This window comes from Mytilus galloprovincialis, chromosome 4 (genome assembly GCF_965363235.1).
Source record: "Mytilus galloprovincialis chromosome 4, xbMytGall1.hap1.1, whole genome shotgun sequence".
Taxonomy (NCBI): domain Eukaryota; kingdom Metazoa; phylum Mollusca; class Bivalvia; order Mytilida; family Mytilidae; genus Mytilus; species Mytilus galloprovincialis.
In genome coordinates this window covers 30,083,723-30,155,811 of record NC_134841.1, presented here as the reverse complement: position 1 = coordinate 30,155,811, position 72,089 = coordinate 30,083,723, and the positions used below count along the sequence as shown (strand labels likewise).

The 72,089-nt window shown below is 32.3% G+C and overlaps 1 protein-coding gene and 1 long non-coding RNA gene across 5 annotated transcripts; both read left to right on the top strand.

Moving 5' to 3' along the window:
- Window positions 1–7,099: 7,099 nt before the first annotated feature.
- Window positions 7,100–14,691, top strand: LOC143071840 (uncharacterized). 2 transcript variants are annotated; one of them, XR_012976983.1, is made up of 5 exons: window positions 7,100–7,231; window positions 7,774–7,830; window positions 8,484–8,551; window positions 9,387–9,463; window positions 13,370–14,691. It is a non-coding gene; the product is annotated as an uncharacterized LOC143071840 (long non-coding RNA). The 2 variants fall into 2 exon arrangements; XR_012976982.1 differs by lacking the exon at window positions 7,100–7,231 and having other exon boundaries at window positions 7,703–7,830.
- A 32,701-nt stretch (window positions 14,692–47,392) lies between these two features.
- Window positions 47,393–69,926, top strand: LOC143071839 (uncharacterized). Of its 3 annotated transcripts, XM_076246442.1 has the most exons (11): window positions 47,393–47,521; window positions 52,444–52,524; window positions 53,201–53,287; window positions 56,377–56,789; window positions 57,518–57,535; window positions 59,507–60,406; window positions 61,129–61,216; window positions 62,302–62,350; window positions 63,471–63,590; window positions 63,892–63,980; window positions 67,110–69,926. In XM_076246442.1, exons 4-11 carry the CDS (start codon window positions 56,441–56,443, stop codon window positions 67,264–67,266), a joined length of 1,770 nt encoding a protein of 589 aa, XP_076102557.1. In that variant the 5' UTR covers window positions 47,393–47,521; window positions 52,444–52,524; window positions 53,201–53,287; window positions 56,377–56,440; the 3' UTR covers window positions 67,267–69,926. The 3 variants fall into 3 exon arrangements, with proteins under 3 accessions (XP_076102557.1, XP_076102559.1, XP_076102560.1); XM_076246444.1 differs by lacking the exon at window positions 53,201–53,287; XM_076246445.1 differs by lacking the exon at window positions 57,518–57,535.
- The last annotated feature ends 2,163 nt before the right edge of the window (window positions 69,927–72,089 follow it).

The window sequence follows — 72,089 nt, the reverse complement described above, 5'->3', positions numbered from 1 at the left end:
GCCTACAGTGATGGACTTGAAGAAATATAGGCAATGTAAGTACGATTAAGTGATTTTTGCTGCTTGTGGCGTTTCCTGGAAGTAGCTGGTTACCTCCAAATGGGACGACAGTCATGGATGTTGAGATGGCCCACGTCGCAGACTCGCGAGGACGGGCGGCCTCGGATGTTCGCTAGCGCCTACGACAGCTACAGGCTTTCTGCCCATGCCTGTAGAAGGGGACTTTGAGATGTCATGCTGAAGTTTTCTGGAGATTATCTGGTTTCATTTTTACGGAAGCAGTCCACATGGAAAAACGATGCAGCCAAACTAAAGATACGCTCGATTGGTTCTTTCTAACGTCCCTGTTAAAGAAGCAGGAAAAAATAGAATAATAAGAGATGGAAAATATCAAATTCACTTGGTCTACAACAAAGAAACCCTTTTATTTTATTGCTGTTCTTCATATTCAAGTTCACAGACCACTCCTTCAACAATGAGAAAATGTTTCAATAAAAAAAAATTGTGTATAAAAATGTTTTGATTTGTGTACATTAATCTGAATAATAATGACTTTCTTTTATTTCCAATTCTACAAATGGAGGACAGAAGAAGCATGCAGCCTACAGTGATGGACTTGAAGAAATATAGGCAATGTAAGTACGATTAAGTGATTTTTGCTGCTTGTGGCGTTTCCTGGAAGTAGCTGGTTACCTCCAAATGGGACGACAGTCATGGATGTTGAGATGGCCCACGTCGCAGACTCGCGAGGACGGGCGGCCTCGGATGTTCGCTAGCGCCTACGACAGCTACAGGCTTTCTGCCCATGCCTGTAGAAGGGGACTTTGAGATGTCATGCTGAAGTTTTCTGGAGATTATCTGGTTTCATTTTTACGGAAGCAGTCCACATGGAAAAACGATGCAGCCAAACTAAAGATACGCTCGATTGGTTCTTTCTAACGTCCCTGTTAAAGAAGCAGGAAAAAATAGAATAATAAGAGATGGAAAATATCAAATTCACTTGGTCTACAACAAAGAAACCCTTTTATTTTATTGCTGTTCTTCATATTCAAGTTCACAGACCACTCCTTCAACAATGAGAAAATGTTTCAATAAAAAAAAATTGTGTATAAAAATGTTTTGATTTCTGTACATTAATCTGAATAATAATGACTTTCTTTTATTTCCAATTCTACAAATGGAGGACAGAAGAAGCATGCAGCCTACAGTGATGGACTTGAAGAAATATAGGCAATGTAAGTACGATTAAGTGATTTTTGCTGCTTGTGGCGTTTCCTGGAAGTAGCTGGTTACCTCCAAATGGGACGACAGTCATGGATGTTGAGATGGCCCACGTCGCAGACTCGCGAGGACGGGCGGCCTCGGATGTTCGCTAGCGCCTACGACAGCTACAGGCTTTCTGCCCATGCCTGTAGAAGGGGACTTTGAGATGTCATGCTGAAGTTTTCTGGAGATTATCTGGTTTCATTTTTACGGAAGCAGTCCACATGGAAAAACGATGCAGCCAAACTAAAGATACGCTCGATTGGTTCTTTCTAACGTCCCTGTTAAAGAAGCAGGAAAAAATAGAATAATAAGAGATGGAAAATATCAAATTCACTTGGTCTACAACAAAGAAACCCTTTTATTTTATTGCTGTTCTTCATATTCAAGTTCACAGACCACTCCTTCAACAATGAGAAAATGTTTCAATAAAAAAAAATTGTGTATAAAAATGTTTTGATTTGTGTACATTAATCTGAATAATAATGACTTTCTTTTATTTCCAATTCTACAAATGGAGGACAGAAGAAGCATGCAGCCTACAGTGATGGACTTGAAGAAATATAGGCAATGTAAGTACGATTAAGTGATTTTTGCTGCTTGTGGCGTTTCCTGGAAGTAGCTGGTTACCTCCAAATGGGACGACAGTCATGGATGTTGAGATGGCCCACGTCGCAGACTCGCGAGGACGGGCGGCCTCGGATGTTCGCTAGCGCCTACGACAGCTACAGGCTTTCTGCCCATATCTGTAGAAGGGGACTTTGAGATGTCATGCTGAAGTTTTCTGGAGATTATCTGGTTTCATTTTTACGGAAGCAGTCCACATGGAAAAACGATGCATCCAAACTAAAGATACGCTCGATTGGTTCTTTCTAACGTCCCTGTTAAAGAAGCAGGAAAAAATAGAATAATAAGAGATGGAAAATATCAAATTCACTTGGTCTACAACAAAGAAACCCTTTTATTTTATTGCTGTTCTTCATATTCAAGTTCACAGACCACTCCTTCAACAATGAGAAAATGTTTCAATAAAAAAAAATTGTGTATAAAAATGTTTTGATTTGTGTACATTAATCTGAATAATAATGACTTTCTTTTATTTCCAATTCTACAAATGGAGGACAGAAGAAGCATGCAGCCTACAGTGATGGACTTGAAGAAATATAGGCAATGTAAGTACGATTAAGTGATTTTTGCTGCTTGTGGCGTTTCCTGGAAGTAGCTGGTTACCTCCAAATGGGACGACAGTCATGGATGTTGAGATGGCCCACGTCGCAGACTCGCGAGGACGGGCGGCCTCGGATGTTCGCTAGCGCCTACGACAGCTACAGGCTTTCTGCCCATGCCTGTAGAAGGGGACTTTGAGATGTCATGCTGAAGTTTTCTGGAGATTATCTGGTTTCATTTTTGGGAAGCAGTCCACATGGAAAAACGATGCAGCCAAACTAAAGATACGCTCGATTGGTTCTTTCTAACGTCCCTGTTAAAGAAGCAGGAAAAAATAGAATAATAAGAGATGGAAAATATCAAATTCACTTGGTCTACAACAAAGAAACCCTTTTATTTTATTGCTGTTCTTCATATTCAAGTTCACAGACCACTCCTTCAACAATGAGAAAATGTTTCAATAAAAAAAAATTGTGTATAAAAATGTTTTGATTTGTGTACATTAATCTGAATAATAATGACTTTCTTTTATTTCCAATTCTACAAATGGAGGACAGAAGAAGCATGCAGCCTACAGTGATGGACTTGAAGAAATATAGGCAATGTAAGTACGATTAAGTGATTTTTGCTGCTTGTGGCGTTTCCTGGAAGTAGCTGGTTACCTCCAAATGGGACGACAGTCATGGATGTTGAGATGGCCCACGTCGCAGACTCGCGAGGACGGGCGGCCTCGGATGTTCGCTAGCGCCTACGACAGCTACAGGCTTTCTGCCCATGCCTGTAGAAGGGGACTTTGAGATGTCATGCTGAAGTTTTCTGGAGATTATCTGGTTTCATTTTTACGGAAGCAGTCCACATGGAAAAACGATGCAGCCAAACTAAAGATACGCTCGATTGGTTCTTTCTAACGTCCCTGTTAAAGAAGCAGGAAAAAATAGAATAATAAGAGATGGAAAATATCAAATTCACTTGGTCTACAACAAAGAAACCCTTTTATTTTATTGCTGTTCTTCATATTCAAGTTCACAGACCACTCCTTCAACAATGAGAAAATGTTTCAATAAAAAAAAATTGTGTATAAAAATGTTTTGATTTGTGTACATTAATCTGAATAATAATGACTTTCTTTTATTTCCAATTCTACAAATGGAGGACAGAAGAAGCATGCAGCCTACAGTGATGGACTTGAAGAAATATAGGCAATGTAAGTACGATTAAGTGATTTTTGCTGCTTGTGGCGTTTCCTGGAAGTAGCTGGTTACCTCCAAATGGGACGACAGTCATGGATGTTGAGATGGCCCACGTCGCAGACTCGCGAGGACGGGCGGCCTCGGATGTTCGCTAGCGCCTACGACAGCTACAGGCTTTCTGCCCATATCTGTAGAAGGGGACTTTGAGATGTCATGCTGAAGTTTTCTGGAGATTATCTGGTTTCATTTTTACGGAAGCAGTCCACATGGAAAAACGATGCATCCAAACTAAAGATACGCTCGATTGGTTCTTTCTAACGTCCCTGTTAAAGAAGCAGGAAAAAATAGAATAATAAGAGATGGAAAATATCAAATTCACTTGGTCTACAACAAAGAAACCCTTTTATTTTATTGCTGTTCTTCATATTCAAGTTCACAGACCACTCCTTCAACAATGAGAAAATGTTTCAATAAAAAAAAATTGTGTATAAAAATGTTTTGATTTGTGTACATTAATCTGAATAATAATGACTTTCTTTTATTTCCAATTCTACAAATGGAGGACAGAAGAAGCATGCAGCCTACAGTGATGGACTTGAAGAAATATAGGCAATGTAAGTACGATTAAGTGATTTTTGCTGCTTGTGGCGTTTCCTGGAAGTAGCTGGTTACCTCCAAATGGGACGACAGTCATGGATGTTGAGATGGCCCACGTCGCAGACTCGCGAGGACGGGCGGCCTCGGATGTTCGCTAGCGCCTACGACAGCTACAGGCTTTCTGCCCATGCCTGTAGAAGGGGACTTTGAGATGTCATGCTGAAGTTTTCTGGAGATTATCTGGTTTCATTTTTGGGAAGCAGTCCACATGGAAAAACGATGCAGCCAAACTAAAGATACGCTCGATTGGTTCTTTCTAACGTCCCTGTTAAAGAAGCAGGAAAAAATAGAATAATAAGAGATGGAAAATATCAAATTCACTTGGTCTACAACAAAGAAACCCTTTTATTTTATTGCTGTTCTTCATATTCAAGTTCACAGACCACTCCTTCAACAATGAGAAAATGTTTCAATAAAAAAAAATTGTGTATAAAAATGTTTTGATTTGTGTACATTAATCTGAATAATAATGACTTTCTTTTATTTCCAATTCTACAAATGGAGGACAGAAGAAGCATGCAGCCTACAGTGATGGACTTGAAGAAATATAGGCAATGTAAGTACGATTAAGTGATTTTTGCTGCTTGTGGCGTTTCCTGGAAGTAGCTGGTTACCTCCAAATGGGACGACAGTCATGGATGTTGAGATGGCCCACGTCGCAGACTCGCGAGGACGGGCGGCCTCGGATGTTCGCTAGCGCCTACGACAGCTACAGGCTTTCTGCCCATGCCTGTAGAAGGGGACTTTGAGATGTCATGCTGAAGTTTTCTGGAGATTATCTGGTTTCATTTTTACGGAAGCAGTCCACATGGAAAAACGATGCAGCCAAACTAAAGATACGCTCGATTGGTTCTTTCTAACGTCCCTGTTAAAGAAGCAGGAAAAAATAGAATAATAAGAGATGGAAAATATCAAATTCACTTGGTCTACAACAAAGAAACCCTTTTATTTTATTGCTGTTCTTCATATTCAAGTTCACAGACCACTCCTTCAACAATGAGAAAATGTTTCAATAAAAAAAAATTGTGTATAAAAATGTTTTGATTTGTGTACATTAATCTGAATAATAATGACTTTCTTTTATTTCCAATTCTACAAATGGAGGACAGAAGAAGCATGCAGCCTACAGTGATGGACTTGAAGAAATATAGGCAATGTAAGTACGATTAAGTGATTTTTGCTGCTTGTGGCGTTTCCTGGAAGTAGCTGGTTACCTCCAAATGGGACGACAGTCATGGATGTTGAGATTGCCCACGTCGCAGACTCGCGAGGACGGGCGGCCTCGGATGTTCGCTAGCGCCTACGACAGCTACAGGCTTTCTGCCCATATCTGTAGAAGGGGACTTTGAGATGTCATGCTGAAGTTTTCTGGAGATTATCTGGTTTCATTTTTACGGAAGCAGTCCACATGGAAAAACGATGCATCCAAACTAAAGATACGCTCGATTGGTTCTTTCTAACGTCCCTGTTAAAGAAGCAGGAAAAAATAGAATAATAAGAGATGGAAAATATCAAATTCACTTGGTCTACAACAAAGAAACCCTTTTATTTTATTGCTGTTCTTCATATTCAAGTTCACAGACCACTCCTTCAACAATGAGAAAATGTTTCAATAAAAAAAAATTGTGTATAAAAATGTTTTGATTTGTGTACATTAATCTGAATAATAATGACTTTCTTTTATTTCCAATTCTACAAATGGAGGACAGAAGAAGCATGCAGCCTACAGTGATGGACTTGAAGAAATATAGGCAATGTAAGTACGATTAAGTGATTTTTGCTGCTTGTGGCGTTTCCTGGAAGTAGCTGGTTACCTCCAAATGGGACGACAGTCATGGATGTTGAGATGGCCCACGTCGCAGACTCGCGAGGACGGGCGGCCTCGGATGTTCGCTAGCGCCTACGACAGCTACAGGCTTTCTGCCCATGCCTGTAGAAGGGGACTTTGAGATGTCATGCTGAAGTTTTCTGGAGATTATCTGGTTTCATTTTTGGGAAGCAGTCCACATGGAAAAACGATGCAGCCAAACTAAAGATACGCTCGATTGGTTCTTTCTAACGTCCCTGTTAAAGAAGCAGGAAAAAATAGAATAATAAGAGATGGAAAATATCAAATTCACTTGGTCTACAACAAAGAAACCCTTTTATTTTATTGCTGTTCTTCATATTCAAGTTCACAGACCACTCCTTCAACAATGAGAAAATGTTTCAATAAAAAAAAATTGTGTATAAAAATGTTTTGATTTGTGTACATTAATCTGAATAATAATGACTTTCTTTTATTTCCAATTCTACAAATGAAGGACAGAAGAACCATGCAGCCTACAGTGATGGACTTGAATAAATATAGGCAATGTAAGTACGATTAAGTGATTTTTGCTGCTTGTGGCGTTTCCTGGAAGTAGCTGGTTACCTCCAAATGGGACGACAGTCATGGATGTTGAGATGGCCCACGTCGCAGACTCGCGAGGACGGGCGGCCTCGGATGTTCGCTAGCGCCTACGACAGCTACAGGCTTTCTGCCCATGCCTGTAGAAGGGGACTTTGAGATGTCATGCTGAAGTTTTCTGGAGATTATCTGGTTTCATTTTTGGGAAGCAGTCCACATGGAAAAACGATGCAGCCAAACTAAAGATACGCTCGATTGGTTCTTTCTAACGTCCCTGTTAAAGAAGCAGGAAAAAATAGAATAATAAGAGATGGAAAATATCAAATTCACTTGGTCTACAACAAAGAAACCCTTTTATTTTATTGCTGTTCTTCATATTCAAGTTCACAGACCACTCCTTCAACAATGAGAAAATGTTTCAATAAAAAAAAATTGTGTATAAAAATGTTTTGATTTGTGTACATTAATCTGAATAATAATGACTTTCTTTTATTTCCAATTCTACAAATGAAGGACAGAAGAACCATGCAGCCTACAGTAATGGACTTGAAGAAATATAGGCAATGTAAGTACGATTAAGTGATTTTTGCTGCTTGTGGCGTTTCCTGGAAGTAGCTGGTTACCTCCAAATGGGACGACAGTCATGGATGTTGAGATGGCCCACGTCGCAGACTCGCGAGGACGGGCGGCCTCGGATGTTCGCTAGCGCCTACGACAGCTACAGGCTTTCTGCCCATGCCTGTAGAAGGGGACTTTGAGATGTCATGCTGAAGTTTTCTGGAGATTATCTGGTTTCATTTTTGGGAAGCAGTCCACATGGAAAAATGATGCAGCCAAATTAAAGATACGCTCGATTGGTTCTTTCTAACGTCCTTGTTAAAGAAGCAGGAAAAAATAGAATAATAAGAGATGGAAAATATCAAATTCACTTGGTCTACAACAAAGGAACCCTTTTATTTTATTGCTGTTCTTCATATTCAAGTTCACAGACCACTCCTTCAACAATGAGAAAATGTTTCAATAAAAAAAAATTGTGTATAAAAATGTTTTGATTTGTGTACATTAATCTGAATAATAATGACTTTCTTTTATTTCCAATTCTACAAGTGGAGGACAGAAGAAACATGTAGCCTACAGTGATGGACTTGAAGAAATATAGGCAATGTAAGTACGATTAAGTGATTTTTGCTGCTTGTGGCGTTTACTCGAATTAGCTGGTTACCTCCAAATGGGACGACAGTCATGGATGTTGAGATGGCCAACAGCAAATAGTCTCTATTTAAAGCTGATATTAATTGATAGTTTTGTTACAGATAACTTAAGGTTTTGATATAACATTGACATGCTAAAGATTAAACTCTGAAAAATTGCAAAGAGCAAATAGTCTCTATTTAAGGATGTGGTTAGGTGAAAATTAATAAATTAAGAATTTAAAATTGAAACTATAAGTTGGTAGAGCATTCTTTAAGGATGAAAAGAAGCTAAAAATATTGATATGTCATGGACCTCGATCCTTTTCGAGATATTTGAGATTGAAAATATGGCGGGAAAAGTCTGACTCGGACTTTTACCTTGCATTTGTATTATTTGGGTCTCAAAACAAAAGAAAGAAAATCAATAATCTTCTTAAATTTTGGAAAATGACCTTTCATGAGCTATAACGTCTTATATGAAAAAATAAATGGGTGTTATGGGGCAAAATATTTTACCTTGTATTGTATGGAAAAACACCAAGGAGTCCGAACATTTGACACAAAATCCTAAACCTCACCTTAGTACATCCTTAAAGCTGATATTAATTAATAGTTTTGTTACAGATACAGCCTCTATATGTTCCCCCTCCTCGACAGACGAAGATGGATTGTTATTTAGGATGCGGCAACATGTATGTACTCGGTCATTAAATTAATACAGTTTTTCTGAAAACTATGTATATACAAAAAAAGAAGATGTGGTATGATTGCCAATGAGACAACTCTGCAAGAGACCAAAATGACACAGAAATTAACAACTATAGTTTACCGTACAGCCTTCAACAATGAGCAAAGCCTATACCGCATAGTCAGCAATTAAAGGCCACGAAATGACAATGTTTGTTAGGCAATAAAATCATTTTTTTCATGAATATTTTGACCAAAAAATGCTCCATGTTAAAATGGGACTTGTATAAGCAGACCTCTGCAGAGAGCAAACTTTAGGTTTTGATATATTATTGACATGCAAAAGATTAAACTCTGAAAAATTGCAACAGCAAATAGTCTCTATTTAAAGCTGATATTAATTGATAGTTTTGTTACATATACAGCCTCTATATGTTCCCCCTCCTCGACAGACGAAGATGGATTGTTTAATTTAGGATTCGTCTCGGACATGAATACAGTTTTTCTAAAAACATGAAAAATGACACAGAAATTAACAACTATAGTTTACTGTATGGCCTTCAACAATGAGCAAAGATGGATTGTTTAATATATGATGCTGCAACATGTAATATGTTACAGATACAGCCTCTATATTAATTAGATTTGATTACAAATTGGTTGAAAATTTATTTCATTCAAATTGATACTCTTATGAAGATTATTTTAATGAGAATGTATAGAAATTGTTAATAATCTTGTCTCCTAATAAGGATTGACCTTAGAAATTAATTTTGATTTGATTGCAACAACCAATATTCTGTATTTAAAGCTGATACTGATTTCAAATTTTTATTACAGATACAGCCTATATATGTTACATTCCTAGACAATGAAGATGCTTTCATGGTATAATAGCACACAAAAATGTGTATCAGGTAAGTATCTGCTCATTTAGGTTGCAATTCTGTAAATATAGACAATCCAATTTCCCATAGGAATTCCCTTCGTGGCTAAAACTGTGCCACTTTTACTGTGGAGTTTCGTGAGAAATTATATCCCAAAAGGGAAAGTTGATTGCGTAAACCCCTGAGGGTTTACGCAGTATATATTGGACGATATCTGTAGTCTTTCGGAACACCGGATGTTATTCGGAACACTTCTGTTCTTTCTATGACCACCTTTCAAATACATGCGCAATAGCTTACTAATCTGTTGAATAAGCATTAGCATCTTAACTGAAATTTATTATTATATAATATTTCCTTGCACACGATTACAAGCTGCTAATATTAACCTACATGCGTGTATTTTAATTAGAGTCAAAGTTGAAACCAGATGTGTTTAGATATGAGATAAGATTTCATGTAAACCATGCGATTTATATTCTGAACGAGAATAATTAAAAATAAAATCTTTAAAAAAAGTATTAGTAGCATTTCATTTTAGATTTTAAGTTTAGGGAAGATGTACATGATGTAAAAAGCAAGCTATTTATTTTTTATACTGAAATTAAAGGGAAGCCTTTCTTGCATATGATTACATTACAGTTATTTTTTGTGATTAAATATTGCAACTTTAATAAAAAAAAATTTGGTTATTAAAAATGTAATTAAATAGATATTGAATATGAAAAAATAAAATAAAACGGAAACCTACAACTAAAATATATTTAAAAAAAGTACACTTGACTGCAAATGTTTTGTCGTTTTCCGTTTGTTAATACAATACATGCAAACATTAATTTGTTTCCAACTTCAACCTGTTTAAACGATTAATTTTTTTCTACGTTTATAAAAAGTATGTTTTTCAACAACATGAGCATGAATTATTGAAAGTTCAAATAAGGTCAGAAAAGAATTATCAAACGATGTTTCTACTAGAACTGTAGCAGTTAGAAAATAACAACAAACGCCTCAAAACGTTTTCAAAACTTTAGTTAAAAACAATTGCACCCTAAAATTACCGGTTTAATTACGATCATAAATCTTGAAATTAATCATGCATACAATTTCGGTAGACTTAATAGGGTCAGCGATAAGGTATCAAATGTCTATTTTTAGATATGATATGGTCCCTTGATGGCCCTTGACGACGCAATTATATTAGTTTTAAAACGACTACTGTACACTGTGTGTATCTGGGTCAATTATAACGTGGTGTTGTCTGTTGTCTCGATAACACTTAAACTAATTATGTTTGAAGATTTAACCACGGAATTACTGTGTATTTCATCATAGACTTACGGGAGAGAACATTCTGGTTAACATATTAATATTTAGATCGGAAAACAGAAAGATAATATTCTTATCAAAAGTAAATAATACAATCGAAATCAAAGAAATATATACAAAATATATACTGTTTTTATGTTTCTGAAGAAACTAACAATGATTGAAATCAGAATATTTTCAGAGTTGCTATTAAGAAATAAATATTTCATATGACAAGATACTCTGCTTTGGTATTTTTTAAATATTCATTTGTAAAGGAAACATAAATGTTAAATCTAAATAAATTCTTGCATCCTACAAAAAAAAAATGTGTATAAACAATAATCATTATACTTCTTCGTTAAATATCTCATACCATTTTAGTATTTAGGTTTTATGAGTAATTATTTATTTTTATGCCCCACCTACGATAGTAGAGGGGCATTATGTTTTCTGGTCTGTGCGTCCGTTCGTCTGTTCGTTCGTTCGTTCGTTCGTTCGTCCGTCTGTCCCGCTTCAGGTTAAAGTTTTTGGTCGAGGTAGTTTTTGATGAAGTTGAAGTCCAATCGACTTGAAACTTAGTATACATGTTCCCTATGATATGATCTTTTAAATTTTAATGCCAAATTAGAGGGTTTACCCCAATTTCACGGTCCACTGAACATAGAAAATGATAGTGCGAGTGGGGCATTCGTGTACTGGGGACACATTCTTGTTGTGTATTGTAATATATCCATAAAACGAAAAGTAAGATCAATTTGTTATATAATTAAATTATAAACAGTCGTGAATAAAAATACTTGTGTTTTCAATTCATAAAGCATGATTTTAAATCCTTGCAGCTCACAACAACCTTAAAAATAATTTACAATAATCACAACTAAATTTAATTTCAACCATAATGTTGATTATTTTATACTGTTAGTATGGATTTAGAAGTCTCTGCTTATATTTTGTATAGTAATATATTCTCATAGTGGAATGTTAGAATTTAAAAATAGATTAATTCGATAAATAAAATGTCCATCCGTAAATACTTGACGTTCGTGTTTATTGATATTATATATCTATACTATTAAACGAGAAGACCTCATTTGGTGTGTCACTTCTCTTCCTAACACTGTTATAACAATTCAAACAACATGCTTCTGACTAAAACATGTGCTTAAGAATATATCTGTTTTAAAAAATCTTACATACATACCATAAAACATTAATGTAACTGTACCATGTAAAAGACACTTTTTAAAAGTAAATGAAAGAATATGTTCAAATATAAAAGGAACACCTTACAATTTTCATAATTGTGAATTTTCCTTGTTCAAATAACTATGAACATACACTACAGCTCAGGTGGATTCTGCTTTGTCTACCGGCCCACCAAAGGAGTGGGAACCGGGTGGGCAAAAATTCTACCTTGTCCACTCTGCCCACCCATAGGAGTGGGAATGTAGTTTCTTTTAAAAAGCACAATCACTTGAAAAAAGCAGATAAGCCTTTGTAATCAATATTTTTACAACAAAAAAAAAGAGATTATAGCTAGAGTGGTCACGGGTGGGCAGGTGGAAAAAGCAAAATCAAACACAGGCTGTTGTGTATCTCAAATTCCAATAAAAACAGCTATTAAGTTTCACGTATTGCATTTCTTTTTTATAAGCACAAAAATCATTAATTTGTTATTAAGCCTAGAAACCAACTCTTTTCTTAAAAAAATATCGAATATTTAATACCAAACATGCATTTTGGGTTTACGATTGCATTTCTTTTTTTAAAGAAAGCAACTTGTATTCACTATTATTTCATTCAAAGGTAAAAAAAATTGCTCTGTGCAGCATAAATTCAACATGGACATTTATATGCCCTGAACTTCTAAGAGTTTAAACTTATACTAAAATTCTATTCTAGCCCTACCTAAGAATTAAATTTTAGGTGCTACCATGTTTTTATGCCCATACTACGATAGTAGAGGGGCATTATGTTTTCTGGTCTGTGCATCCGTTCGTCTGTTCGTTAGTCTGTCCTGTTTCAGGTTAAAGTTTTTGGTCAAGATAGTTTTTTATGAAGCTGCAGTCCAATCAACTTAAAACTTAGTACACATGTTTCTCATGATATGATCTTTCTAATTTTAAAGCCAAATTAAACTGATGACCCCAATTTCACGGTTCACTGAACATAGAAAATAATAGTGCAGTGCAAGTGAAACATCCGTGTACTTTGGACACATTCTTGTTCTATACTGGTAACATTCCCAAGTTATGTCTTTATGAGATTAAACGCAAGAGATAATATCTGGAACCAGTACTTCACAAATTAACATGTCATGTCTATGAATATTTTATATCCCTAAAAGAGGAGTGGCTTGTGAAACAGCGGTATAAAAATATGAAGTGCAACCTTTAACTCTTTTTATATGTATAAAGTAACAATAATTAGTTTTCCCCTTGAACAACAGTTTGAAAATTTATTACAAATTTGTCTAACATTTCTTTTATTCAATTATTAACTGTAATAAGTTGTATTTTTTAATAAGAATGTAAAGTAATTGTAAATATTGTAACTTGTCTCTAATTTTGAAGTTGACATAAAACATGCTTCACATTAATTTCTGAGTCATAATTCTTTTTGTTACAGATGCAACTTATGAGATGTTGAAGTCATAGAGGGTGCAGCATGGCAGAAGAAGATGTTAAATTGAGTCGTGATGAGACAGTTTAATTATTTAGATATTATAAAATTCATTAATGTTTAAAATATCAGATGAGAATTTGCCAAGTGCCTTCAATATGTCTGCAATGATATAACATGCATAATTAAAAATGTACCAGTAAACCTCCTGTCCAATATTCACAAGTAGTTTCTAATTGCCAAATTAGATATTTACTTATTTACCAGGGTTTTTTTTATAGACTCCTTTGATTATTGTTTAATTATTCATTTTGAATTTTAATCATTTCTGTTCAAAATGTAGACATCAGACAGTTTTTGTTTACCAGCAATTTCAATTTTTGAAATGAAAATATTTAATGATGTATAGCCAAAAGATCAATTGAACAATATAAGTGGTGGTTGCAATGAATGCCAGCTCTTCTTACTAAGATTTTTAAAATTCCGAAAATAGAAACATTATTCAAATTTGACAAGTTACCATATCTACAAAGGAATAATTCTGGTATATATGATGAGTTTATTTAGAATAGTCTGTAAATATTCTGTATCATCTTTAAATTAATTGCATCAGAACACCCAAATAAATTCAAATTTGGTGAAATATTTTTTCCTGTAATAACAAAAATGTATATGCAGTTTTGTTATATATTTCAAATAAAAAATTTAAAAGAAATCAATTTTAAATTTACCCTAAAACAAAAATTGACTAATTAACTTATGGTTTAGTTCCTGCACACTAGAATTTATATCTGAAAAGTTTTGTTATGGACACAGGAAATATCAAACTATCATTTCAGAAGTACATTTTGCTTGCATGGTATGATCTTCACTAACATTTAACATTGTGGGTTTCGGAGTTGCTTAGGTAGTTCTTATTTGTGTGTTTCTTGTTTTGTCTATGGAGAAATCAATTGTTTCTATGGTTTAGTCATTCAAAGGGAAATGTCAATGTAATTCTGAAATGATATACATATATGGTATTTTATTGTCCTTGAAAAAGAAACAATATTAGTGCATGAACATTTGAACTGTGAATATATAATAATTTATAAATCGATTTTGGAAATTTTTGTATCCTAATTAAATTGTATTTGACAGTTTGATGGATGGAAATTACAAAAACTTAATTATGTTCTAACTTTAAGTAAAGGGGAAAACAAATTTCCAACTATAAATTTCTGCTTCATTAAAACTTTTGGTGAAATGAATCTGCAAAATCACTGATGGCTAATAGGGTTAATCCACTTATTTTAAAATAAGATAGTGTAGTATAGTATAGTTTATAATGGATCCTGTTGATATCCTGTTAAAAATATTGATGTATTATAAATCCTGTTTCTAAATTTAACATGCAAGATGCTATAGACCCCCTTTTCAGTGTTCCAGCTTGAATCTCAGGGCAGAAGGGTGCTACTTGTCTGAAAGGGCACTTTAGCGCAATAACCCAAATTGTAAGGGCACTGTTTGGCAGTGTATTAATAACCTTGAATATATGTATTATATATTGCTAGGCTCAGCTGCAGAACATTACTTGTATTTTAACCTTATTCAGAAATTAATGTGTTCCAAGTGTTGGTTCCAGTAAGATTTTTTTATTATCAAATTATCATACCATGACACAAAGCATATCATTTTAATTGATGTAAATTTATGCAAACTGTGCATTTTGATCAGGAAAAAAATCCTTAGAAAAATCTTTTTTTTTTATTTTATAATTTATATAACTTAATTATACAAGTCTATAAAAATAAACAAGTAGTTCTGAAAGATGGAGCTAAACAAAATTGAATTTGTTATGTAATTAAATTATTTACATTAAAACTACTTGTTTAGACATATAGTATTTGTGTTATTGAAAGTTACCTAACTTGTAAATTGTTACAAAAAAGTATTAAGAAGTGCACACCAAAGTGCTCCTACGTAGGGAGTTTTATAAATATAACAGGTGATACAAGAGATGATTATATTATAATGATGCAATAATACATTGCATATATTACAGAAGGTATAAACTCCATTATGGTTAAAAAAATAAAAGCATTTGTTAAGTGCTCCTATGTAAGGAGGATTATAATACAAGAAATAAAACAGGAAGTGGTGCAATCTTGTTATGTTCAAATACAAATTTCTTTGGTTCTTCTTTTAATTTCATACTCGTGGTTATAAAAACAAAACGTTTTTACCAATCTACCAATTTACTCAAAATTTAGTCTGCCTTTTAAATTGTTTTAAATTTTCTTTAAAAATATTTTTTTTTATGTGTACATATGCTATGATACGTAAACATTACAAATGGCTAACATGTCAGCATTTTCATTCTGTATTAAATATCTAGTATTTGTTCAATTATTTTAAATCCACTAATTAGCAGTGAACAATCATTAGCAGAGGTGATAAAACTGCCAAAGGCATTAGGTATTTAACTTAATCCTATTGTCAGTTAATTAGTGTTACACAATCACTCAGGTAACAATTTTACCGGAAACGCCAGAAGGCGTGAAATTTGTAAAATGTATCTTTTGAAAAGGCAGAGGGGGGCATTCTTTGGCTTTGGAGGGCAGAAGGGCGGGGGTAAGGGCACCAAGGGTGGGGCGCCCTTCTATTTAGGGCAGGCGGGAACACTGCTTTTGTTATAGAGGGATTGCCCTTGCATTAGTGTCTTACAAGTCTTACAAATTGAGAACAATAGACCAATTATCTACTCTTACTGATTTGATAGAAAAACACTTCCTTAATCAACGTTTTGCAGCTTTATTAATTTTTAAAAGGCTTACAACACTTTGGAAAGAGATATTTTAACTAAATATGATTGGTGTTGTCCAGACTTTTTGTTCTGATATTACGTCAATTTATACAAATGTTTTATGTTCTGTAGAAATAAATGGTCATTTCACGGACTGGTTTGATGTAAACTGTGGCTTGAAACAAGGATGTCCCTTGTTGCCGATTTTGTTTAACTTGTATTTTAATGATTTAGTTAGATTTCTTGAGTCCTTTGACTGCTGAATAGAAATTGGTATTGAAAAACTTTAATTTATTCTATGCTGATGTCATTATTATGGCAAACTATGTAAAGTGCTACAACTTTTGTTAAATGCTTTGTCTACATGTGAAGACAACTGCATGCATGACAATTAATACAACAAAGTGCTATGGTGTACAATTTTGACCACCATCTATACCTAGATGTGATGTAATTTTTAATTGTAATAGTCATAGTCAGTGGTGGATCCAGCCATTTTTAAAAGGGGGGGGGTTCCAACTATATGCTCCCATTCAAATGCATTGATTGGTAAAAAAAAAAGGGGGTTCCAACCCTCTGAACCCGCCACTGATAGTTTTAAACGAGCATTTAGACTATATAACTGCAAAATTTGTTGCATCTTCAGCAAATAAAGCTTTAGGGATGGTAATAGCCAAGTGTAAACTTTTAGGTGGTGTTTGTTTCTATGTATTTGTAAAATTATATGAAAAGGCATATGGAGTGTAAAAACATGCTTATATTAATTCCATACATAACAGGGCCTGTAGATTCTTTCTGGAAGTAGAAAGATATGCTCTAAATGCAGCAGTTACTGGAGACTTGGGTATAATTGTATTTTCCTGCCTTTAAGTACAGTGGGAAAATATTGTATTGAGGGGTATAGGTCCTAATAATATATAATAAGGTCCCTTATAGTGACCAATGAGTGTACTTTCTGGTAAAAAATAGCATAGGGTCACTTTCTAGATGTCGTTCAACAAGTGAACACTCAACTTACATTTTAATGTACATGTATATATGTTGATAATTTGTATATTCATTTTGATTTGCCTATACATACATGTTTTAAGGTGTAGGTCAGAGCACCTGACCCTGGAGACGGGATTGCGCACTTGGCACAGGTTTCTAGAGTTTTTTTTATCTCTAGTTGTTCCTGGCAGGTGTCATATGGTATTTTGAACCCCCTAAAAAGTGAATTGACCCGGTTGACCTGGCTGGGGTCAATTTTCCCATATTGTATTTTGAACACCCCCCACCCCCTTGCGGTATATAGAACACCCCTGTTGTAGATAAGTAGTATAGCAGATTGACTAGTTAACAATATGTTGACTATCATTTTTTTATACGACCGCAAAAATTTTAATTTTTTGGTCGTATATTGCTATCACGTTGGCGTCGTCGTCGTCCGAATACTTTTAGTTTTCGCACTCTAACTTTAGTAAAAGTGAATAGAAATCAATGAAATTTTAACACAAGGTTTATGACTACAAAAGGAAGGTTGGGATTGATTTTGGGAGTTTTGGTCCCAACATTTTAGGAATTAGGGGCCAAAAAGGGCCCAAATAAGCATTTTCTTGGTTTTCGCACTATAACTTTAGTTTAAGTGAATAGAAATCTATGAAATTTTGACACAAGGTTTATGACCACAAAAGGAAGGTTGGGATTGATTTTTGAGAGTTTTGGTTCCAACAGTTTAGGAATTAAGGGCCAAAAAGGGGCCCAAATAAGCATTATTTTTGTTTTTTGCACCATAACTTTAGTATAAGTAAATAGAAATCTATGAAATTTAAACACAAGGTTTATGACCATAAAAGGAAGGTTGGGTTTGATTTTGGGAGTTTTGGTCCTAATAGTTTAGGAATAAGGGGCCCAAAGGGTCCAAAATTGAACTTTGTGTGATTTCATCAAAAATTGAATAATTGGGGTTCTTTGATATGCCGAATCTAACTATGTATGTAGATTCTTAATTTTTGGTCCCGTTTTCAAATTGGTCTACACTAAGGTCCAAAGGGTCCAAAATTAAACTTAGTTTGATTTTAACAAAAATTGAATCCTTGGGGTTCTTTGATATGCTGAATTTAAAAATGTACTTAGATTTTTAATTATTGGCCTAGTTTTCAAGTTGGTCCAAATGGGGGTCCAAAATTAAACTTTGTTTGATTTCATCAAAAATTGAATAAATGGGTTCTTTGATATGCCAAATCTAACTGTGTATGTAGATTCTTAATTTTTGGTCCAGTTTTCAAATTGGTCTACATTAAGGTCCAAAGGGTCCAAAATTAAACTAAGTTTGATTTTAACAAAAATTAAATTCTTGGGCTTATTTGATATGCTTTATCTAAATATGTACTTTGATTTTTGATTATGGGCCCAGTTTTCAAGTTGGTCCAAATCAGGATTCCATATCAAGTATTGTGCAATAGCAAGAAATTTTCAATTGCACAGTATTGCACAATAGCAAGAAATATCTAATTGCACAATATTGTGTAATAGCAATTAATTTTCTATTGGAGTTATCTTTCTTTGTATAGAATAGTAGTTGATAATATATGTTGAAAATTTGCCAGACATGACTATGATGTCATTTTCTATTTTTATTTGCCAATAACTTTATGTAAATAACTTCATTGGAAATTTGCCAATATAAAATGTTGCTGATGAAGCTTTTTTTCCTTATCTTATCTAAAATGTTTTTAGATAATGTATGTTGGACATTTGCCAGACATGACTATGATGTCATTTTCTATTTTTATTTGCCAATAACTTTATGTAAATAACTTCATTGGAAATTTGCCAATATAAAATGTTGCTGATGAAGTTTTTTTTATTGTTTTATACAATAAACAATGTATATTCACTTTTACTACCAACCAATCTTTACCATTCAGTGATAACAAGCACTTTATTTTACATTTTGATATTTTATGATGTATTTAAAAGAGTAGTTATTGTTGCAAACTCCATTAGAAATTTGAATTGATATCAGTTTTGGAAAAAGGGAAAAGGGGATGTGAAAAAAGGGGGGGGGTTAAATTTTTCTCATTTCAGATTTCATAAATAAAAAGAATTTCTTCAAACATTTTTTTGAGAGGATTAATATTCAACAGCATAGTGAATTGCTCAAAGGCAAAAAAAAAACTTTTAAGTTCATTAGACCACATTCATTCTGTGTCAGAAACCTATGCTGTGTCAACTATTTAATTTTAGATTTAAAATGTTTGAAGAAGAAATCTTTAATTCATTTGTAAAATCTTGACATTTGTTTTGTGTAAAAAAAACCCATGTAATGTCAAAAATTTGATCACAATCCAAATTCAGAGCTGTATCAAGCTTGAATGTTTTGTCCATACTTGCCCCAACTGTTCAGGGTTCGACCTCTGCGGTCGTATAAAGCTGCACCCTGCGGAGCTCCTGGTTTTACTTTTTATTTGGAGGTTTGTAGTAGGGGGGTCAGTATATCACAGGGGGGTCAAAATACCATGGCTAAGTGTAATTTTCAATCTTTAAAAGCATGTTAGATACATATATACATTGTACTACTTATTGGAGTATTTTTACTCTATAAAAGAGTTAAAATAGCTTGGTTTTTTAAATAAGAGGTCTATAGTAGGGAGTTCAATATTCTGCACGAGTTCAAAATACCATTGCTTAATAAATTTTCAAAAAATCTTTTCTAGCATGTTAAATACATACTAGAGGGGGGGCAAGGGGTTTAACTGTTATGCTGTTATGGGGCAATTTAATTCTTTGTTATCTGTTATTTTGAAAATATATTTGCTGTTAGCTGTTATTGTCTTATTCTTTGTTAGCTGTTATTGGGCTTTTAGTTTTTTTGTTATCTGTTATTGTGATAATGTATTTGCTGTTAACTGTTATTGAAAATTGGAATGTTAGCATTTTTTTTTGACAGTCAATATTCGGTATAAATTGAAGAACTTTGGCCATTGGGGTCTACCACTACTAATATGTTTGTCCCGTATTCAGAGAAGGATGCCATTAACATATACCCATCACAGAAGTGAGGTCCAGGACAATTCAAGTATATCTTATGATTATCCTTTGTAATAAATTCCATTTTTTTTTTATGAATGTGTATTTAGAATTATCTTAATTTTTTGTATGAGAATAATGTTCCTTGTTTTCCGTACGAACATATTAAATTAAAACAATTCTTAATATGACAAAAAGGAAAACATATGGCCAGGAATATCTGACAAGGATCTCAATTAATGACTAGGTCCTAACAACCACTTAACCTTTTATATAATATGGTACATAGACTCAGCTCTGTAATTCTTTTCAAAGCAGAACCAAATGCATTGTACAATGAAAGTTCCAACCATGTTCTTGGGTCCGAAGCTGCACATAACTCATTACAAACAAAGATTTATTTCGTTTCAAGCCATTGTTTCCCTACTAAACTATGTATTCTACTTACTAGTACACTTGGTACAATCAAAAACCTCAGCTGATAAAAAATTGTTCAAATAAGGCCTTTGAAAATAGTGGAATAAATTGCTTTTAGAGTGTCAAAATTCGTTCAAAGTACTTGATAAATTGCATGCTTATAATTGGTGCTTTTGATTTTTCTACCCTATATACCACTTTGCCTCATAGTTTTATTAAGAAAAATTCACACACCTCAGTAAATGGTCATTTAGAAAAAGTCAGAATATTCAAACTCTTTTAGGTCACTTTTTTTATTAGCAACAAAGGGAGCTTCAGTCAATATATATAAACAATACACCAACGTTTCATGAGAACTGCTGAAAACATTTTTGTGTTAATGTCTGAAAACTGGAAAATCACACCTTTTTAATTAATAAAACCTGTTAACTCGGAAACGTAAAATCTAAAATTTATAAAAATTGAAAGTTACCTCATGTTAATAGATATAAACAATTCACCAAAATTCCTTGCTTTGTGAAAGCATTTTTGAGATATTATCAGAAAACTGAAAAAAACACCAATTTTATTGAATAAAAACCCATTACCCAGAAACTTAAAATCTAAAATTTATAAAAAAAAAAAAAAAAAAAAAAAAAAAAAAGGGAGCTCACGTCAATAGATATAAACAATTCCTCAAAGTTTAATGCAAATGGTTAAAGAGTTTTTGAGTTAATGTCCGACATGTTGACAACAGACGGACAACAGTATACCATAATACGTTCCGTTATAAACGAGCGTATAAAAAATATTATAATATATTGAGTAGTAATTTAAACGCATTCTAGATACATAAATTAATACTAAAATCATAGTCATAAAAAATGGAATGCATTACAAAGGATTATATCGTAATAAGAAATACTGATTTGTCAAAGACCGAATTATTTTAATATTTCATTTACTGTTATCTGTTTTTGTCGATTTTAATTCCTTGTTATCTGTTATGAGCCAAATCAATTTGCTGTTTTGCTGTTATTGGGACCCCCCTTGCCCCCCCCTCATACTACTTGTTGGAGTTTGTTGGAGTATTATTACTATATAAAGGAGTTGAAATAGGTAGAATTTTTAAAATAAAAGGTCTATAGAAGGAGGTTCAAAATACCATGGCTAAGTAAAATTTTCAAAATATCGTTTTCAGCATGTTAAGGGGGCTTGTGGGTCTAAATCAATTTTTTTTTTAAATATAGGATTTCGCTGTATTTTTCTGTAAATGAACTTTATCTTACATTTAATAGAAAAATGAAATAAAATAATGGGGTCACCGTTCATTTATGCTCACAATGTGCCTCTGAAAGAAGCATACAATTTTTGTTAATGTCCTTTTTTTCTGTTGAACTAATAGGAGAAATAAAGATAATATCAAAAAAAAAAAAAGAACTAAATAACAGAAATCGCTTAAATTTTACAATAGTTTAGTTTGAGTACAGCTTATTTGAAAATACTAAAAAATAATACAGGTCACCAATGAGTTAAAAAATATATTTCAATTTTAATGCCAAAAAATGGCATTTTTACACCAAAGGGAGATAATTCGGAGCTTTTTCAATGTTATGTACATTTTAAAAGTAATCTGTGGCTTAAGGGAGTTGGCTTCTCAGTTTCAAAGTAATTAACTTTTCAAAACACTAGTTTCCATTGATAGGGGATTAATAAAGGAATCCAAAGAGCAAAAAATATATATATGTCACTGTGCTTGTTTTTCGAGATATTAGCCATTGAAATTTTGGCGGGAAAATATTCTCTCTTGACTTTTCATAGCTTTATCATTGACAAGTTGAAGTTCTCAAAAACTGTTAAAAAGTAATTAAAATTTTATAAGACTTTTACAGATGGCTTATCATTATATATGTAAAAGATTTACAAAAAGAAAAATGGGGGTCACCGGGCAGATTTTTTCAACACATTCAAATGGATAAAACCAGAGGATTCCGAAAATCTGACAAAAAATCCAAAACATGACAAGCCAGCTTCCTTAAATTAATTTTTTATGAAAAAGTAACAACTAATAAAGTAAGAAAAAAAAATTGTAAAGGAAAAAAAAGGTTTTACATACTGCTTATTGGAATATTATTACTATATAAAGGAGTATATAGATACCATGGCTAAGTAAAATTTTCAAAATATCTTTTCAAGTATGTTAAATAGTACTTTTAGGAGTATTATTACTATATAAAGGAATTGAAATAGTTACAATTTTTTAAAATAAAAGGTCTAAAGTAAGGGGTTCAATATACCGCAGGGGGGTCAAAATACCATGGCTAATTAAAATATCCAAAATATCTTTTCCAGCATGTTAAATACATACAAACAACTTATTGGAGTATTATAATCATTTAAATGAGTAACAATAACTATAAAATTTTGAATTTGGAAGTGTTAAAGAGGGGAGAGGTCAACATACCATGTCAGGGGGGTCAAAATACCATAGCTAAGTAAAATTTTCAAAACATCTTTTCAAGCATGTAAAGTACATAGCAACTACTTATTGGAGTATTGCTACTATGGTGATGAGTTAGAGTAGCTTGATTTTTTCTAATTAGAAGTCTATAGTAGGGGGTTCAATATACCACATGGTGGGGGGGGGGGGCAAAATACTATGACTAATTAAAATTTTCAAAATATCTTTTCCACCATGTTAAATACATGCATACTTCTTATATGAAGTATTATTGCTATATAAAGGAGCTAAAATAGTTAGAATTTTCTAAATGAAAGGTCTATAGTAGGGGGTTCAATATACCACAGGGGGGTCAAAATACCATGGCTAAGTACAAAATTTCAAAATATCTTTCCAGCATGTTAAATACATACAAACAAATTATTGGAGTAGTGTAACCATTTAAATGAGAAACAATAGCTATTGCATTTTGAATTTGGAGGTGTTAAAAGGGGGAGAGGTCAACATAGCATAGCAGGGGGATCAAAATACGATAGCTAAGTAAAATTTTGTAAATATTTTCTTGGTGTTTCTAAATTGTGCACTAATATAGGAGTTCTCACAGAACTAGGAAGATATCCTCTTTACATAGACATGTTAAAACAAGTCTTCATGTATTGGCATAGACCTAAGAATTCTCCATCAAACCTGCTGAATTATGCATATAAGGAGTATACACACTTACATAGCTTAAACAAAGGTAATAATTCCTGGAACACTAATATACTCTTTTATGGGGAAAAGTTAGGGTTTTACATCCCTAAGTAAATATAAATTTAAAAAATCAATTTAACAATGTCTCCGAAACAGTTTTCTTGAGACTTGGAAAGTAACCAGAGATTCCTATTTACAGGATAAAGATAAATTGAGTACTTATTTTAAATTTAAGTTCTCATTTAGTAAAGAAACCTATCTATCCTTCATAAATAATGGCAATTGTCAAATTCTTACTAAATTTAGATTAAGTAATCACAAATTAAGAGTTGAAACTGGTCGTCATGAACGCAGGGTAAACGTGTCCGGTAAATTAGAAAATATTCCACGATGTGAAAGAATTTGTCAATATTGTAATTTGAATGTGACTGAGGATGAACTCCATGTTTTGTTGGAATGTCCTTTATATGTAACTTCAAGAACCATTTTACTTAATGATTTATTTTAATGGAATATCCAAAACTAAGAATACTTAATTCGCAAAACCTATTTATATGGATTATGACAAATGATGATGATGATAATTTTATTAAAAATTTATGCAAATATTTGACTTCAAACTTAGAAGTGAGAAATAATACTGTCAAGTAAAAAATAATACAGGTTTAAATGATAATATCTGGTGAAGAGTTATCTTTCTTTTGCTGAACTGACAATGTCATGTATATATATATATATATATTTACTGTTCTTTTGTTTTTATATGTTTAATTTTATATTGTTTCTAAACATGTATTGATGCTTTGTTTATTATGATTTATTTGTTTGTAATTGATATGCCTACATGTGCCCTTTGATTATGATTTGATTTGTAAAGTAAAGTAAATACCAACTACTTATTGGAGTATTATAAATATGCGAATGAATTAGAATAGCTAGAATTTTTTAATTTAGTATTCCAGATGAAATGAACAGTTAATAAATCTATTCCAGTAGAAATAAAGTTTCAAAAAGTATAGTACAGTCAATAAGACTTTAATGACTTACTTTTTACAATTTGAGACTCTTCCAAATAGCAATGTTGGTCCAAATTCGCCTAGACGAAAGCAGACATAGGAACTCGTTGATGGCTATCAGTTACATGTTTATTGTATACACATATTCTTAAGCCTTAAGGTAGCTCTATTGTACTCTATGACCCCTAGGACCCGCCTCTGAGATTCAGAGCAAAAGGCTTAACCTATAATCCATTGATTGCTTTTGATTGCTGTCTGTATAAAAAAAAATGTGGTATTGAAACAACTCTTCGCAAGAGACCAAACGAAACAAAAATGAACAGTCACCGTACGACCTTCAACAATGAGCAAAGCCCATACCGTATAGTCAGCTATAAAACACACCGAAATGACGAATGTAAAACAATTCATACGAGAAAACTACCGGCCCAATTTATGCACAAAATAGTGAACAAATAAATATATATAACCACTGACTTACACGCTCCTGGCTTTGGACAGGCACATACAGAATATGGCGGGATTAAACGTGTTATCGGCACTAAACCCACCACCTAACCGTACATTAAATGTTGTATGGAAAAACTTTCAAAAATGCTTTCAAATTAGAAATCGGACGTGTGTATCTGTCGAGTTATTGTATTTTCCTACCTTTGATTCCAATTTACACTTTCGTATACATAAGGATTTTTTTACATGTACAAATTTCCTCCAAGAGTGTTTCGACAATATAACGGATATTATGGGATGCTGTCTGCATGTTATGGTGGGAAATTATTATTTTCATACATGCATATTGGTTATAATCATACCAAAGCATAATTTAATACATACAAAATTCATTGACAAACGCAATATTGTGTCAACGAAGCGTACAGTATAAAAAGGTGTAACGACAACGAAGTGTACACAACATGAAAATAAAGACACTTTAATTCTAGATACAACATAAACAAAGGATCTTTATAAGTTTGTTAATTTATACTATGAAATTTTCAAAAAAGTGTGTTTTAAAAACTATGAGGTACGAGAAACATTAAGTTGATTTTGAATATTTAAAAACACAGGTATTTGGGGCATGGACCCCCCTTTTTTGGACCTCACTAAAAAAAAATTGCTTGTGTTTTTTTTTATTTATTTACAATATTCTACAATGTATAAACATATATCAAGTCTCAACAATCCATTGCTAGTCGATTACAATAACTTTTTTACTATCCATACGAGCCCCAAGTGAAAAAACTCAACAATCCATTGCTAGTCGATTACAATAACATTTTTACTATCCATACGAGCCCCAAGTGAAAAAAGAATTTATGGCAAAGAATATATTGGAGCAAAATATCCGAAGAATAGATATTGGATTTTCTTTAAAAGTATTAATTCTTTACTGTCTGAACTTGGTGTTACACGGTGTGTTCGATTCGAACGCGTCAACGTCCGGTTTCATCTTTATCAGGGTTATACAGGGTGGTATTGCTCAAAAGCAAAAAAAAAAACATTTTTTTAAAGTCTATTCAACCACATTCATTCTGTGTCAGACACCTTTGCTGTGTCAACTATTTAATCACAATCCAAATTCAGAGCTGTATCAAGCTTGAATGTTGTGCCCATACTTGCCCCAACTGTTCAGGGTTGGACCGCTGCGGTCGTATAAAGCTGCGCCCTGCAGAGCATCTGGTCAGTTTTAAATATATATGTTTCTAACTGTGTTAACTCGTTTGAGTTGGTTGTTCCATGTCCACCGACGGAGTCCTCAATGATAGAATTTTTGCCATTATTTGGGATTTCACTTAAAATACAACAGCAATTCACCAATAATAATTGCTACGATTTTCTTAAGACATTGTATGTATATATGCTTATCCTCGTATGTATGTTTAATGTTTTAATAAATCTGTTATCCAGGTTATCGGCAACATGAATATATTACTTGTTTTCTTTAAGACCAATTAGATGGAAAGTTAAGTAAATGAATTTTATTTGATAAAACCAAGAATTTGAAATCCTTAAAACATTATGTCAGTACATCTCCCGCATTATACCCCACACGTAGCGATGCACATATTTATCCATCCCTTTGTCCTGTCTCCATGTGTTTTCCACTTTGATTAATTAAAACTTTCCTCTACACAGCTACTTTTTCGTAGGTACTATTTCTGTACTAAAACATGCAGTACTGAAAATTTGCTTTTAAATTTTAGTACTATTTCTTTAATTTAAAATTATTGTAATATTTAGGTACTTGTATAATAGTTGTATTTTACAGTACTTGATTTGTACTAAATGTTTTGGTACAGAAATAATACCTACAGTGATCACAATATTCCATGTTTGAAAATCATATCTGCAAGAGATTTGAAATAGAAAAACTTTCAAAATGCTGAAAATGTAACAGTAGTAACCAAAAATCTGTAGTACCTAAATTTCAAGTACAAATCCAAATAAAGTACTGTAAATTGCAGGTACCTAAATAAACTAACATTATATTCATTGTACAGAGATTTGTTTTATATTGATGTGAGCTCCCTTTTATTTCGTTTTTTTTGTTATAAATCTCAGATTTACCGTTTCTGAGTTGGGGTTTTATTCATTAAAAAGGGGGGATTTTCCAGTTTTCGGACAATAACTCGAGAATGCTTTCACAAACTTGCAAGACATTTTGAGTGAATAGTTTATATCTAATGACATGAGCTCCCTTTCGATTTTTACAAATTTTAGATTTTATGTTTCCTAGTTACAGGGGTTTTATTCATAACTAGAGGCTCTCAAGAGCCTGTGTAGCTCACCTTACTCTACTCGGGTTTTTGAAATAGTATAAAAAAGGTAAAAATCATACTTATAATGATGTTTAAAGCCAAATTTGGTTTTATATTGCTATATTTGCTTTCATTCCATTCACACCTTTGTATGTATTTCCCATATGGTCCTATGTCCCTTCCGGAGTCCCTGAGATCACCCTAAGTTTTTGGTGGGGTTCGTGTTGCTTAGTCTTTAGTTTTTTTATGTTGTGTCTTCTGTACTATTATTTGTCTGTTTGTCTTTTTGTCTTTTTATTTTTAGCCATGGCCATGCGCGTAGCTACGTTTACGTCAAAACGCCCGGGCGTACACTTGAATTTTGAAAATAAAACAAATAATCGACATAGAATAAGGAAAACTGGTCAAAAGCACATCAGCCTTGTGCTTCTTTTTTTAATGGATGGTAATTCTGAATAAAAAGGGACTTAATTTACTCAAATAGACCAATTTAATATATTTTGTTCGATTCTTTTGTAAAAGTCTGAACCCACTATGAATTCTACGTACTCTTATATTTAAAGCAATTCACTATCTGCTCAGATTCGATATGCTGTTTGTATTTTTGTCGAGCCTGTGATGTATGTCCCAAAAACGAGACAAAGCGGCGTCAATATATAGGTTCCGAATGTGGATAAAGTCTTTTGAATGACTCTCGTGAAATTTTACGAAAGTTGTACAGAAACTGTTAATGATCAAAAGTGTATTCAGAGCAATATAATAATTATCTTTAATTTTTGCCGCATTTTAACGACAAAATGTATTTCTTTCTGCAATTAATAAGTGGCCAGTCGCAGTTTTGGCAGTTTGGGCTTACATTTTGTTATTTCTCAATTACATTAATTACTTGTCGAACATTCATCGAAAATTATGAAAATGACGAAAAAGCTTTTTCTATAACTAATGTCTAAAGCTAAAATTTTAAAAGCATTTGTTTTCGTTCATTTTTCGGTTCTTTTCTGATATCTGATAGACAGATAGCCGGACTTTTCTTTACGCAATTAATTGTTTTACATGGTCAATTTATAAACCTTCATAGATTGTCGTGAAATATTCCAGATCAAGAAAAAAATATCAATAGAAAATTTTAGACGGGTAGATTTTTTTTTAATCCGTTTAAAGGAATGATAGATTGATTTACTTTTTGTGGAAGAAATCCTAGGTGTTCCAGATTTTTTTTATATTGCACCTCTTAAAAATATTTTTTTCCGTGTTCATTAAAAGGGGCTTTTGTTGATTGTATGCTCACTCACGGCACCATTTAAACTTATTTAAAAGTAATATTGGTTTGGACGTTTTCTCTAAAACCAATGACCATTAGCCTAGCTTCCAGTTTAACACGATGAATAAGTTAACATATTACAAAATTTAAAAAAAATAAACCATTTAGATTCAAAAGTATGTTGTTATCAATGATTTTTTACTGACAGGAATCATTATGGTATCTCATTCTAGATAGATTTCGGGGGCTTCGTCCCTTTCGAACCCACTACCAACAGGTGCTTTGACATTGAGCGGTTGGCACCCCTCATATCCCTCGCCAAGGTTCGGGCGTACACGTAAAAATGACCCAGCTACGCCACTGATGGCGTTGTCAGTTTATTTTCTATCTTTGCGTTTGACTTTCCCTCTGGTATTTTTTTAACTAAGTCTCTAGCTGGCAGTCATCTTGGATGATAGATGGGCTGCAAAGTAACAACATATGGTCAGCACCTCATAAGGATCATTCATGCTAAGTTTGGTTTCATTCCATTCAGTGGTTATCTAGAAAAAGTTCAAAATGTAAAAAGTTAACGAGGATTACGAAGACGACGGACGCCAAGTGATGAGAAAAGCTCACTTGGCCCTGAGGGCCAGGTAAGCTAAATAAGGTGGGTTTTCAAGTTTTTGGACAATACCTAAAAAATTCTTTCAACAGTTCTCATGAAACTGGAGAATTGTTTATTATGCTGATGTAAGCTCCCTATAGAACTTTATAAATTTTTAATTTTACATTTCTGAGTTGTGAGGTTTTATTCATTTAAAAAGGGGGGATTTTCCATTTTTTGGACAATTAACTCAAAAATGCTTTCAGCAATTCTCATGAAACTTTGGTGAATTCTTTATATTTATTGATGTAATCTCCCTTTTGAATTTCATAAATTTCAAATATGACATTGAGAAGAAATTGAACTTTATTTGTTTATAGTCTGACAACAGATTTACTAAGTAATGCGCAACAGCAAACAACCTTTAATTGAATATAAATTCAATTCATATTACCAATTTCAAGTTCTTTGACTACATTTATTCAGAAACCTATAATATGTCAAATTATTTAATTACAATCCAAATTCAGACCTGTGTCAAGCTTTGAATATTGTGTACTTTTTGCCCGAACTGTTCAGGGTGGGACCTCTGCGGGCGTATCCAGCTGCGCTCAGCGAACCAGTTTATCTATTTAGTTAGACATTGCTTTGAATGTCTAATCTACATATTGGCCAACATACTTGAGTGATTCGAGTATATATACGAATCACTCAAGTAAACACGTTCCTGTGATTAATTTTTGTACATGTGCAACGTTCCATTGTGGGGTTTCCTAAGTTAGAGGCGTAGCTTACGTTGAGGCAACCGAGGCACTGCCTCGCTCGGTAAAAAAAAATCCTTCACTGTATTTTCTTTCAAATGATTATTGCAACAAACTGGCTACTAAACAATTATATAGCAACTTGTTATGTCTTGTTGGCGCGGTTATTGATTCATACCCTTTACGAATTATTCAAGACGTATGGATTCGAATCATTTGAATTAATTTTCCCTCCTCTACTTGGAAAAACCCTTCAAGTACGGTAGTTTTTCTGTAATTCAAGTTTGTCAGTGTAAAAGGAAATCGACAACATATTTATATTGTCCTACCCCATTACAAACGAAAACAGTGAGTATCATCAGGGGCGGATCCAGGATTTTGGAAAGGGGGGGCGAAGTTTTGAAAAATTTTTGGGACCTTTTTGGGGCTAAAAACATAAAATAAGTATAATATGTACTTTTCAAACGGTTACTGGCGTGGGGCATATATATTTTGTAGTTGCTGTAAAGTGTAAGGGTTGGATATTTTCGATGCTGTTTTCTCTCCATTAATTGTCTATCATAAAATGATAGTATGGATCCAAAACTATGAACTGATAAATTTGATGTAGGACTTGTCAATAGAAAATAGACATGGACAATTTTTTCTATTTTGTTGCAAGTTAAGTTATCATAACTTCACAGATTTCTTGTTGTAAACAAAGATATACGCCGGGGTATTCAATGAAATTTACAATACGGCCGGCACAAGTTAAAAAAGACAAACAAGCAATTTCTTATCCAAATGTTTGGTTGATATGTTTAACCCAACAAAATTAAGGGAAGTGAGGGGTTCAAACTAAACCAAAGGCCAAGAATGTGTCTGAAATGACAACGAATTTATGAATGACGGTCGACAAATGGAGACATAAAGGCCACACCCATCAGGCAGGTTGCCGTCTGGTCTTGAAAAAAGTATTTAATATATCAGTTCGGCGAAACAGACATTCTGTTCAGACATGCAAACCCCAGCCATAAAAAAAATGCCCGTTTTTATTCATCATTGTGTTTATTTAATGCTAAATAATTCCGTTGGAAATTTTTGTTTCTAATAGCAAATACAGTGGACATGATTATTGTTGTCAATCCAGATACAGCCAGAATTTTTGTTTAAGGCAAAAATCAGAGTTATTTTTTTTCTCACAAATATCTCAGACTGTCTCCTCAAATCAAATGGTTCGTACCTTAGACTTTAAATATATCTAGAGCTTATACTGACAGGGGATCATTATTCAGCTATGTTATTTTAAAATTGGCTGGGGCATTTGGTGTTAAACATGTTTTCCTAGGTAAATAATATTGCCGAGGAACTTTTATTCATGTGAGTGTAATAGTCTATAGATTAGTTGGTGGAATAGTGAAATAGAAGTTAATACGTTCTTGCTCAATCCTGTGTCGCTTTGAAGGTGTCATGATTGCCATCCTCAGCCTAAGCAATGTGTTACTGTAATTTGAATTTCAAAATGACTAAGCGACGTTTTTTTCGACGCACTGTTCAACTCCATCATTGAGAATTACATGACTTTGACAATCAGTAAATTCCAGCGAAAAATATCTTTATAAGTAAAGAATTGTCGCTTAAAAATTAAATTCTACAGTACACGGGAAATGGCAAAGTTCACGAAGTCTAGTCTGACTAATCATTTTACCAAAAAAAAAGAAAATAAGCCCGAGCAAAAGGGGGGGGGCGTACGCCCTCTACGCCCCCCTCTGGATCCGCAACTGTGAATCATAGATGAGGATCAAACACTCACGAGTCACCCGATCAAATCACTTTACCATTGAATTAGGTCAATTAGTTAATTTTGTGTCAGAATAATTTCTAGTATATGAGGGCCTGGGTGAGGTTTTAAGGAAACAGAAAAATCGACCCTGAAATAAATTTAAATTTAAAAGAATGTGGATTTAAAATGGTGCTAAATTATAAAATAATGGAAAATCAAATTATTGGCGACAATGATTAAAAAATAAATATTTGATAATCCCATTCACCAATATTCACCAACAAATTAGTATGCATGTTCATATACATGTATTTTAAAAATGATGTTGATGATGGTCTTATTGTAATTTTCTGAGGTTTGACCTTTCAATTTTAAGCTGTATCATGCCCAAATTTAAATGTAAAAAGACCATAGCAACTATGACTAAGCCGGGGGAAAAGGTGTGTGTGTGTCGGGGGGGGGGGGGGGGGGTGAACAACTAATCCTCATGGATGAGATGTTGTAAATCTGACAACAATACACCAAATATTACCGAATTACAAATACTGTTTTCGCTCAAACAGACCTTATCAGATTATCAGGGGCAGGCATCAATCAATAGAGTGGTATATTCAAATGCAATTTCTACGTTTTATGAGATAAACAATGCTAAATATCTTTCCTTTGCATGTTAATACATTGAGCAATAATAAATAATTATATGTTTCATTACTACGTTCCTTCAAATGTTCACTAGAACTTCCAATAAACTTAGTCACAGTAGTTGAACATAAAATAATCAGTCAGTCCAAGCCAAAATTGCAATGTTTTAACCAGCGTACATCTGACAGGAATTTTTCTATTAAAAAATGGGACTTTCAGCGTTATTCCAGATGAAATAAGGGACTATATCAAAAGTTCAATGTAGGATTAAAAATTCACATAGTTTTTTCGCTGACCCCCCTACCCTCCTTCTTAACTTAATTTGGGAAAAATTGATTTACCTATATGGATATATGTAAAATCGATTTTAGATTAACAAAACTTGCAGCAATGTTGACCCCCCTACCCCCAAACTATTTGATTTAAGTTTTTTATCCTACATCGATCTTTTGATGTCGTCCCTAAACTGTTAAAGGCATACGATACAGTTGCAGGGGAGGTAATGACGTTGATGACGTAAAATGTAAAACTTATTTTCACGACGTCAAACTGAGACATATATATTGGGAACAGATGCATTTTTTGACTGCTTTTTATCATTCAAACTGATTTAACTTTTAAACGAGGTCATGGACCCCTTTTTTTAAATGACATTCGGTTGAATACGTAATTAATTACCAATTTTCATGAAAAAGCCAATAATAGATTTTTTTTTTAATTTGATAAATATACAGCATAAAATGACGTTTTTTCTACATTCATGAACGTTTGATAAGTTTTAGTTATTTCTAAACAAAAAAAAAATCATAAATTTATAGGATACTTATCTAAAAGAGATATTATAAATAATTTAATAACCAGATGCTCCGCAGGACGCAGCTTTATACGACCGCAGAGGTTGAACCCTGAACGGTTGGAGCAAGTATGGACACAACATTCAAGCTGGATTCAGCTCTAAATTTGGATTGTGATTAAATAGTTGACACAGCATAGGTTTCTGACACAGAGTGAATGTGGTCTAATGAACTTAAAATTATTTTTTTTTTGCCTTTTAGCAATTCACTATGCTGTTGAATATTAATCCTCTCAAAAAAATGTTTGAAGAAATTCTTTTTATTTATGAAATCTGAAATGAGAAAAATTTAACAAAGAACCCCAATTATTCAATTTTTGATCAACAATTTTGGACCCTTTGGGCCCCTTATTCCTAAACTGTTGGGACCAAAACTTCCAAAATCAATCCCAACCTTCCTTTTATGGTCAAAAACCTTGTTTAAATTTCATAGATTTCTATTTACTTATACTAAAGTTATGGTGCGAAAACCAAGAAAAATGCTTATTTGGGCCCCTTTTTGGTCCATAATTCCTAAACTGTTGGGACCTCAATTCCCAAAATCAATCCCAACCTTCCTTTTGTGGTCATGATTTCTATTTACTTATACTAAAGTTATTGTGCGAAAACCAAGAATAATGCTTATTTCGGCCCTTTTTGGCCCATAATTCCTAAACTGTTAGGACGAAAACTCCCAAAATCAATCCCAACTTTCCTTTTGTGTCATAAACCTTGTGTTTAAATTTCATAGATTTCTATTTTCTTATACTAAAGTTATAGTGCGAAAACCAAATCTCTTCGGACGACGACGACGACGCAGACGACGACCCCAACGTGATACCAATATACGACCAAAAAATTTTCAATGTTTGCGGTCGTATAAAAACAGCTTGTGTTTAACTTTTAAAACAAAAAAAGTTGTCCTTTTCTGTCGAAAGGAAGAAAACATAATGCCCCTGTACTATCGTAGGTGGGGCATAAAAAAAAACAAATATGTAACACAGCAACAAACGACAACCACCGAATTACAGGCTTCTGACTTCACGGTTGTCATTCGGTTTATCGAGAGATATGGTCGTGAAAGAATATCTAACGGTGGTCAAGTATTGCGAGACGATCGAGAAAGCTCTGGTACCGGCGGATGATCCGATCGTGAATGTAATTAAATGTGAATTCTAGTTCAGAATCTGAAAAAAAGTTGTTGAATTTTCAAAAAGCGGAACTAATCCGAACAATAATTTGTCTGTCAAAATGATTCAACTTCCTCAACATTACTGTGCAGTAATATAAAGAAACAAGAATGTGTCCAAAGTACACGGATGCCCCACTTGCACTATCTGTTTTCATGTTCCATGGACCGTGAAACTGGGTAAATATCTAATATGGCATTAAAATAAGAAAGATTATACTATAGGGATGTGTACTAAGTTTCAAGTTGATTGGATATCAATTTCATCAAAAACTACCTTGACCAAAAACTTCAGTGGCGGATCCAGAAATTTTCATAAGTAGGGGCCCACTGACTGACCTAAGAGGGGGCCCGCTCCAGTCACGCTTCAGTGATTCCCTATATAAGCAACCAAATTTTTTCCCCAAAAGGGGGGGGGGGGGCCTGCCCCCCCCCCTAAATCCGCCTTTGAACTTTAACCTGAAACTCCCACTTTCATTTTCTATTTTAAGTGGACCATGAAATTTGGGTCAGAAGTCTAATTTGGCATTAAAATTACAAAGATCATATCATACGCAACAAGTGTACTAAGTTTCAAGTTGATTGGACTTCAGCTTCATAAAAAACTACCTTAACCAAAAACTTTAACCTGAAGCGGGACGAACGAACGGTACAACGAACGAACGTACGGACGAACGGAGCCACAGACCAGAAAACATAATGCCCCTCTACTATCGTAGGCGGGGCATAAATATGCAGTGCTTTATGCAAAAACACAATGAATGTTCTTACAGGATGCGACACGTCTTCTCTAATCGAAATTGGCAACAGAAGACAAATACAAGGGGTCGGAAAAAACATGCATGTATCAAGATTTGTCATTCGAACTGCATGGTTCCTATATTGACACATCTGTTGCAGTGAAAATAATCCAAGAAGCAATGGCCAATCGGTACATGCTATACATTCCATTGTTTATAGATATAAGAAGATGTGGTATGAGTTCCAATGAGACAACTCTCCATCCAGTTCATAATTTGTAAAATTAATCATTATAGGTCAAAGTACGGTCTTCAACAAGGAGCCTTGCTCACATCGGACAGCAAGTTATAAAGGGCCCAAAAAATGATAAGTGCAAAACCATTCAAAGGGGAAAACCATTACAACGGTCTTATCTATATATAAAAACCTAGAAACGAGAAACATTTATGAACCACACCAACAAACGACAACCATGTCTGTCGTTCTTTTATATAAAAAAAGGGGACACATTTTCTCAATGTGCTTTTGTTCCAGTTCTGATTTATTTATTAACATAAAAAAACTTAGTAAACTAGAGTGTCATGAACATGAAGACTATTTTTTTTAATAATTTTAACATCCTTTTAAGTTTAAATAATCAGCCAAGAATTTCATCATTTTTTTTCTTTACATCATGTACACTGACATGGACCGAGTGTAAACTTAACAGTTCTTATTTCTCCTCTGTTCTTTATGGCATTTTAACAAAACTTTCCCAAAAATAACTTTATATGTAGCCATATATTATGGATAGCTAAATCTTAATTATGAATATTTTGTGTTGAAAGATTATAAATATTTTGTGTTGATAATTTCCGTAGACAAAGATATTTTTTTCATTTTCTTTTATGTTGCAAGCCTCAGTTATCATTAAAGACTACCGAGTAAATGTAAAAAAAAGTCTAAAATTTGCAATTCTTAAAATCCCCCCTTTTGACCTTTTACCGCGTTTTCAAAAATCTGCATCACATTGGCACTCTACGACATGCCTTAATCAAATGATATCATATTTATCTATAAATAAGACCAACATTAGCCGTGAGGTATTTCGGTCCATTAAATTTTCAAATTTATCTTATTTGTAACCGTACTCATGATTATGTTTGGTAACTAAAGGTACACGTGCTTATGCTATTTGTATAAAGGTCTGTTTGATTGGATATATAGAGTATGAGGGTAGAATTTCATGCACGGGTGGTTTGATAATAGTTAAAGTCATTCGAGTAATTGCAGTCAAGTGTTCTAGATGCTCTTTTACAAATAAATAATTATAAAAAAAATATTTATTTACAAGTTGATAGTCCCAGATGAGTGTCAAATATTGATGTGTTAGTTAAGAGACAGACATTTCTCATAATTTTCATTGATATAAAATGAGTTACGTGTACATATTACCTGAATAAAAATGCAAAGCCAAGTGGCTACCCCCAAGTGAGAGTATTGTATTAATATATTGATAAATATTTTATGTTCGGTTGAGGTTACGAATAAGAACATAACAATACAAATTTCCGCTTGGCTAGAATAACAATACAGATGGCCGTTTTCAGTGGCGGATCCAGGGGGAGGGTTCCGGGAAATGGAACCCCCACCTTTTTTTTGGACGATCAATGCATTTGAATGGGGACATATAGTTGAACCCCCCCCCCCTTTTTGCTCTGGGTTGGGACCCCCTCTTTTTAAAATGGCTGGATCCGCCCCTGTGTTTGGCTAGAATAACAATATAGATATGCCGATTGGCTAGACTAACAACACAGATATGTCGCTTGGCTAAAATAATATTACAAGGTATATGTCGATGGACAAGAATAAAGTTGTTTAAAGTAATAAAGAATTGAATTGAATACAAAAATAAATATACCGCTTGGACAGAAAAGCAATGCTAGTACGTATGCTGATTGAAAACCAATAAATACGCCGCTTGGCTACATGACACTGCTTGTTTAAGGTCAATGTAATGTATCAGAATGCTGCATATCGCTTGGCTATAATATGTCGTCAATTCATAAGATTTACACTTTATGCTACTTTATACTATAGTAAGCTGGCTTATTTTGGATATGCCTTTAAAATCATCTGAACCAAACAATGATGAACCATGAATATAAATGTCTTTAGTATCCTTGAATTCAAGCATCTCAGCCACACAAGGTTGACATAAATTATTCTGATATAACTAAGGCCAAAATAGCACAGAATGCCATTTCGGTACTATAAGAGTATCTGAATCTTTACACGTAATACAATGTTAATAACTGTACGTACTAAATGTATAGGGGGACCAACCAATTGTCACGGTCCTCCTTCCACTGAATAACTCTACGTACTAATGTATAGGGGGACCAACCAATTGTCACGGTCCTCCTTCCAATAACTCTAGTACTAATGTATAGGGGGACCAACCAATTGTCACGGTCCTCCTTCCAATAACTCTACGTACTAATGTATAGGGGGACCAACCAATTGTCACGGTCCTCCTTCCAGGCAAAGGAAAAAGCATATACACCTGATGAACCTGGTGTATAAAATCTAGAATTATTAAATCAATTTTCTTGTAATTACTGTCGGCAAATCTATCAACTGAATAAAATACATAAAATCAATATCAATTTAAAAAAAACAAACTCAACACTGACGCCCAAAACGTCAAAATCAAAAATCTTGCTTATATCATCTGCTTCAACATTTTTATCTCTAGGTATCCATTCATTATCTATATTAACAGAATTCATTACATAAATAGAAAACACTGACATCGCCAAACTATGTAATTGCGGTTAACCACTACCTGACTTCACTATACCCACACAATTCTTACTGTCCGTAAACCACATTAAGACTTTCCCTGATAACTGACCTTGAAAAGTATACATGATTCTATAGCCTTTAATTCCCCCCCATGTCGAACCCAACTCTTTTTCTCCACCAGCATAGGCGGATCCATGGGTGCCTGCCCCACCCCTTTCGTGGAAAAAAATTTGGTTGATTATATAGGGAATCACTAAAGCCCCCCTTTTAGGTCAGTCAGCGCCCCCTCTTTTAGGTCAGTCAGTGCCCCCTTAGAAAAAGTTCTGAATCCACCACTGACCAGTCTATATTTTATGAAATATCTAATTATTTAATTGACGAGAATAAGCTCCATAAGCAAAACTGCTGGAATCCAGTACACAAGTATAGATGGAACCTTAAACTCTGAAAAGCATTTCAAATTTTAAGCAGAATTTGCATGTTTTCAAAACTGTAACACACCTATGACCTCTTGATCCCTCAAGATAAAGCTTAAATCCCATGAAACACGCGACTCGATCAATCTATACAAATTTCTAGTCATTAATGTGGTTACATTACCTATGACAAGTGATATAGAAATTACTGTCAAGGCTAAAACTAACAAAAGGTAAAGAACCCATCACTCGATTAATACACGACCACGTAATAAGATCAACTTATCTCTGAGAAAGAAATTGGACCTAACCAAACAAGCTCCTGACAAGGTTTCTATATAGATTTGTCTATGTTGCTGTAACTTCAAAACAAGCATCAGATAACGTCTGTGACACAAAAACAGAATCTAAATAGGCAGAATCTAAATCAGAATTTGTACCCATACCATCATCTATACTATTAAACGAGAAGACCTCATTTTGGGTGTCGCTTCTCTTCTTTCCACAATAAAGTAATCATCATGCCTCTGTGTCCTTTAGGGACAGTGCATAGTAGTATTTGTCATCCATTTTTATGATTATTCAGATTGAGTTATTTTGGGAGAAAAACAAGAAAAACGCATCCGGATATTGAGTCCGTCATTGGGCGAAATTTTAAGTTATATTAGACTTCCGGTTTGCGTTTTTCTGTATTCTTTGAACATACATATACTACTAAAGTATATTTTCTATCTGCTATCTTTTTCAAGTTTACTATCCACGGCGGTCACAGAGTAAACTTAAAAGAGAGAGAGTCTGTATAATATAGAAATGACCGCCGTGGATCGATTAGTAACCTGTGAATTGAAAGTAAAAAGCAAATACACTTTATTTATAGTAATGAATGTTCATTATATACAGTTAAGCGCTAAAAGTATGCATGTGTTGTTAATGTTAATACAAATAACAAAAATGGGAACTTTTCAAAAATAAAGGAGGAGCAGGGCTAAGAAAACAATTGTCCTGTCCCAAAAGCACCTGACTTTTGATACCTTTTATGAAATTCTCCATCATTAATTAAATCTTTTACAAAAATTCATTATAACAAAAAAAAAAAAAAGAAGGTGTGGTATGATTGCCAATGAGACAACTCTCCACAAGAGACCAAAATGACACAGAAATTAACAACTATAGGTTAAAGCAAAGCCCATACCGCTATAAAAGGCCCCGAAACGCAATGTAAAACAATTCAAACGAGAAAACTAACGGCCTTATATATGTACAAACAAATGAACGAAATAAAAATATGTAAGGCTTAGACATAAACAAACGACAACCACTGAATCACAGGCTCCTGACTTGAATGTTCTTAATATACTAAATGTATGTTCATATTGAAATTAATAGAAAACAAAAAAAATGGGAATTTGGCAAATAAAGGAGGGATAAAAAAAACACACATGTTCCTGTCCCCAAGTACCTATGCCTTTTGATACTTTGCCTGAAATTCTCCAGTTATTACATCTTTTGCAAAATTCTTCCTACAACACTTTACATACTTTCAACCATGCTCTGATTGCCCGCGATTTCGCGGGTGTTTTCTAGTCTAGATATAAATTTCCGGTCTACCTTAATAATTGATTGTTCATATTGATATGAATCCAGTTGTAAAGTATTTCACTGTTCTTCTAAATCCCTTTTATCATTGTCGAAAAAATCAAAATAATACTTACCAAATTGCAAAAATTCGAAAAAGCCTTTAGAACACTTGACTGCAATGACTCGAATGACTTTCACTACTATCAAACCATCCGTGCATGAAACTCTACCCGCATACTTCATACATACAATCAAACATACCTATCTATAATTAACATAAACACGTGTACCTTACCGAAAACAACAAATTTGCATTGATATATATGTACAACTTTGATACATATAATTGGTAAACTTTACTTGATAAGTTAACCATTATTATCACGTCAATCTTACTCGGTATGTAAAGGAATGCAGTCATTGTGTTTAAGGCACTGACACTTATTGTATATATTTTTTAGAAAGGCCAGGTAGTTTGTGAAATTCAGAGTATTTTTATTTTTATTTTTTTTTTAACTTTATTAAGAATTTTTTGTTTTCATTAAAAGAAAACAATCATTTTTGTTTTCATATCCTTTCGGAAACAAACATGTTTAAATGAAGAATCCAACAATTTATTTCATGTGAGAATAAGAATGAGTTTTAAATGATTTTGAAATGTTAAATATTAAAAAAAAAACTGGAAACAAGTAGCTGCGCACGTAATCTGATAATCATCGACGTTCTCGGTACTGACAGACCATATCATATGTGACACTGAATCTCACTTTTCACTTTGGTTGCTATTCAGACATGTACTGATTTTTTATTTTTTTGAGGGGCCAATGGTATGTAATTAGCTTTGAATAGCTATGAGAGCTCAGGTTTTTTTTTCAGTTGTTTTCATGCTTCATGCTCACTTTTTTTAGTAGAGCCTTTCCAAACTGAGTTTTACAATTTGTTCTTATGTTGTGCTATTACAATTTTATTCCTGCATGGTAATGCCCCAACTGTTTCGAAACCACAACATGCAGGTTGGGTTGAGATCTCAGAAATCATGTTTAACTTCGCCACATTTTTGCAACCCAAGTCAGGAACCTGCTCTAGCCTTTGTTAGTTTAGTCTTATGTTTTTTTTTTATAATTTTGGTTCATATGATGGTTTGGAGTTTAGGGTGATGTCAATTTCGCTGAACTAGTATCCATTAGTATTAAGGGGCCAGATTTTCTCGCTATGCTGACGACACATTAGTGGCCTTTGTTTTCTTCCTCGCACATTCCCTGTTTCCATTCTACTTTTTTAGAAAATAAAACTAGAAATAACCAAGATTTTAAATTTTCATTTTTTTTTTATATAACTAGTTCCTAAAAGCAAATATTTCACACAAAAATTAGAGCACTATTGATATCGATAGCAAGAGGACACAGGCACTTGTCTCAGATCCCCCCTTATAATCTTAATATAACAAAACGTACAGTAACTTAACACTCATTTTTGAAAAATGTCAGACGGTCGCGAAACTAAGTTCCGTTACATGCCGATTTCTCGATTGTCAATCCCACTAAAACTTGTTACGTCGTAAATCTAAGTTGATTTATCTACACAATGGTGTACAACACGCCTTCTTTTGTTTGTCGAATCATCTGTAGCTATCCTGCCCAAGTATGTCAATCGGAATTATTTCGTCTACCGACGACAAATGCAAGTTAAGTACCTTGTGTTATATGAGGGTAAAAGAGAATTTTTTTTTCTGAGACAACTTGAAGTGCCTGTGTGTATATGGTATCGGTGGCTAATGATGGCTATACATTTTAGGTATTTTTCGATTTTGGTTGCAACACTCAGTCATTTGAAGCGGGCGAAAACCCGATGCGTTAAAATTGCAATTAATTTGTTATATTTAACGACAAACGATCATCATCAATGTCTATTTACGTCAATACTAAATTATCAATATTTCAATGTTATACGAGAAAACACAAATCAATATATATTTTTATAGACGGTTTTCTTCTCAGTCAACGATTCTACTTCGTTGAATTTATCTCCCAATTACGCCAGTTTACAATCGTAGAAATGGAAGCCATTGTAGGTTGCATTTCTGTAAATATTGACAATGCAATTTCCCATAGGAACTCCTTTTACGGCTAAAACTGTACCACTTTTACTATGAAGTTTTGAAAAAAATCTTATCCTAGAATTGAAAGTTCATATGCACCACATTTTTTTTCAAAGGTCAAAATATAGGGCTGTGCGGCATATTTTCAACGTTTATATGCCCTGAACTTCTCAGAGTTTAAACTTACATTAATTTTCTTAACTACCCCTACCTCGAATGAAAGGTTACCACAGATTTCAATGTAAACAATATGCACGTGTTTATTTACTGGTAACATTCCCAAGTTCTGTCTCTGCGATATGGAACACAGAGAGCATAACTGGGAACCAGTATGTAAACAAAATCAATTTTCTATGAATATTCAATTACCCCCCAAAAGAGGCGTGTTTTGAGAAACAGCTGTATTTACAAAGTGCAACCTATACAGACATTTATTCAAATAGAAAACTCTCTAAAATCAGTTTTTCTCACATTAATACTCATTTATCAGAATTAAAGTCTTAAAGAAATCACTGTGTATACTCTAAATTTTTCTTTACTATACATTTTATACCCCCTCCCCTGTTTCAATTTTTTAAAGAATTTGAAATCAAAACTTTAATTATTGCCAGCTTACCCTATTTGCATATTTTCTGATAAAAAATGCCTAGAACCTGTTAAAAACTGTTTTGATAACATATTGAAAGCATATCAGAATATCATAAATGTAATGTTTAGCAGTCAATCATTACAACATTTAAGATTATATAAAGTATCCAATCCAGCCTCTGTTTCCAGTCCACATCTTACTGTATGCCTATTTGTCAATTGAAGGACACATTTTCTGCCTCAAATGGTCAATTTAGAATTCTTGTCACAACAGTATCATCTGTAACCATATATCTGACACAATTTAGCTACTATATATACTAGAAGTGTTCAAACAAAGCCATATTTGCAATAGTTGTATGTATGCAGATACCAGTCTGAGATATAAATTCACTTAAAATGTTGTAGAGATGACTGCTAACATCTGATTTTTGCATAACTTCCAAGAATAGTTATTGTTTTCTATATCAAGAACTTTAAAATCATAAAATCATAGCATTTACAAGTTAAATTATTTGTTTTATGACACAGGGGGTAGGCAATTTTCTATGTTTTTTGCCCCTGGGGCCTCAAATTTCCTAAATCATTCTGCTGTTTCTAGCAATTTGGAATATTTAGTACATATTCAGGATAGAACACACTATTGTAAGTTTTCTTGAGATATTTTTGTTTTTCTAGCTTGTATTTATTATGCCGTGGTGACAAAAAAGCAGATTTAGGTGTTGCGGCTTACTTTTGGGTTATCGAAAGGACACAAATACCCCATAAATAATATTCAAGAAGGATCTATGAGTTTCAATGACTGCGAAGAGTAAATATAAGCACTTCTTAACAATTTAACTTACAAATATGCAACTATTATGATTTAATTTTGTATCCAGGACTTTGAGTAAACTTTGCATACTGTAAACTGTGAATTTATGCTGAGTCATCATATTAAAGGCCCAGGATTCTATCAATCTTCATTAAATATTTATAAAACTTCTTATTTGAGTTAATTTCTTTAAAATCTGTGAAATAAAGCAAATTTGGTTAAATTCTGAATGTTCCCCTTTTTCACCCTATATAGGTTGCATTTCTGTAAATATTGACAATGCAATTTCCCATAGGAACTCCTTTTACGGCTAAAACTGTACCACTTTTACTATGAAGTTTTGAAAAAAATCTTATCCTAGAATTGAAAGTTCATATGCACCACATTTTTTTTCAAAGGTCAAAATATAGGGCTGTGCGGCATATTTTCAACGTTTATATGCCCTGAACTTCTCAGAGTTTAAACTTACACTAATTTTCTTAACTACCCCTACCTCGAATGAAAGGTTACCACAGATTTCAATGTAAACAATATGCACGTGTTTATTTACTGGTAACATTCCCAAGTTCTGTCTCTGCGATATGGAACACAGAGAGCATAACTGGGAACCAGTATGTAAACAAAATCAATTTTCTATGAATATTCAATTACTCCCCAAAAGAGGCGTGTTTTGAGAAACAGCTGTATTTACAAAGTGCAACCTATACAGACATTTATTCAAATAGAAAACTCTCTAAAATCAGTTTTTCTCACATTAATACTCATTTATCAGAATTAAAGTCTTAAAGAAATCACTGTGTATACTCTAAATTTTTCTTTACTATACATTTTATACCCCCTCCCCTGTTTCAATTTTTTAAAGAATTTGAAATCAAAACTTTAATTATTGCCAGCTTACCCTATTTGCATATTTTCTGATAAAAAATGCCTAGAACCTGTTAAAAACTGTTTTGATAACATATTGAAAGCATATCAGAATATCATAAATGTAATGTTTAGCAGTCAATCATTACAACATTTAAGATTATATAAAGTATCCAATCCAGCCTCTGTTTCCAGTCCACATCTTACTGTATGCCTATTTGTCAATTGAAGGACACATTTTCTGCCTCAAATGGTCAATTTAGAATTCTTGTCACAACAGTATCATCTGTAACCATATATCTGACACAATTTAGCTACTATATATACTAGAAGTGTTCAAACAAAGCCATATTTGCAATAGTTGTATGTATGCAGATACCAGTCTGAGATATAAATTCACTTAAAATGTTGTAGAGATGACTGCTAACATCTGATTTTTGCATAACTTCCAAGAATAGTTATTGTTTTCTATATCAAGAACTTTAAAATCATAAAATCATAGCATTTACAAGTTAAATTATTTGTTTTATGACACAGGGGGTAGGCAATTTTCTATGTTTTTTGCCCCTGGGGCCTCAAATTTCCTAAATCATTCTGCTGTTTCTAGCAATTTGGAATATTTAGTACATATTCAGGATAGAACACACTATTGTAAGTTTTCTTGAGATATTTTTGTTTTTCTAGCTTGTATTTATTATGCCGTGGTGACAAAAAAGCAGATTTAGGTGTTGCGGCTTACTTTTGGGTTATCGAAAGGACACAAATACCCCATAAATAATATTCAAGAAGGATCTATGAGTTTCAATGACTGCGAAGAGTAAATATAAGCACTTCTTAACAATTTAACTTACAAATATGCAACTATTATGATTTAATTTTGTATCCAGGACTTTGAGTAAACTTTGCATACTGTAAACTGTGAATTTATGCTGAGTCATCATATTAAAGGCCCAGGATTCTATCAATCTTCATTAAATATTTATAAAACTTCTTATTTGAGTTAATTTCTTTAAAATCTGTGAAATAAAGCAAATTTGGTTAAATTCTGAATGTTCCCCTTTTTCACCCTATATAGGTTGCATTTCTGTAAATATTGACAATGCAATTTCCCATAGGAACTCCTTTTACGGCTAAAACTGTACCACTTTTACTATGAAGTTTTGAAAAAAATCTTATCCTAGAATTGAAAGTTCATATGCACCACATTTTTTTTCAAAGGTCAAAATATAGGGCTGTGCGGCATATTTTCAACGTTTATATGCCCTGAACTTCTCAGAGTTTAAACTTACACTAATTTTCTTAACTACCCCTACCTCGAATGAAAGGTTACCACAGATTTCAATGTAAACAATATGCACGTGTTTATTTACTGGTAACATTCCCAAGTTCTGTCTCTGCGATATGGAACACAGAGAGCATAACTGGGAACCAGTATGTAAACAAAATCAATTTTCTATGAATATTCAATTACTCCCCAAAAGAGGCGTGTTTTGAGAAACAGCTGTATTTACAAAGTGCAACCTGTAGGGATGACGCGCTGCCAATTTAGCTCTTGAAAACCGATATAAAGTCAACCTGCAGCCTTGATATATAAAAATGATATAATCTGAAGCGAAATGATTTATCAAATACTCTTGCTTTATACGTTTTCAAGACAAAATATTCATCTCAAACACGCCCTAAAATAAAAAGGTGCACTCGATTTTCTCTTTTCGATACACTTGTTACCCATTTTTTGGATTTTTTTCTTGAGTCACATAATGGAAGGGCAGACACGAAAATTACTGAATTAATAGATTAATATGTTCTCCGTCAGTGGTAATTAAAAAGATTATATCGGAAGTTATGCATTTTCTACATCCAACTTGAATGATAGATACTAGTACCCATGTCGTCGACTTGGTATCTAATTGTTCTTCCTAACTATGTAATAGATAAATTGAAAACTTATGCAAATGGTGTTTTTAAAACACTTTGTAATTGAGCAGAAAATTGTAATTTTATTTGTTTCTATGAACTTTTAAAAAAATTGTTACTATACAGTTATCATTACACTATATAATAAACCAAATTTTTCTCAGAAAAAAGGGGGGGGTCGGGCTTTTTACTTTTTACTTTTAGTGCTTTTTTAACAATAGTAAATGTTTTATATGCAGATGCTGATATAGACTTATTACATATCTTTTAAAAAAACTAAAACTGTTTAAATGGCTATGCTTATTAGCGTTTTAATACTTAGTTTTAAATTTAAACTAAACTCTTGCTTTTTACCCCCTTGTTTTAATTACGGTACATGTATAGAACTGCTTTATTGGCTGATTTATTATGTGTAACTCTTTTAATTTTATAAGATTAATATTTATCTGTGAAATTTAAGTTGTTTTTGTGCATTTCAAGTTCATTTCGATATCATTTTCGAAAAACATGCCTTATGATGTCTTACATTAAATGATTTTATAAATCTTTAGCATAAAATGTGATCCATTGTTATCTGTCTTTCGAAAAAATATTCATATATTATTGTTATAATTGAAACATTCATACTTGTTTTTTGTGCTTTATTACAAATGTCTATTATCTGAATTTGCAAAATACTTGTCTAAAATAAAATAAAAATTAATGTGCATTACTTATTTCATCGACACAAAGTTGTCTCATGCCAATACAATAACCATATATTTCCCCCGACGCCTTTTCTTTTCCCCGGGCACTTTTTTCTTCCCTGAGGGCTTTTTCTTTTCCCCATGAGCTTTTTCTTCACCCTGGCGCTCCTGAGCGCTTTTTAGGAGGACGCGAATATAAACATTCACATGAAATTGAAGAAAAAAAAACCCAATTGCCATATTTCAGAAGTATGGAAATGTTATACAAAAACAAGGTTAACATAGTTTTGCAGTGTTTTTCTTATAACAATGTATTTTGCTGTTGTGACTTTTTTGCAGGTTCGTGAATATATATATGCATCCATAGAGTGTAATGATGATGCTTTGCTATTTTGACTTTTTATTGTGTATTCAGATAGCTCTTAGAGTTACGTCCCTTTTCGTACATCTTTTCCAGTGCCTCTTCAAATTTGTTTACGTTCCCGACGGATTTTCATGCCTTTTTACTTTATTGGGTAAGATTTTTTGATAGAGGCTGTTACTATATTCACATTTTGTTGTTTTAGTTTCAAATTATCAACAGTACACAGCACATTTCGTATAAAAAAAATGGGGCATTGAATTTCAAGTATTGACATGTTTGCGGGACTTTATTATTATTCAATGATTTTTGGAAGCTTTCCTCATTTGTAACTGTAAGTTAATGCATTACGTTTGTCTTTAAGAACCAGAATAATGTTTATTTTAAAAAAAGGCGAAAAAAAATGTAGGTCGTTCTCTTTTTGAGTCAAAACTGCAGAAACATCACTGGAACACCATTGTGAAATACAAAATACAATGCAACAACTGAAACAATACAGCATAATGTCTCTGATGGTATTTTTTTCTTGCCAATTCAAAGCCAAGGAATTTATTTTTATATTGAGGCTGCAAGTGCTATCTGAATTTTCAGCGAAGCAACCTGAATTCTTTTTATATCATTTCCTCTTATGGTACACTTCAGTGTTAAGTATATATTTACATTTTACTATATAATGTCGTGCAATCAGCTATTTCTGGAATCATGTTTTTCTCGGAAAAAGCTCGTCAATTTCTTACGCCTTATGATATTGCTTACCAGTTAGACATGTTAGAAGACTACACTATTAAAGTTTCAACCATTTTCAGAATCGCCATTCTACATGTACATGTAGTGTTTTAACTAAAGTAATGTATTTTGGAGCAACGTCATGTCCTTTTTTTTGACAACATGTCCTTTTTCTTTTGAAAAGTTTTATGCCATGTGCCCTTAAGCATTATCTAGAACGAGATTGTGGTTTTGTTTTTTTGCTGATCGAAGGGTGACAATTCAAGCATTGACTTAAGATGGTTGTATGTAGACAATATTTATCATTTCAGCCTAACTTAAGAGCATATATCAAATCATTCTTAGTGTTGGCCAAATTAGTGTGTTACTTCATGACAACTTGATTAAAGTTGCCAGAAGTAAATTTGTAATCCATTGATTGCATTAAAAACGTCATACATTTCCAAATTGTGTGCCAAACATCATTTATTTCTGTAAATTTTCTTTGTACATGTAGGCCATTTAAATATTTGTGCGATATAGGGATTGGAGTCGCCAATGAAAACTCACCATCTATGAAAGAAATCATGATTCTTATGATAATGACTACAGACGCATGAATACATTGTAGCACATGTACAGCTGACAAAAGAATTGTTGATCCCAAAAAGAAAAAGTATGCATTCCACACACATTAACATACTTTTGGTTAGATCAACTTGATTAATGTATATATTTCCATGTAGTTATTGTTTCAATTTATTTCTTAAAGTTGCTCAACTCTGGGACTATCATACTAATATCATTATATTATGTATATCTTATTTTTGTACCAGCTTAACTTTTTAAAATTTATATATCTTTTTTAATGAGAAAAACTGAATATATGCAACTTTATTCTAGTTTATTTATGTGCTCTATTTGGAATAGTTGACATGTAAAGTGCCCTTTAGGGAAAAAAATAAGTGAGTGAGGTTTGTGCCGATTTTTTTATTAGATTAACCATATTTATCTTTACAGATTAAGGAAAGAGAAATATGTAATATATAAATAATTACTTAATGGCAAATTTTTCACCCAGAACAAGTTAAGAATATACAATGTTATAAGTTCTGAATAGTGGAATGACAGAAAGAGCAAAGGAATAGATAATTTAAATTCCATATTACATATACAAATCATTATTGAACTAGAAGATATATTTTGATAACCAGCTGAACTTTTGAAATAAAATGATATTTATTTGGAATAATTTTACTCACTGTTATTTATTTTATTTTCTAAAATATATCTATAATACTAAAATAACAAGGTCCAATTTTGGTCAGCGTTCATGGGGGTAAAAACGACAAATCAAAGAATTTAACTTTATATATAGCTAATATAGGACAAAGGTGTAGATTAAAAATTACACCACTCCAGACCCTTTTGTTTTCCACATAATTTATATTGCCAATAATTAACAAGTTCGGGGTCATATCAGATACTGATACCAATATTCACCTGTTACCTATTACCTTATCTGTACGTTCTGCATCTGACAGACGCACCACCAAACGGTTTATTTAGGATTTTGCTATATACACAGTCATAATCACAAGGTTGACACTACTTGATTCAATCATTGTTAAATTTTACTCAATAAGACTTTCTAAGATAACAATACGAATACTAAAAATCTGGACTTAAAATAAGGCATATAGGTACAGTTTTCAATTTGTAAGTGGGCATAACGTAAAACAGCGAATCAAAGAATTCAACTTTATTTATAACTAATATAAGACAATGCTGTTGATTAAAAAATACTCCATTCCAGGACCTTTTGTTTTTCAAATAATTAATATTACCAATTATTGATAAGTTCCAGGTCGACAGGTTCAAACAGAAAGATTTGAAAGTAGAGAAAACTGTGTATCTTATATAATCGACATGACTTTATCAGATGACAATACCAATACTAAAATAGAGCTTACGCATAGTTATATATTCAGTCAGGGACCCGTGATATCAGGGGTGTGTCCTAGTATTCTTATTATGCTTATAAACACTTATATACAGGGTTCTCACTAAGGCGAGTCCATGAGACCTGGACTCATAAAAATCTGTCTGGACTCACCATTTTCAAAACTTGTGAGTCGAAAGATGCATCAAAATTGTAAAACGTATCAAATGAGCACATGTATATCATCATTTTATTATAAAAGTTAAAAAAAAAAAACGATGTCATTTCCTTGCTCTATTTTGTCATGGAGACTGAAATTATACCATTTATATCAATAAAATTATATCTTTTCACTGCTGGATTCGCCATCACATGTATATACTAACATAGACACATACATGTAATTTAAGTTTTTATTTAATTTCTAGTAGCAAACTCAAGAAGCCTGATATTAAAAGAATAAATTATATTTTAAGTTCACAGATGATAGATTTATTTGTTTGATTTCTGATGCAAACAAAAATTCATTTCTGTACAAATAAATTGTAAATTTTCACCATTCTGTGTAAACAAAATACTGTCAATTGAAGCTCTTTTGTAAATTTAAACAAGTGTTTTCATCTACCTATGAAATGTATTAACAACATATTCTTATCTGTTGTGATTTGCTGTTGTCCACGATTATAATCAGAACTGTTTATTCTAATTGCAATAGATTATTCTTGTTACACAAATACACATAAATCATGATAAAGTAAATGACATGAAGGGATACTTTTTCTTACAGTAATCCCTATGTTTGTCTCCTCAATCCAAACTTTGTTTAAATCAAAGTAGATCGTGTGGGTACCTAGCCAGTTAAAAATGATAAGAATACTCCACATTTGTCACTATTTAAATTTGTATACTTAGTTGATAGTCCATATGTAGTTTATTCAATGCTAGGCAATTAAAGACATTTGTCATATAAAAATAAGGAAATGAGATATGATTGCCTATGAGATGTATATTCAGAAAAGACCGAATGAGGTAGATATATACATGTATGCAAGTATTGGTATGTTTTGTAGCCTTTTGTAGTAATACAGGGCAATATTTATAGATAGTTCAGTGACAAATATTTAATGCATATATATTCAAGACAAAAATAAATAAGCTATCAAAAGCTTGCAATCACCCTACATGAGGAATAATCAGGCATCAGGTTTAAAGTCTGTGGAAAAAATAAATCTAGAAACATGTTAGAAAACACTTGCGATGATAGATTTTTCAACGAAAAAATTGTTGCTTCATAAAGAAATCGCATATATATATTTATTACTACATTGAAACTGCATTTATGGGGTTAACTAGCCCTGTCTATAATTTGGCAAAAACATCTATTTTCTGAAAGATATCCACCCTGATTTTGGATTAAAGATACAAAAGTACATGGCAGAGATTTTTTGCTTTTAAAAATATAAAAAGTTGAGTAAAACTCTTTGAGGGTAACAGGCTGTTGTGAGGAACAAATTTGATTCTTGAAACTTTTCTTTTCAAGAACATTTTCAAATTTCAAAACAAGTAAGGAGTAATTTTAAGAAAAACAAAAAATTAGAATTATTTATATAAATAGGTCTCTCTGGTGTGTAAAGTCTGTATAGGGGTACCATTTGGGGCTGTTGTAATATTTTAATTGACATCAAAATGGTTCTCTTGCACAAATTGATTCAGTGCTTTTTCAGCTTGTCCAGTCAGTATTGCAGCTTCAAAATAGTATGTGCACATTATGATATAAGACATGAACATACATTGTACTGTATATAGTATGACATGTAACAGCATGAAGATTTCCCTCACAAATAATCACTTTAAAATCAAATGAGAAGGTCAACAAAAAACACATTATAGAATTTGCTCAACGTAGCATATACTCTTATTACACAAAATTAAAAAGAACGCAATAATTCCTTTCAGTTAAAAATCCTTTAAACGGTAAAATATTTTTGTAAGTTTAAAGTGTTCTTTTTCAAAGAAGATTAAACTAACAAAGTTAAATGGTTGAGTATGTATACTTTTAACCTGGCCATTAACATGAGATGTTTAGCATGTTTATGTGACAAAATCTATCAAACTTATTCATACTGTTAATTTTATTATATACATTTTGAAGAGGATTGAAAATCAGTTGGTTGATACATGTAGTTTGAAATATGGACATACATGTATGTAAAATTTTTAATCTTGTCTAAAATGTGGAATCTAGTTTGTTCATGTGTATCTTAACAATATATATTTTTTGCCAAATAGATCTTACTGTTCATCAATTGTAAAAGGAGCTTTTGATTTTGCAATGGTTGGTTGGAAGAAGACCAAGGTGACCATATTTCTATCTAGAAAACTTAAAAAATGAAGATTTATCATTAATTGATTTTTGTTTGTCGTTTCAGGTACATGTGCATTGTTATAACACAAAGAAATATATGGTAGATTGAAGAAGGAAATATAGCAAAAGACAAAACAGTAACAGGGTAAGGTGAACATTTATCCATCTATTATTTTATAGTCACAGAAAAAAGATTTATTGCATGCACTTATATATAAAACCAAGTATCCATTACAATACATACAATTAAAAAGGATATTTTATAATAATTACATGACTGCTTGAAGTTTTGTTTGCATATTTTTAAAATTAAAAAGATTGACATTTAATAAACTATATGCTCAAAATAATGAAAATGTCAGGTGAGATGCATAGGTGAAATATTACTTACTAAATTTTATATTCAAGGGTGATTATGAGAAAAAATATGATTTAACATATGTTATCAGAGAGAGCATCAAAATACAGTAGTGTTCACTCTGGTTTTAGAGAGACTTCTGCATATTTAATTTTTTTTAAACCCAAGACATATATAACTTACTATGTAAATTCTTTTACAAAAGCTAGTAACTTATTGCATTGTCAAAGGTTAATATAGGGATTAAATCTCTTCTAATTAAATCTGTAATGATAAAATCCAATCAGTTAATTAAAGAATGATACAGTAATTTTTTAATCCAATCAGTTTAATTTTGAATAGTGTTCAGGGAACCATAATTGTTTGATTTAAACCACAAGTAACCCTAATACCATTTATTAGAATGACATGACCATATGTCTTCAAATGCCATAAGATATAAACAATATATTTTAATCTTCAGGTTAATGATCCTGCATATACAACATATAAGTTTTGTTGCCATTGTTAGCGCGGAGTGTGTCAGAGTTATTGTGCAGTCACATCAAAGGTATTTATACATGCTTCCTTACTAAATAATGTCGGCTACTCAAAGTTATACATTCAAATTCAATATATACTATTTCATATTGACTTTTACATCGCGATGACCTTGAGGTCATTCCGATGTATTGCTATCACCTAAATTTCCATTATGTAAATTAGTTTTGGGTTTGTAGCCCATCTATAAACATGATAAATACGCGCACATAAACGAGTACAAAATAAAATTCCTTATTGTTTGATATAAATCTTTTTTGTTAACAACGTAAATTAATAATATGAAAATGTTTTGTAGAGAGATATACATATAAAACCTTTAAATAGACTTATTAAGAAGGGATATAGTTACGATACTGTTGTCAGGTCAATCATTAAAGATTGCATATTTTGGCGTTAATATTGATTCACTTATAGGGTCTTTGCATGGGAACTAAACACATTTATTATTAATAAACCAGTTGTTGGCATGACACGGGTTATGTTCTTCTCATATATGTTATAATGGTATGATACTAAACCCCTCATGGGGAGGATTGTGCCTGATATTCATATGATGAAGACATAATTTTTCAATCAGTTTAATTGAGGTTCGGAGCTGGCATGTCAGTTAACTGCTAGTAGTCTGATGTTATTTATGTATTATTGTCATTTTGTTTATTTTCTTTGGTTACATCTTCTGACATCAGACTCGGACTTCTCTTGAACTGAATTTTAATGTACGTATTGTTATGCGTTTACTTTTCTGCATTGGCTAGAGGTATAGGGGGAGGGTTGAGATCTCACAAACATGTTTAACCCCGCCGCATTTTTGCGCCTGTCCCAAGTCAGGAGCCTCTGGCCTTTGTTAGTCTTGTATTATTTTAACTTTTAGTTTCTTGTGTACAATTTGGAGTTTAGTAAGGTGTTCATTATCACTGAACCAGTATATATTTGTTTAGGGGCCAGCTGAAGGACGCCTCCGGGTGCGAGAATTTCTCGTTGCATTGAAGACCTGTTGGTGACCTTCTGCTGTTGTGTGCTCTATGGTCGGGTTGTTGTCTCTTTGGCACATTCCTCATTTCCATTCTCAATTTTATAAGTAAAAAATCATTGATAATATTAATGCACACATACCGACAAATTGTTTTAAAGCATGCTGAAGAACATCTCAAAGAACGTTTTGCGACAATACCTGCAAGGACTGGTTACTCTGTAATTGTTTTTGCTGGAAAATATGAATGCCTACTCGTATTCAATCTTTTAGAAAAATCAAATTTTTACAAAAAGTGTCCACCATGCACTTGCATTGAACTATTATTAGAATAGTAGAATAGAATGATATACATATGGATGGAAATCATATATACATGTAACTGTTATTTTAATATAATATGTAACAACAAATCAGTGTATACTGATTTGTATCACTACAATATAATAGTTATTACAGTAAAGTTGTATTTCCTGTCATTTATTCATCATCCAGTTAAAAATATATCTTTTTACATTACCCTCAGTTTCAGGTAAAGAGATATATGATTTTTTTTCTGAGACAAGTGATTTTGACCATCCACAAGAACTTGTGGTCATCTGATGTTCAGTACTTCAGTATTTATAATTATTATCATTGAAATTTTAGGCACACTTACAGGTTTAGTTACAAATGTGATCTACACTTCTGACAGTGTAGGCTGAAACTTCATAAACTCTTTCATTTGTTTGTACATTATACATTTTTCAGATTTCAGAATTTGCACACAAAGGTTTCATAGACCAAACAAAGTAATATTCTGTTCTACAGATTTCTGGTCTTACAATTGTTTATTTTGTTCTATATAGGAAGGACTATATTTTGTAACTAAACTTATATTATTAACCTTATCTGTTTACTTTATATTTTCATTGGTAGGTTGGTATAAATAAATTGTTTATTTACTATTAAACAAAACTATTTTGTGAATAGAAACTGATATTTTTGGTTTATTCAAAGTTTGATGTCAAAATTAGTTTAAAGGTTTATAAAACTCAAACATGTTCAGTTTATTATTTATTTGGCTTCTGCATGTATATATGTTTTAAATGTTTACAAGATTATGAAATACAGATATGATTTATAGATTATCGTTGATCATCTCAACGAGATTGATTTTCTCGCTTGAGCCGGGACAGCGAAAGCGAGAAAGGCAATTGAGTTGAGATGACCAATGATAATCTGTTTATCGCTATTTTACCAATGAAGATGTTGTCAATTTCATGTCAATTTCGTTAGCAACGCCACATGCCTGCTAAGTTTTTAGCGATAATTTTCCATCTCAAGCGAGTAGCATGATATAAAAAATTATCACAAAAAAAGATCAAAGGAAAAATGCACAAAATAGTGATAATGCTTGTTATCATTTATTGAGTGTAATATCATCAGTTCATAAATACGTTGCCTGTATAAATTTGGCTTTATATAATTACAGTTACTAATCAAATAAAGCGAATTGAAGTTCCTTTCAATCTTTGTTATGTTAATAATGTGTTTACTTTAACTTTATTTATTTTTGTTGAGTTTTACCAAGATATTTAGTTCCAAGAGTTGCAATAAAACCATACATTTTCTCAAATCTTAAAATGTTCTTGGCTTAAATCAGGATAGAAAGGCATGAAGAAACCTTGTAGTTTTTTACTCTTTCTATTTCTATTCCTTGTACAAATATATTTTGAGACAACGTAAAGTTATAATAATAATACATTTATTTATGTATTAATAAAACAAGAATTTAATTGTTAACTGTTCAGTCTTTAATAATTTTCTTTATTTATATCTTCATAACCTTTTCAATTTTCTCACCTTGTAACTTGCTCACATTTAGATAAAACCAATTGCAAAAAATTGGAATGTTAAAATTATGCATCTGGGATTATTTCAATATAATCAGTTGCTATTGAAAATTTATAATTCTATGATGAAGGATAAAAAATAAATGTTAAAAGTACAAATGTATTTCAAAATTTACTCATAACGTCATGAATGTCAAATACTGATAAATGTCTTTGGCTTGTTTAAGTTATTTGTGATAAAGTACCCCCTTTTTGACCCTCAAGTAATGCAAAATTAAATTATCTTTTCAGACTGAAGAGAACAGAAAGAAAATTTGAGAAGATATCATAAAATGAGAAGTTAATTGATATAAACATGGAATTAGGATTTTCACATGGCCCCTTGGCAGGGTCACTACCAAGTTGTAGAATCAAATGTAATGGTGCACGTATCCAGGTTGGTAGTCGTGACTTCACATCTGCCACTGAGGCTCTGCAGGCTTACCTGGACCAATATTCAGGTCTGACCACTCGTATGTCTGTGCCTTATAAACGTGATGTGTCAGATCTACTGGACCCTAAGTCTATACTACACATGACAGCAGACCGATCACTTCAGACGGGTGTAAGGGACACTCAGATTGAAATGAAATTAGCTGATGTAAAGACAAGTATGAACAGTAATTATGATAGAATGGAGAAATCTTCTAAACTGAGAAAAGAAGGTAGGATTATTATAACACTTCTTTACATAAAAAGTCAAGGATATAATATTGTGGAAATAGTACATTCACATAAACATAGCACAAAATCATTATTTTCATAATGAGGGAAAAATTTCAAAGAATTTATGTAAAATGTGTCATAATTTCACAGAAAAATTGTTTAATGTAATAAAACTAATTATACATCAATTCTAATAACTATATGTTGTGTTTGTGGGTAACTTTGGTTAACTGTTGTATACTTACACTCTAACCAAAAGTTTATAAGAATTATAATTATTGAAACAACATTTTCTGTCAGCATTTTCTTTGAATTGATTTTGTATTTTGTGGCATTGGAAATATTCATGTAGTAGATTCTGAGAAAAGGTTCCGGTAATCAATTAAATCGGTATCTTTCAATTGTTATTCAAAGGAATGCTAAACATTAATAATAAAAGTTTTGATACAATTGTTTTTTATGTAGTGAAATATTTAAAAATGCCTGTTAATTTTCATTTGGCTTAGACAATCCAAAAAGGTTGAATACAATATATATATACATTTATAGTGTACTAAGAAATCACTCGAAATGAATTTCAAATATTGGTTTCTGTTTAATTTGGGAGATAAATTTTGAGTAAAAAAATCTGCTATGCACAAATACAGAATGAATTGATTGTGTGGTGGTTTTTGGACATATCATTGTATAATACTTCATATTCATCATGCTGCTATCATTTGCCCAGGCTTCACCCATCAGATAGGTAAGAATCATTGGTGTAGGCTATCTGTGTGTGTGTGTGTTTATAACTACATCAAAACATGGAATGAAATCTGTTACAGAGACAGCACTTAAATTTAGGGGGAAAAACTGATCTATATGATCTTTCTGTTAGTACAAAAAAAAATGTATATTTGATTATCAAGACTTAAAAACAAAGGAAATAGACAAAAACTTTGGGGAAATAGTAGCTGTTGTGATGTATTAAATATGAAGATGATAGAGAAAAATTGTACCCAAATGTAGACCTTTATAGTGATTGAAAAATTTTGAATCATTGTTACAGCTAAAAAAAATGCCAGATTTAAATGAAAAAATATGAATGATTAAATTTTAATATTCTGATCTAAGTCAGGAAGTGCTGTCTTAAATATGATGTCATATCTTGTTTTGTATATTATTTTGAAAAGAAACATATGCTATCTAACTATAGCTGAACTTCTAACAATTTTTGTTCACAGTTCCATGTATATATATTTTACCCTTAATAATGGTTTATTGAAAATGATTTTTCCTTTTGACTGACATTATTGATGTTGTGGAAGATCGAGTTACCTTATTATTTTTTACCTGACTTTATTTTTAGTAGAATAAACACTATATGATATTTGCACTATATTTTGCTACCTTTTAAACCAATTTTCAAATTTTTAACAAGTTATAATATTTTGGATATGATTAAGTATCAAATAGGAAATTACAAGTTTATATTGTAGGAACGGGATTTAGAACATTATTTGATTTATTCTTAAAATTTTAGCAATTAATTTCGATGCTGTTCATTTAGTCTGTTTTTCATCAAGGCAATATATATATATATATATATAGATTGTTTTAACTATTTATCAAACCTCTTGTGATATTAGCTCTTGGTTTTATTCAGAAATTAAAAAGGAAACAGCAATCTTTTAAAACTGAAAAGAGCTTATTTGTCACAATCTTTTGCTTTTGATACTCATTTTAAGCTCACCCGAGCCAGTTGGCCAACAGAGCTACATTTATTGCTCTCAGTTGTTGTCCTTCTCCAAAAATCTTTCTTGCTTTTAAAAACAATTGGACCAATTTCAACTTAAAGTAAGATGAATGATTTATTCCTAAGAAATAGAGTTGATAGTATAAATTTTGTATTTTATTCCTGACAGTCAACTAACATGGCAACTAATAAAATCAGCAAAAATATATGATATTTACAAAAACGCTTATATGATCAAAACCATCAAATGACCATGATGACTGCATATATGAGTTATTGCCTTTTACTTTGGATTTTTATGAGCTTTAAATGCTATTTGGATATTTTCTTGAAAATAATAACTTAAATTCAGAATCTGTAAAAAGTAAACTTGAAATAAGCAAATTGAAATCAACAATATTGTTCTTTGGTCTTTAATATACTGTGATGATTATTTTATAGTGGAGGGTCAATTGAATCTTAGTTCTATAATATTTTTTGATTGAAAAAAAAAAATCCAGGTAAAAATGAATGTAGAATTGCCCTTTTCTGCTAAATGAGCAATTCAGGCTCTAAGGGGCCTTATGTTTTGACTATGGCTTACTAAAGCCAACAACTTTTTTTTTCGTTTTTTTTTAATATCTTAAACTTCTTTACTTTTGACAGATCTAGATGAGTATAAAGTAAAAACAAACTTTCAAATAGGGCAAATGTTGTTTTTTTTAATAATTTAAACTTCCCGATTATGCTGCTTTTATATAGGGAATAAATAATAAAACAAATATACATTGTATCAGTATTATCAGACTTATACTCTACATCTCATTTCACCACAGTTTTATACATTAAAAGAATAATTACAATTTTTCAAGAGGAAAAACTATAAAAGGAATGTTATCATGGCAAGCCTTTTACAAACTTGATATCTTTTAGCTCCAAATGCCACAGCTCTTTGCATATTCTTGACAGAACTATTCCTAACAGTGATTATATGTATTTCAGCTGAGGATGCATTAAACAGATCTGGTGACCTATTAATTCAGATTCAACATGATGAGCTTCGCAAACCTCAAAGTGATATTGATAGTGTTTCTACTGATATGTTGATGACAATGAACCCATCAGCTGGGTACTCAGAACGTAAACATATTTACTCTTATAAAAGACCCAAATCTCAACAGAGGACTATAGACCCTTTAACTAACAGGTCAGACAATGCTAATGATTTCTTCATTAAGAGACCACCACCAAGTAGTTTTAATACTAGAGTTGGTACTATTCCGTTACGTGAACGAAGTCGATCAGTGTCACCCTCATCAACTAGACAAAGTGAAAAACTTTTTAAGAAACCGCAGAAATGGATCAAAGATCCTAATGTTACAGACACTAAATCTCCAAGTTGGATAGATGTTCTGGATATAACAGACCCTTCTGATTCAATGTGGTCTAAACGTGACCTGAGGTCCGGTAGACCTCCACCAAGCTGGGTAAATGGACTAGAAGGCTCTGATATAACAAGTTTAGTGTCACAACCTGTCTATGGTGTTGGTGTTTCTGAACTTTTAGGTAAGGACTCTTTTAAAGATACCTCAGCTCAGGGACTGAGATATGATGATTTGATGAAATCTCCTCGCAAATCCAGACGTGGAAATGATAAATATGACCTAACAAGCCAACTTCCTAGAGAAGTTATGGAGAGTGGTAAAAAATTAAACAGCAGTGATATTTTAGAACAATATTTAGATAATGCAAGTGATAGAAAGTCAGACTCCATTTTGGATTCATTAAAGGGAGATAATCAAGTACCAAGGTACCGGTGTTCCAGTTTAGATACGGAAGCTTTGATAGCAGGAATGTCAGCACCGGCACACAATGAGATTGCAGGGGCAAGTCCTATAACTGGTAAGTTAGCATTTGTTATAATGATATCTATGCTTTATGCTTTGGCTGGATTGTGGTCTCTTTGACGCATTCCCCATTTCCATTCTCAATTTTATATCATCGCAGTGAATAGAAATATTTTTAAAAAAACATAGTTTTGTTTCAATACTTGGATTTTAAAATTGTTTCTATATATGAACAAAAGATGAAATACCTGGTTGTAAAACACTGATTTGAGTCGATCATGTTTTTTAGAATAGCGGTTTTAAACAAGAATTTTAACAAATACTAGAACAACTGGCTACAGTATCAATTTAATTACATAGTTCACACCAAGAAAAGTTATTAAATTGTTTGAGTAATTGAACCAAGATAAATGACACATTATACAAAAATACCTGATAGTTGATTTTGTATCTATAATACAACAATGTAAGCCCGTCTCTTTATAACATCCAGAATTGTCACAATATTAAGCAGAATTGTAAGGTTCCATCATTTTTTCAAATATCTGAAAGCACACAAACATCCTGTTTAAGACTTAATCTAGATGAAGAAATTTTTGAGAAATTGAGAAATGTTCTTTTAATTGTACACAATCCTAATTCATTAATAATTTTAAATTGATAATGTATGTATAAATGAAAATTACCAAAAAGAGCTGTTGTACATTTATTTGTATCTATCATAATTTTGTCTGTGGGTGTACATTTCTCTGTTAATGTAGTTTTATTTAATTATAGGAACCCCTATAAGATCTAGGCGACCATTAAGTCCAGATACAGATATAGTTTTAGATGGTGATAGACCTTGGGAGAAGCAAGTGGCATTGTAAGTGTTTATGTATTACCAGAAAAATTTCTTTAAATTATACTTTAAGTCTAAAAATAGAATACCTTTACATTTAAACCATAGCTTTAAAGGTTATAAAATTAAGCAGATCTCAGAGGTGTGAGTCTGTGAGAGTTATCATTGACTAATAATGATATAATTGATGGCTATATTATGTCCAATATCTACATGTAGCAACACATATTACAAAACTTACATGCATGTTCAGGACAACTATAGTTTATATAGGAACATGCTTGCCTTGTATTTAGCAGACATTTCAAGTCTTATTACTTGCCTACTAGCTTCTTGGGTATCATTTAGTGAAAAAAAATACCACTTAGTAGACCTGTCTTTACTTGTTCCCCAAAATGATAGATGCTTAACAGAGAAGCAAAATACAAATGTAGCAATTTTTGAAGTCATTAGTTTAATCAGGCTCTAGCTAAAAACACTCAATCTCCTGCTCTCATGCTCTCAGATAGAGCACAGAACTTACCCGGTAGTAAACTATCAAGGTGCCTTAGGCAATTATTGTCAACAGCCTTTGGTACATTGTAATTTGCTTAATTTTACCAAGCCTATAAGTGTATATTTATTCTGACTATTCATTAGCTTAGACAGACTAATAAAGTTGCTGTTGCTATATATATGAACCGGTATAAATTTATGTCTTACAGCGTTTAAAAAGTTACAATAAAATATGTAATGAAACATATAGTTTCAAAATACATGTATTAGAGAGTTGTCTTTCTTGGTTTACAGTAAATCACCTGTTTATGTAGATGTATAAGAGATTTGTCTTTCTTGTTTTACAGTAAATCACCTGTTTATGTAGATGTATAAGAGAGTTGTCTTTCTTGTTTTACAGTAAATCACCTGTTTATGTAGATGTATAAGAGAGTTGTCTTTCTTGGTTTACAGTAAATCACCTGTTCATGTATATGTATAAGAGCGTTGTCTTTCTTGGTTTACAGTAAATCACCTGTTCATGTATATGTATAAGAGAGTTGTCTTTCTTGGTTTACAGTAAATCACCTGTTCATGTATATGTATAAGAGCGTTGTCTTTCTTTTTTTTTTCAGTAAATCGCCTGTTTATGTAGATGAAGATACAAGTGATTCTGATGTTAAGGTAGGATTGTTTATTGACAACTTGTTAATTCTTTTGTTTGTGAACATTAATGTTTGTTTAAAAATTGTTTTCTCATTCCAGTATGAAATTTTAGTAATATTTTGTTCTCTATTTTTAAAGGTTTTGAACCAATGTGATATATTTTCATAATAAATACTTTCTTCTAACATAAGACTGAGATAAAATTCTGTTTACCCTTTTTCAATATTTATGAAATGTTTTTTCACAAGTCTTATATTTTAGACATGTATATGTTCCAGACCACACAAGTATTTGGACCGTACATGTACGGTCTGGACCATATACGTATACTCGTACGGTCCGACCATAAGCGTACGGTCGGACCGTATGAGTATACGCGTATGGTCCAGTACGAGCTAACAATACATGTTATTGGATCATATGGGATGAATTTAAACAAATACATATCACAATCTTTCTTTTTAGTTTTACAAATAGTTATTATTACAATTAGATGGATAAAATAAACAAACGAACAATTGAAATCCAATATTTGTTTAATTGTATCTGAATCCTATTTTGGTACTCGCTCAAGGTGACATCTGCTACCACTAGTAATGTAATATTTTTTTTTCATTTACACGTTTGCAGTCATGCATGTTCCGTTGCATTTGCATTTTTTGTAAAGTTGCTAAATATTCTAAAAAATTATCCTCCCACATTATGTTTACTTCCGATATCTTCAATTTCAGTGATCATGATTCAGTTAATGTACATTTGTATTACTGATTGCATGCTAAATACAAGAGATTAACAGAATTAATTAGCGTGAACTTTTTTAATAGTTAGAATATATTTTTATATTTCAATTACAATAGAACTTTTTTATATTAATTTGAGAGTTAGTTTATGTTGATCTGTTATATGCATTTGTATCTAATAAACTTGACCAACTTCTTATAATTAGTCAGACCGTACGCGTACGGTCCCACTGTATGAGTATTTTGAAAAAGTACTCATACGGTCCAGACGATACGCGTACAGTCCAAATACTGATAGGTCTGGAACATATACAGTTTGAATCGGGATATATATTAACTAAATTTTCCTACGTTTCAGCCAGTTAAGATAACTGAAAGAGTTTTTTCTTATATTTAAGGCCCCTACTTACACAGGGAGACATCAGCCTGGTAGCTTAGAGACACTAAAGAACATGTTATATAAACTTCAGTCAGAAGAATCAACTGGCTCTAGAGCAGAAAAGCTACTAGCCGCACAGGTATGTAGAATAAAGTGTTGTAGCCTAAGTGGCCAAGTGTTCTCTGAAGTTCATCTTCTGTATCACTAGTCTGTCATCATTCAACCCTGAGTTTGTTGATTTGAAAATGTGTGTATGTAATTATCATAACAATTTGCTCTTAGGGACTAACTGAGAATCTACTCATATCTGTGATTTGTTACAACTTTGTTCACAGTTGCCATAATAAAAAGTGAATTATTTTCATTAAAAAGTATACAAATACATATACATATGTACAGTCATTTCAACCATTAATGAATTAATTATTTGTATTCTGTAGGAACAACTTAACCTGTCTAATGAAGAACTAGAAGATGCATTAAGAGATTATAACTTTGACGATGAACCAGGTGGCAAGTCTTTGGAGAAGTAAGTAGTTCTGACTAATCAATCAAATGCTTGGAAGCAGTCTTATTTACAAATGCACTAAAGTGAACTTTATATAAGGACATTTTTGTTTCCAACATTTTTTTTGCAATTCGATTTTCATTTTTTTCTTTATTTTTACATATATGCATCACCTTGTCTATATTTTTTATAAAACTTCTTTTTTACACATCTTTGTTATTGTCGTTAAAAGATGAGTTAATGGTTTCTGAACGATATTCCACACATAATTGTTCATGTACACTTTTATCCACTATAAATGAGATTCTTACAGAGGGGTATGTTTATGGATGAACAGAAAATAAAATGGCCATTTCACGATGAACAATCAATAACAAAATAGCATACAAATTTTTTTCACCAATTTGCTGGAAACTTACTAAATGATAAGCTTCAAAATAAAAAAGCATGTGAAATAAAAATCATAAACATTTTGCACAAAAATAACCCCTTACCACTAACATAAATGATTATACAAAAACTCATCTTAGCTGTAAACCCCAATAACTCAGTCCTTCTGTTGATAATTCTCTCTCACTTGCTTGAGGGCTTGAAAAAGAGGGACGAAAGATGCCAGAGGGACAGTCAAACTCATAAATCGAAAATAAACTGACAACGCCATGGCTAAAAATGAAAAAGACAAACAGGCAAACAATAGTAGTCATGACACAACATAGAAAGCTAAAGAATAAGCAAATGAACCCCACCAAAAACTAGGGGTGGTCTCAGGTGCTCCGGAAGGGTAAGCAGATCCTGCTCCACATGTGGCACCTGTCGTGTTGCTCATGTTATAACAAATCCGTTAAATAGTCTAATTCTGTAGGTCACATTCATGAAAACTATGTTTAAAAAGTAATATAAGTCCCAAAATTTTATTCCCTGAAAGAGAGAGGCAATTAGATAGTAGCTAAATTTTAAGGAGATAGGTGAAAACAGAGCTTATTCTGAAAGATTAATGAATCGTTTTTCATTAAGTTAATTATATATTTGTTATTGCTAATGTAGTCATTAAAAGAGCAGTTGCATGTATCCCTGTTATTAGTTATACCTGTTCTAAACTACTACCTGTAGTTATACCCTACCAGTACGAAGTAGCTTAATTTTCATTGACTGTTCAGTTTATTCAAATATGATAACAAATCTTGAATTCAGATAAAATAAATGTTTTTAGTAACAGCCCCAAAATAATGCAAAGAAAAAAACTTATGTTGCTGGGTACAAACCTCAAATTAGTTGAAGTTGATTTGTCAGATAATTTTTGTTGTTACATGTATTCCAAAGTTTATTTTAAAAGAGTAGCATTACATTGATGTATCTTTAGAACATAGTTGAAACCTAAGAAGTCATATCTTTATACCCTTATATTTACATTGTTAATGACTACTGTAATCTTTATCTATCTGTCAGTTAGCAAACACTATGTTTTTTCATCAGCGTCTTACAAAATTCAGATATTTGATGCTGGAAGTATTTACATTTAAAACAGATCTGATTCTATAAAAGACTGGAAAATTTGTTTTTACTTTTGGAAATTAAAATAATTGATTTGTGTGTAAAATCAAAAGGTCAATCACTACTTATCCAGGAACATACAATTTTTGTTATTTCCATCCTACTCAAGTTAATTCATGTACTTTAAACCTCTTCTACCAATATATTCACATAGTTACCTAACTGGGTATTTTTACAGATACATGTAGTACTTATTTCTGTATTAAAAGGTGATGTATCTTTTAGGACAATGTATATAGTGTAGATATATAATCCAGATATTTATGTCTAATTGTATATTGTCTGATTCTTAAAGAGGGGTATTTAAAACAAAGGAATTAATAGCTTGGAACAAGATTTTATATTGTGAAAAGAATGGAAACATCAAAAGTCTTTTTAAATAAATAAAAAAAAAAAATTGTAGCTGGAGTTAGTCAATAATCACTTAGAGGGATGAGAGAGAAAAAAACATATTTACAACATATTTTCTTTTAGGTTATAAGCAGTCAGTATTTTCTTCGCTATTAAAGATTTTGTGACAAAAGGTTATTACTGCATAGAACCTGTCATTTCAAAAATACAGTTTAAAATATTTTTTGATTTCAGAATGTATCATCGTTTAGCCATGGTAATAATATGTTATTTTAAAGGAAGACATTGATTTTGTTAAGAGATTTTGTTTGGCTTTACTAAAATTGTTAACTACATGTATGTGTGAAAAGGTTGTGGAACAGATCGTTAACCCAATTAAAATGAAAGACCCATGAGCTAGATTATCTCCCTTGTCACTGCAGTAAAAGATTTAATCTCAAGGTCAAACTTAAAGATTATTTTGGGGATTGGTTGGCAGTCGGAAACAAACTGGGTTTTTTTTTACCTTAAATTGTCCTCTTCTCATCTCATTAATGTATGATATACTCAGACTGTATCTGTCAACTGTAATGTCTTTTTATTATTTACTATGCGAAATTGCTCTTTTAAATAAATTCAATCTTTTCTCCTCATTACATATTTCTATATACATCTGATGACTGTTTTACCTACATGCATACCAATTAAATTTACAAACAGATTTTTACAGTTATTAGTTCTTTATTTACTTATATAATGCTGATTTATGATTCTTTCACCGTCAAAATGCTAAATGAGAAACAGTATCATGGTATATTTTTATAATTGGTATGACCGTGAAGGTTAAATCTGTTTTATTTGTCCTGAGATAAATTATTTTCATTAATTCAACAAAATAGCTTATATTGGAAATAATTAAAGAATAGCCAAAACCTTATTTTACCTCTGAATTCTTCAATTTAGTCTTGTGAATTTTGTTGGTATATAGTATTCTTTATATGCTGTATTTATAACTAAAGTTTAAACTATCTTACTTCATGACTATGCAACTAATATAAGCTAATTCCCTTGGTTATTTCAATTTTCAAGAATTTTAAGAAGTGTTCAAGGATCCTTACATGAATTTGCCATAGTTGATAAAACATTATTTTGCACATCATCATTTGCACAATGTCATTTTTGCTGTCAGATTCATTTGTAGACCATTTAAAATTTGTTACATCAGATTATATTTGTAAACAACATTAACTAATCTTGTTTCTTTTGCAGGGCTTTGTCACATTTGACAAAATTAAAGACACTTGTAAAAGACGGAAAAACTATGAGAAGTAGGTCACAGTCACCTCATGTTAGACTACAAAGTAGGTCGCCATCACCTCATCATAGACTATCGTCAATATCACCCTCCCGTATTCCACTGACATGATAACCTGTACAGATCACCATTCCATTAAATCAGACTTTTATCAACAACACATGCAGAAAGCATAACAAATATTATTCATTAGCTTATGTTATACTGGAATATCTGAAGTACTACTTAAGATTAGTATAAAGCATTAAAAAATGGTACTTAACATTATATAAGTATCTTAACAAAGCTGTTATATATTCTTGATCCATCTGTACAAAACATAACTACAAACATTCTATTTTTAGCTCACCTGGCCGAAAGGCCAAGTGAGCTTTTCTCATCACTTGACGTCCGTCGTCGTCGTCTGTTGTCGTCCGTCGTCGTCATCCTGCGTTAACTTTTACAAAAATCTTCTCCTCTGAAACTACTGGGCCAAATTTAACCAAACTTGGCTAAAATCATCATTGGGGTATTTAGTTTAAAAAATGTGTCCGGTGACCCGGCCAACCAACCAAGATGGCCACCATGGCTAAAAATAGAACATAGGGGTAAAATGCAGTTTTTGGCTTATAACTCAAAAACCAAAGCATTTAGAGCAAATCTGAAAATGGGGTAATATTGTTAATCAGGTCAAGATCTATCTGCCCTGAAATTTTCAGATGAATCGGACATTTCGTTGTTGGGTTGCTGCCCCTGAAATGGTAATTTTAAGGAAATTTTGCTGTTTTTGGTTATTATCTTGAATATTATTATAGATAGAGATAAACTGTAAACAGCAATAATGTTCAGCAAAGTAAGATCTACAAATAAGTCAACATGACCAAAATGGTCAGTTGACCACTTTAGGAGTTATTGCCCTTTATAGTCAATTTTTAACCATTTTTCGTAAATCTTAGTAATCTTTTAGAAAAATCTTTTTCTCTGAAACTACTGGGCCAAATTTAACCAAACTTGGCCATAATCATCATTGGGGTATGTAGTTTAAAAAATGTGTCCGGTGACCCGCCCAACCAACCAAGATGGCCGCCATGGCTAAAAATAGAACATAGGGGTAAAATGCAGTTTTTGGCTTATAACTCAAAAACCAAAGCATTAAGAGCAAATCTGACAGGAAGTAAAATTGTTGATCAGGTCACGATCTATCTGCCCTGGAATTTTCAGATGAATCGGATAATCGGTTGTTAGATTGCTGCCCCTGAATTGGTAATTTTGAGGAAATTTTGCTGTTTTTTTGTTATTATCTTGAATATTATTATAGATAGAGATAAACTGTAAACAGCAATAATGTACAGCAAAGTAAGAACTAAAAATAAGTCAGTATGACCAAAATAGTCAATTGCCCCCTAAGGAGTTATTGCCCTTCATAGTCAATTTTTAACAATTTTCTTAAAATTTGAAGATTTTCAATAACATTTTCCACAGAAAGTACTGTTATAGATAGAGATAATTGTAAGCAGCAAGAATGTTTAGTAAAGTAAGATCTACAAACACATCACCATCACCAAAACACAATTTTGTCACGGATCCATCTGTGTCCATTGTTTAATATTCACATAGACCAAGGTGAGCGACACAGGCTCTTTAGAGCCTCTAGTTTAATAGCTTATGATAAATTAAATGTTTTTATCATAAAAAACTCCAATTTCTACTTCCTAATGCAGTTTTCTATAGGAAAAAATATAGATTTTATTGGTATCAGGTTTTGTTAGCTCTGCTTGTAAGTACATCTAGTATTTTAAAGCTTTTTAGAGTTTTTATGCTCTGTAAACATATAACATTTTTGTCATGTTCTATCTCGTTCAATTATAGGATAAATGTACTTATAAACAAAGGGTTGTTAACAGGTTTAAGATTTATTAATAAGAGTGTCTACCTCAATATCATAATAGTCCATAAAAAGTATTTATAGCAGCTTCTCATTTATAAGATTCAATATATTGAAAATAATGTAATACAAACTGTTAAAATTTTTAGGTCACTCAGTTGAAAACTCTTAACTTTATTGAATAGATTTTGAGAATTTTCATTCTTGTTACAGATTTTTATATTCCATTTTTGGAATTTCCAATAATGCTCTTTAAACATGTTTTGTTTTTTAGAAAAAAAAGTTCCTATTTAACTTATTTTTAAACTCTTTTTATTTGTCTAAAAGTGCAAAGTGAAATTTGAAAGAGTGAAAAAAATAGCAGTATTAACATTTTTATCATTTTTTCTGTTTTATTTTTATGATGCAGAATTATCTTTGTATTTCTGGTTGTCTTTTTTTTTTTTTTGGATGGAATTTTCTCATTGGTATACTTTCATAATTTTCTTATCTCGACAAAAATAAAAATTACATTTATATTTTAATAACCAAAATCTGTTCATTTAGACCATAACTGGACTTGAAACAAGATGTGGTGGTTTTTTTAAAACTATTTTTCCCAAAATAATAATATCTATTTCTTAATTTTCCATTGCATATTTCATAGTATCATAATTTCAAGAACTTAGAAAAAATTCTACATGACTTCGACTTTGCATATGATTTTTGTTCAAAGTATTTCAATGAGAACGGCTGATTTATTATTTGCTATATTTAGTCAGAATTCCATAGTAAGACAGATTATTGTAATAGGTTCAGTGATAACTGCATTTCATTTTGCTATTTGTGTTATTAATACTATATAGAATCAAGTGATATTTATTTGTTGTTATTTACAATATTTTATCATTAAATTTATATCAAGAAAGTTAGTCTTTATTTTTTTGTACATTCTGTATCTTTATCATAATGGATACATTTAAAGTTCTTGTATATGAGTTTCAAACTTCAGGATTTTAATCAAAGTCTTTTGGTCTGATGTAATGACTTTGAACACACAATCATATTTGATTTATGTCAAACCTTTTGGTGTTGTGATGGAAAATTTAATTGAATTACTTTATTTTCTGTTTGTTTGAATAGTTGGTATTTGCATGATAACCATGAAAAAAAAGGTTTTCCCTTACAAAAAACTCCTGAATTCCAGCAAACAAAAATCAATCCTGAATTGTCAATTTCTGAATCCCAATAAGTGTAAATCCCAAATACCCACAAAAATACATGCCAAATCACTGCATCATCAAAAAATCCTTTTGTCCTTCTTATTCAAACAGGATTTTATTTTCTATAAAGTTGGACCAAGTGAAATTCATGTATATACATTGATTTTATAGTGTATTGTATTTTTGTCCATCTGATGAGTTAAACCTTTTCCAACTGATTTTTATAATTTGTTCTTATGTTATACCACTGTCCCAGGTTAGGGGGAGGTTTTGGATCCTGCTAACATGTTTAACCCCACCACATCATGTATGTATGTGCCTGTCCCAAGTCAGGAGGCTGTAATTCAGTAATTGTCGTTTGTTTATGTGTTACATATTTGTTTTTCGTTCATTTTTAGCTCACCTAGCCCAAAGGACCAAGTGAGCTTTTCTGATCACTTGACTTCCGTCGTCCGTCTTTGTCGTCTGTCGTCGTTAACTTTTACAAAAATCTTCTCCTCTCAAAACTACTGGGCCAAATTTAACCAAACTTGGCCACAATCATCATTGGGGTATCTAGTTTAAAAATGTGTCTGGTGACCAGGCCAACCAACCAAGATGGCCATACAGTTATCTATAATTGTTAATTTCTGTGTCGTGTTGGTCTCTTGTGTAGAGTAGTCTCATTGGCAATCATACCACATCTTCTTTTTTATATTATAAAACCGCACACAAATTTGTGTTTAAATAATGCTATTATGTAGTCAGTGTTGTCGCTGTTGTCCGAAGACACATTTGGTTTCCATACAATAACTTTAGTTAAAATGAATGAATCTCTATGAAATTTTACCTGAAGTTTAATATCACAAAAGGAAGGTTGGGATTGATGTTAGAGGTTATGGTACCAATCTTTCAGGAATAAGAGGCAAGAAAGAAGCATTTTTCTAGTTTCAAGACAATGACTTGTATTCAACTTATGGATTTCTCTGAAATTGTACTACAAGGTTCCATGTAGTATATGTCGATAATTTATTGGAGTGCACTGTTCCTTGTGCATGTAGTTGAGGTCGATAATCTACGACAATTCACTTGTTCTTATTCATGTAGTTTTGATCAATAATATACTGCAGTGTTCTAGCACGAAAATCTACTGCAGTGTATTATCTGTTTTCATGTAGTTTCGGTAGATAATCTACTGTTGTATACTGTTCCTTGTTCATGTACTTTCAATCGATAATTTACAGCAGTGTACTATTTCTTATTAATAAAGTTTGGATCGAAAACCTACTGCAGTGTTCTAGTCCTTGTTCATGTAGTGTTGGTTGATAATATATTGCAGTGAACTATTTCTCATTCATGTAGTTTGGGTCAATAATCTTCTGCAGTGTTCTAGTCTGTTGGTGTAGTTTAGGTCGATAAATTACTGCAGTGATCTAGTCCTTATTCAATTAGTTTTGGTCGATGATTTATTGCAGTGTACTAGTACTCATTCATGTAGTTATGGTCGATAATTTACTGCAGTGAATATTCCTTATTTATATAGTTTGGATCGATAATATATATACTGAAGTAAAATATAACTTGTTCGTTTAGTTCAATAATCTGCCACAGAGCACCATTTTATATTCGTGTAGTTTGGGTCGATAATCAACTGCCGTGTACTAGTCCTTGTTCTTGCAGATTTGGTCGATGATCTTTTGCGTCTTGTTCCTTGTTCATGTAGTTTTGGTTGATAATCTACTATTGTGTACTGTTCCTTGTTCATGTAGTTTATTTTGATTATCTACAGCAGTGAACTATCTCTTGTGCATGTAGTGCATGTCGATAATCTACTGAAGTGTACTAGTCCTTGTTCATGTAGTTTAGGTAGACAATCTTCTACTGTGTTC

Bases quoted from the DNA above. Each gene is read 5' to 3' on its own strand.
- LOC143071839 (XM_076246444.1), top strand. From the start codon at position 56,441: ATGGAATTAGGATTTTCACATGGCCCCTTGGCAGGGTCACTACCAAGT. The intron at 62,351-63,470 runs GTAGGATTGTTT...CTTATATTTAAG, and splicing joins CAAGTGATTCTGATGTTAAG to GCCCCTACTTACACAGGGAG. The intron at 63,981-67,109 runs GTAAGTAGTTCT...TTTCTTTTGCAG, and splicing joins GGTGGCAAGTCTTTGGAGAA to GGCTTTGTCACATTTGACAA.